General features: G+C 38.5%; 4 protein-coding genes across 5 annotated transcripts; all 4 read left to right on the top strand.

Moving 5' to 3' along the window:
* Window positions 1-4,729: 4,729 nt before the first annotated feature.
* On the top strand, window positions 4,730-5,304 carry LOC108138700 (succinate dehydrogenase assembly factor 4, mitochondrial). Its single transcript, XM_017261046.2, has one exon. The coding sequence runs from the start codon at window positions 4,815-4,817 to the stop codon at window positions 5,193-5,195; it is 381 nt and encodes a 126-aa protein (XP_017116535.1). The 5' UTR covers window positions 4,730-4,814; the 3' UTR covers window positions 5,196-5,304.
* Window positions 5,305-34,218: 28,914 nt separating this feature from the next.
* LOC108138695 (histidine-rich glycoprotein) lies at window positions 34,219-35,147 on the top strand. The gene is made up of 2 exons (XM_017261040.2): window positions 34,219-34,306; window positions 34,359-35,147. Exons 1-2 carry the CDS (start codon window positions 34,295-34,297, stop codon window positions 35,028-35,030), a joined length of 684 nt encoding a protein of 227 aa, XP_017116529.1. The 5' UTR covers window positions 34,219-34,294; the 3' UTR covers window positions 35,031-35,147.
* Window positions 35,148-42,689: 7,542 nt separating this feature from the next.
* On the top strand, window positions 42,690-43,525 carry LOC108138711 (partner of bursicon). The gene is made up of 2 exons (XM_017261062.2): window positions 42,690-43,182; window positions 43,241-43,525. Exons 1-2 carry the CDS (start codon window positions 42,928-42,930, stop codon window positions 43,409-43,411), a joined length of 426 nt encoding a protein of 141 aa, XP_017116551.1. The 5' UTR covers window positions 42,690-42,927; the 3' UTR covers window positions 43,412-43,525.
* An 8,023-nt stretch (window positions 43,526-51,548) lies between these two features.
* Window positions 51,549-71,770, top strand: LOC108138812 (zinc finger protein Elbow). Of its 2 annotated transcripts, none has more exons than XM_017261306.1 (3): window positions 51,549-52,670; window positions 68,800-69,643; window positions 70,453-71,770. In XM_017261306.1, the coding sequence occupies exons 1-3, from the start codon at window positions 52,602-52,604 to the stop codon at window positions 71,211-71,213; spliced, it is 1,674 nt and encodes a 557-aa protein (XP_017116795.1). In that variant the 5' UTR covers window positions 51,549-52,601; the 3' UTR covers window positions 71,214-71,770. The 2 variants fall into 2 exon arrangements, with proteins under 2 accessions (XP_017116795.1, XP_017116794.1); XM_017261305.1 differs by having other exon boundaries at window positions 68,797-69,643.
* Window positions 71,771-72,089: the final 319 nt, after the last annotated feature.

The raw sequence follows: 72,089 nt of genomic DNA, 5'->3' as shown, positions 1-72,089 counted from the left end.
AATTTCGTTATTATACGCTGGAATCGTTTTCACTTATATAAATCTTATTAAAATTATTTCTAAGCTCCCAGAAATGAAAAATGCTTGATTTCAAGATTAAGTATTTTAATATTTAAGGGTATTTTAATATTTCCATAATATCAAATAACATATTTTGGTATTTTGATTAGTTAAATGTAGCTACCAATGCAAACACTGCCCGAAACTATCAACACCTTCGTTAAACTGATTGACCTAACAGGGGGTGTGTTTCCGAGTATTTTATCGAACCGATAATCAGACCAACCTCCTGTCTTCATATTGGTATAAAAGCCACACAGCGGTATCGAATTTCGAACAGATTCCAATTCGATTTTCGTGGCCAGGGGCATGCCACATCCTCATACTCACGCCCCATTCTTGACATATACCATACACACATCCTCCATAATTTCCAGACCCCTCCTCAACCCCTCATCCCCTCGGAATCGAGGTATGGCAAAAGGGGTGGGTCGGAGGGGGTGGTTTTTGCGGCGACCGTGAATAAAGCGATTTGTCTTCTTTGTTGTTTACGTTTGGTGTTATAAATTCTCGTTCCGGGGACTTGGACGTACGTGCTACGGTCGCCGAGCGTATATGGAATTGCCTAAAAATTATTTGTGCATAACAGGGGATAATCATAAATCTGGCTAATTGCACTTTATTGGGGTCGGTTGCTCTGCCCGGCTGCCATGACCAGAGCATTCGAGCCGAGTTGACTGGTGGTGGCTGGGCCGACTTCGTTGTCTCGGCTCTTAAGGGTAAAATTGAATTTGACATGCCGCTCACAGGCGTTAAATCTGAAAAATCTCTGCTGCCCCGGAAATGGCAACATATAAATTTACAGCTTTCTGACGAATTGGTGACATTTGATATGGCTAATGGTGTTATGACACTCACTATTCGCCTTTCATTCTCGATTTGTGATGCATATCTTTTTGGGGAGGGATCAAACTAACTTGTAAATTTTTTAAATGCGGTTTCAAAATGCTTTTTGTTTTATTTGTATAAACTTTTGAAATCTTTTTTTATTACGTTACGATCTAAATGGATTTGATCAGACTTAAACGAATAATTTAATTTTGTTTTCGATCAGTAGTAGTTCTATTTTTCGAACATTATCTCTATTATGGTCTTAATTTAAATTACAATTTTGAAATTTTTAAGAAAATTTATAAATTGAAACTATGACCTTATTTCATTATTTCATTTCATTAATTGCTACTCAATGGGCCATGAGTATCATTATCATTACCCACCGACACATCTGATCATCATCCGCTGAACCAGCAGCGTCTTTATTAATATCGTTATGATGATACACCAGGCATTGAAAGAGAGAATGTATTTTACCCATTAACATGAGAAATGGGAATTGTAGTCGGCACATAATTAGGTGAGTGTGTTCAAAATGAATATGCAACCGGGGCAAGTCAAGGAGAATCTCGTTCTCCAGTTGCAGCCAAGTGGAGAGGCCGCAAGCACCATATTTTGAATAAATTTGAGGGAAATGCCGAGAGATGGACGGCAAAGAAAATCGAAATAAGGCAGGAGAAGCAGCGGCACAGATTTTTTGTGTGTAGGTAACGTGGCTGTGGCTTTTGATCTTTGCTGCGTTTGTTTGTATACAATTTGATGGCTCGTGTTGATGGATCGTAAACGTGGAATGATGTTCGCACTGTTGCTGCTCCTCTCGAGCACCGCTGCCCGATGATGACGATGATCAACGCAACGATGACGGCACAGTGTGTCTTTGATCATTTGCCGCGCCAGTTGGCAGTCAAAATGTTAATTTATATGTTCTGCTCCCGCCTACAATCGAAAAAGGCAGGCGGGGCAGTCAGGCAGGCAAGGCAGGGCACTAACAACTTTACAAACATGTTTGAGATTTTTATTACTGTGTGAAAATGTTCGATTCTTCCGAAAAATCCGGCTAGAAAGGATCAAACAAATTTATGGGTGGGCGCAGCCAAATCTGGCAGGCCAGATCAGTCAGTGGTGCGGGAAAACTTTTCATTGTGATTGATGGATGCCTTTGCCTACCACAAAAACAGCAGCGGTAGCAATAGCAGCCAACAGCCAACAGACAACAACCAACAGCATTCCCAGAGGGATTTTGATTATAGACAAGTTGTCGGTGGATTTTTATTATTGGGGATATCGATCAAACCACTTGACGGCTGATCAAAGACAGCACACAGCGAACATTTTTCGATATCTCTCGTATTTAATTTAATTATTGTGAATTTCGATTTCTTTGTTTGCAATATACAAATGTTTTTAGCTTTTGTGCGCTAAGTTATGAAGATTCGCTTATAATGAAAGTTGATGAGGTTCAATTGAAGATGTGAAATTTAAATTAATGAGTGAATCGATTAACGTTTGTGGAGCGCTTGCTGTCAAGAAAATAATTATGTTTAAATGTAGACATATGGTACATTATTAATTAGATTCGTAAATTAAAAATAAAATGTGTACACAGCAAAATATAATTTATTATTATTTTATAAAATATTCAAGATACTTGGTTTCACTTTTTTATAAGGTTTAGGCCAGAAATAAATATCTTAAGCTACATTTATTGCGTCATTTTGCACATTTTAACTATATTTTGATTTAAACCAACGTTTTTATTAAACAAAGAATTCTGCTGCATGTCGCATTTAATTCTTGATATTTCAGGTGTACATTTTAAACTATATTTTAATTAAATCAAAATTGATATACAAAATTCTACAGCAAATTGCTTTTAATTATTAATTTTCTTTTGTGCAACAGAGGGTTTAGGAAATGCTATTGAACATTTTTCCGCCATAACTTGATTACTCCTTACTTGTTAGCAACAATGTGTAATAAAGCGAAACTTCCGCAGACCAACCGAGATAAATCCGCATCAGGAGGAGGACAAAAGGGAGGGGGTAAGCCCGAGAACTGGTCCGATTGTCTGGCGGTTGTCTTGGTCACATATTCCCCGGCAGAAAGAAACATTTGTCTCGCTTAATTTAAACAGATTTGCGAGATTATTGTCATGCCGACGTTGAGGCAGCAGTTTCAATTCGACCGTAGACAACCCGCAGTGCCAGCTGACAGATGAAAACGCGAGGGGGGTTGTGGGGATCGAATTAAGCGAATCGAGAATCTCGGCGAATCCCTCCGAGCTGAGAAGGGGAGAAAGTTTCCGAGCTGCGCAGACCAGGCCACAAACCAGGGCACAAACCAGGGCAAACCAACCAACCAACCGCGGTGATGCAAGCGAGTGCAAGGCAAATCTCCTGACAGCCGCGAGCCGGCAACTTTTAATGTTTTCTTTGCCCAAAGACCCAGGCGGGATTTCCGAGTGGGATGTTTGGATTGCAGAACAAATTTGCAGAGAACGTTATGCAAGTGACAGGCGACAGATCGGGGGATCTGAAGAATCCAGCTGCTGCTGCTGCTGCTGCTGCTGTGCATGATGATGATTCCTGCACAAGCCATATTTAAAACGCTTTGAAGTTGCACCGCGGCAGCGAGAGGTGTCTGGGGCGCGATTTCAACTCATGTCGAGCTTGACACGATCGGAGCATTCTCTGATCCCAGATTCCAGATCCCAGTTCCCAGATGAAGCCTCCCAGATGAAGCCCGCCAATCTGACGGCCTGACTGATGCAGATCCAGATGTAGATGCTGATGCTGACACTGCCTGCCCACTTTTAATTGTTAATGAACAGTAACGGGTGGGGAAGCTCTAGTCACACACTGAGAAAATAATCTTTAAGAAATAAATATAAATTATATTTTCAACAGCGGTAAGAAATGTTGGTTTTCTTTCAGACCAATTTAGAGCCAACAAAGAAACTAAACAATGTAAAAAGCCCAAAATAAAATTTTTCTTTAACGCTTAAATTTTGGTTGTACCTTAATAGTGATCACAAATTGTAAAAATATTGCTTAATTGCTTAATGTGTTCCAAAGCTTACACTTACATTTTCTTTTAAATTATTCCTTGACATTCCCTACCCTTTTTTCTGAGTGCACCTACTCACTTGACAGCCTGACCGGCTAACTGCCTTGGACAGCTACTCGTTTCCGGAAGTTTATCTCCATCTCCGCTGCCGCGCTGAAGCAGCAGCTGCTTGAAAGTCATTAGACTCCGTCAGCCTTGTCACTCCACTCAGCCAGCGTTTTGCTACGGCTTCGAGCCGAGACTTTGAGGCTCCCTAACGGAGACAGACATTTGATCTGGCCTGTCAGCCGGAGTCATGTCAAACTGTGTTTGGACAGCATGTTGGGATTGTCGGCCAGAGTGGATTTAATTCCATTCGAAATGGGACAGGCTTAACCCTTTGGGAGACTATCTCGCGACGTATCATGACTTAATTGTAAAATTAACTAATTGGGGAAAGCAATCCTTTCCTGGTTTCCTAACAGCACCAGCTTTTAGTAAGAGGTTTTTAGCAAACATAGAAAATGGTAACTAAATGTAGGCACAGATCATTTCACCGAACAAATTTAATAATAATTAAAATAAATATATTAAACATAATAATCTTGAATTTTTTAAAATGTGGATACAATATTTATGATATTATAAACCAGTACGCTTCTTGAAAAGGGGTGGCATTCAGAGTTTAATATTTAATATTTTTTTGCCGAATTATGGATTCAGAAAAAAAAACTGTTTTCTAAAAAAATTGTTAACGTTTTACCCATGAATTTTCAGCCTGTTTTAATCAAAATATCTAAAATTTTTTTACAAACCGGTCAAAAACTGTTAAACCGAAACACTTATTTAAGCGTTGTCAAAAAATTAGTTCCAAAATGCTACGAGCTTTTCGATCAATGAGCTTCCAATGCAGACATCATCTAAAACGAAGATGTCTTTCTACCCTACACAATACTGAAAAAGATTTGAAATCAGAAGAGGTCGAAGAAATACCAGCAAATAGGCAAAGGGTTGTGCTACCAAAACCAGAGGAAAAACTAAGCAAACGCTATCTGGAGTTCCGGGAAAAGCTGCGATCGGAGGCGCCGCTGGAAACCCTGCCCGAGTGCGCACCACATCCGGCCCACGAAAAGGAGCCCCTGAAGCCCTGGCCCAACAGCACCAATCCGCATACGGGGGAAATCGGAGGACAGGCGGGTCCAGAACCCACGCGATATGGCGACTGGGAGCGCAAGGGACGGGTCACGGACTTCTAGAGGAATCGGAATCAAATCTTCACCTCGACACCTTTGTTTGGACAATTCTGATTTATTAGCCGTGTTAACAACAGAAGCACTCACCATTTGTCACACTCCCGATGACGATGGACGAGGAAAACTGTGCGCTACAGTAGCCGTAGCTACCCGGGAAACCAGATCAAGATGGGGAAAATGCTGCTGCTGCTGGTTCTGCGAAGGCATTACATAAATTTCATTGTGTGATTACTTTGTGGTTTCTTTGGAGAGGATTTGTGGATGGCCCTGCCATCAAATATAAATTGATAGCCCTTTCTTTGGCCCGTCCAAAAAGGGGTTCTCAGAATAGAGAGAGAGCTGCGACCGAATCTTCTACTTCTACCTCGATTATTTATGGTTCAGGGGCAGAGAATCGTGCCTAAGTTGAAATTATTTGGAGTGCTTCAGTCGAATCGTTTCGATTCATTTGAAATTAAGGCGACAGCTTACGTGATTTTTATTAGAAAAACTTCTGTTCGTTTGGGTGTATCTGCTTCTAATTTTGTAGCCTGAGTGCGTTTGACGAAGACACATAAAGGGGTTTTTAAATGCCATAAATTTCTCGTCTAAGAAGGCCCTGAAGAACGTTTTTGTGGTTTACAAAATTTGTTGGAAATTTTCGACAAAAGATTTGCAGCTGTTTTGGTTCGCCTCTTAGTCTGTTGACATTTTTGTGGGCTTTACAATAGATTTGTTAATGAACACAAATAGAAATTACTGAAATGCTTATATTAGCTTGTAAATCTTTCAAACTAATTGATTACTAATGGATTATTGAACATTTTTGAGATACAACATTTCTTTAACTCCCCCAATATGAGTGAGTTGCTGAGGAATTTCCAACAACAATCCGTCAGTCCCATCATCTATTTACACCTTCAATCAAATGCCGACGTCGGCAAAACGCCAAATCAAAGATCAATCACAATTCAACAAATTAACCAAGTAAAATGCTTGAAAGAGAGATAGATTCCGCATAAATTCCAGGAAATCCACAGAATGCTTTAATGTATATAAACGAATTACACAGCAGCTGACTCTGGTAATCCACGAAAAAATTCCCCAAATCGACAACTTGCCCAACGCTCAACAGACAGGCAACAGCGAGAAGCGACGACTTCCTCCATAGTCATCCATCAAATGCGATTTTCCGAATTAGTAGGCCTCTGCCACGGCAATTATTTCGTCTATTTTATTTTTAAACGAAATTAACGTGTTGCTTGTTGTTGCTAATGTGTTTTTATTGCGTGAAAAGTAAGGAAAACACACGCATACCGATGTTCCCAAGATCATTTTATAACCCGAACCGAACGGAACCGATCCGTAAACGTAAACGAAACGTAAAACGTAAACCCATCTCCATTTCTCAGCTCCTCTCCTGTTGCGCCGCTTGGTCGCAAAGTAGTAGGCGCTGATTGATAGAACAAAGTGAAAATCAAATAAAAAACAAAACATTAAATCCCCCAACTGAACCACATTGCGGCCCAAGATCAAAGACCGCCCCTCGATCTGTAATGACAGCTTTGATCATTGTTTTGCCTTTGATTTTTTCCGGTTGCGTTTCTCTCTCACATGGGCCTCTTCTCATTTTTTTCGGCTGCGAGCTGGTCCAATATATACCATATATACGATCCGATGCATACGATCATCAGTCTTGGTCTTGTCGGCCCGAGATCTCTCGATCATATCGAAAGTACTTGGAATTGTGGGAACGGATGGCCAGAAGAGCCTGTTTACGATCAGTTTCGCACCCACTTGAGAGATTTCGCCTTTGCCGAATTCATTTACAGCTGGCAAAAACTCGCCACCGACGGCAGAGTGAGGGGCTCTTTCCGGAATTGGGTAATCTACATGTCTCAAACAAACATGTCCCATAAAATGAGCCGAAAACATACATTTTTGCATTTTCTTGGATATTAAACTAAATTTAAGGTCGTTATTAAAATGTCTTAAAAAGCCACCATAACGATTTATGTCCCGATTCTGTTTAATTTCTAGAAATAAATTTCGACTGATTTTAAAAGCTAAACTTAGTGCATTTCAAAGTAAATTTTCAACAATTTAGGTACTTTCATGTTCCATTACCGCTTTAAGCCCTATTTCTTTAACGAGATCCATTTATCAAACTTGGCAAAGTAGAAATACAAGTATTTATCGTGTTAAACCTCAAAGTTACTCGCTGTATAATGTTCAATAATGTCAATTTTGAATCGTATGTCTTTTTAAATATTATTAATGTTTCCATATTCAAATCGTTTTGTACTTTTCCCGGAACTTAATCAGGTAAAAATATTTAATTGGTTTCCTTTAATTACTTTGTAATCATTTAAGCAAATACAAATGATGAACTTTGTAAGACAATTTATAATAACAACTAATAAAATAAATCAAAGTGAGTCAGCAATTATAATTTTAGCCTCAAAATTAATTTAAGGTGCATGCATTTTTATGAACTCGGAAATAAACTTACTGCTAAAATTAAATTGGTGTGATTAACTAACCTTCATGCTCAATAAACTTTGGAAAACGCAAAATATATGCAGTGATTAAGAAAAACATATATATTTTATATTTTAGCAAGAATGTGATTTAAATAAATGGCTAAATAAATAATTAACATTTTGCTCTTAAAGAGCTATTAAAGCTAAGAAAGAAAATTGAAGAAAAATTACAAATGCCAATGGAAGCAGCGGGAGGTGGTGGTAGAAAGTCGGTAAAATATATGACCAACTATTATGTTATTGTGTGAACGTGCACTGATTCCAACAGCCGGGCTTTTGTTCACTAGCAATATTTTGTTGGTCGCCCAGAAACACGGGGTTTTCCCGTTTTTCCTCTTCACACTCACCCAATCCATCGCCCATCCCAGAACCTTCCGCCCACTGAGAGGGCGTCTTATCGGAGCGTATAACATATATCATTGACACTTTGACATTGCCAGTTTGGCGGGGGGTGGGAGGGCGGTAAGATGGGAAGGTGGGAAGGTCCAGGGCCATGACCAACAGGATTTTAGTACTTTTCAAAATGGCACTTAATCATGGCAGCCGCCTGGCGCAGGAAAATGCGGAAACTGGCAACAACAAGGACACACACCAAGACGTAATCGCATGTGTTCACGCTTGAAAGGATAACGACGACATGGTTGGGATTCGGTATTGGAACTCGACTCCCGCTGACTTCCCTGCATCCCGGTCCCCTGGATATCGACCAGAGCGAAACAAGATTAATGACTTGGCAAAAGGAACTCTCAGTGCGAAAATGTGTGTATGGTGTGTGTGTGTGTGCGGCTCCTTTCTGGCATTCGATAAATTGTTTGCTACTTGGACTGTCATTAGTCGAAAAGTTTGTTTGTTATTGTGTTAAGTGTTATTTGTGTGCTCACGTCCAAGTGTCAGGCTCTTTGGCATTCCTCTTCCTCTCCCTTTTGCTCAGTCCCATTTTCACTTTTCCTCTCCATCGTTTATCACTTTCGTTCACGTCCCGCCGAAGGATAATATTCGCCTGTCATAGATGACTCACACCTTCCATCGCGCTAAGCCAGTGATGACCGCAAAAAAGCCGTGGACAAAAAATTAGTGAAGCTGAGAAAATTCCCTAATGATCTCTGGGTGACTTTTGAAATTATGGCGAGATTTATTATTCCCAGAGGAGCGACATTAAGGACATTGGATGTGGCATGGATTATTTTTTTTTAATAAGACAACGAGAGGATTTAAAGCAGTCTTATATTAAATGATAAAGCTAGTAATTTTTGTTGGAATTTCAACTTAAACATATTGCGATCAAAGAAACATTTTTTCTGTACTGCCAATTAAACTTTAAGTATTCATGGGATCTCTGTTTTTTATGCGAACAATAACTATATAATATATAAATAAATTCAAACTTACTTCAACAATTGCACTTTACGCTAAAACTACTTCCCACGCCGTTTACTGCCATAAATTCATTAGCGAAAAATGTTGAAGAGCGAAAGCGGAAAAGGGCGCTGAATTTATAGAGCAAACATAAACAGGAAGCAAAACGCGATGGCCGCAATATACAACAATTTACAACCTAAATCAAATGCAGTTGAATGACCAACACAGACGCCATAAATCACTTGGCCACTGGGTTCCACTGGTTGAGACGCCAGACGATGGCTCGAGTTTCTGGCCAATATTTTAGAGAGGAAACCCACCCAGAATGGCTGGCAAAACACCGGGGGAAAGGACTCGAAATCCGAAATCCGATACCAAACGGAACAGGGAAAGGAAAAAGATTTCGTGAAAAGGGCAAATGCAATATGTTATCAAATAAAAATGTTACAAGCGACGACAGTGGAAGGCGGCGAACGAACGAGCGAACGAACAACAAGCATCGAAAGGAAAGAAATGTGTTGCACAAATTTATTAGAAACCTTAACTAACGAGCAATATCCTTAGTGGATTGGGGTGGACCGATGCTGCTGTTACTGGATGGAATGAAATCCAAGTGATGTGTCAAATGTTAAGACATTACAAAGCACTAAAAGGCACAAGGACATGCCCCAGCGGAGGGGGGTGTGGGGAATTCAGGGGTTCAGCCGTCGAGCAACAGGAAAACAAATCGAACGTGTGCCCAATGCCATCAATCTTTTGTTTTTATTGCCAGCCCAAGGTCCCTGTCAAGCGATTCTCGTGAATCCAGCCAGGATTCGAAGGGGGCAGGGTGCAGGGTGCAGGACATGTGTGCGACAGTCGGGCAGTCGGGACTTGTGTGCCCGACATTAACTCGACAGGATAACAAATCTGTTAAATGTGACAAACGAGCTGAGTGTGTGCTGGTCTGCGTTATGTGTGTGTGAGCCATCTCGAAGGAAAGGCAAAAGGCCATAGTCCGGAGTCCGGAGTTCGCAGCTCGGAGTCAAGTTATGTGGGCGGCAGGAGCAACCTTCGCCTGTCCTGTGGTGTTACCATTGACCTTTTCCCGCTGTGCTTCCCCCGGTTTGACCTGATCTTACCCTGTTTTGATGTGTATGTGGGAGGAGGTGACCCGGCTGGAACTGTCACTGCCTAACGATGATTTCATGGTGGTCAAAATGCAATAAATTTTTATTGGCACCTATTATTGAGCGACATACAGAAGAAGTTGGGCCCAATACAATACAATCCAACCAAAAACGGCGGGCAATTTATGACCATGACTATTGGCCTGCTGCAATTCCTTTCCTTTCAGCCAGCTCATTGTGCATGCATGTCACAAAGGTCCTGTTCTAGGTCCTTTTCGAGGTCCTGGTCTTGACCTGACAAAGACGTCCTGCAGCGTACGAGCTCACACTCATGACAGTTTTATTAACCTGTTTACGAACTTTTGCGACCCTGACTTCGATTTTATGATGGACCTAACAATCCAATAAAGACAAAAAGATTATAGTTTCATGGTGAAACGTTTATTTGCTTACACTGCTCAATTTATTGGTAAAGAGAATGTAATGTAAAAACATGTGCCAGTTTAAAAATAAATTATTGCTAGTCAGACATTCTAGAAGATATAATTAATATTTTACATTTTTACTGATATCATTAACAGTCAATAATTATTTAGTAAACTATATTAAAAACAATGTTTTTTATTTTTAGCCTTGTTATTATTATTAAAAACATGGATTGATTATTTAACAAAGCTAAACCTATATTTTTCACTGTTAGTACTACTAAATTTGGAGAACACTAAATTATTCCACATTATATCCACCCTGTCTAATTTTTACCAAAGTCTTTCCTACCAAAGCTGTGGAAATTAATAACCCAAGAATTTAAGTTTTATTTATGTTATAATTTTCATATCTTTAATCTTATGATACTCTCAAAATCCCAAACCGCCTCTCATGCAGACTAATTTATTTAAGCATTTTTCACACTAAATGCCATAATTTATGTTGGCGGCGGCATTTCCATTTTCATGCCAGTTCAACCTCCTTCACGTCGTTGCACATTTTAATTCTTCTCGCTTTGACTGGGTGATGCCTCATAAACAATATTAAATCTCCTCACAACCTCCGCCCGGCATTCCCCTTTCCAGAAAACCATCGAAGAGCGAGGCATGCGATAAAGGAAATATCCCGAGACGGCCTAAGTCCCATAAAAAGTTATTTTTCGCTTTGTTTCTGGTACCGCCTCCTCATTTTCTAAATGTTCCATGACCTGGCGCTATTTTTGTCTGCTCCATTCGGTGAGGAGGGAAAACTCTTTTGAAAATATGAACAATTTACAGCCGAAACTTAACTCGAGACTGGTGGCACATCGGGTGTCAGCAAATAAACACGACACAGAACATTTCAAAATATGACAGTTTTAATTTTCGACGGAATTTTCGTTTAGTTTTCTTGAGAACATAAGTCAGCTTCTTGGTTATTATTAATAAATTTTGTTCAAAATTAAGTGTTAAAGTTATGTTGAAAATAAATAAATGCAACAAATTAAATACACATGTTAACATTTTAGGGTTAGCAACAGAAAAGTTAAATGAGGAAACTTTTAGTTTATAAGATATATATATTGGAATTTAATAATTTTTGGTTTTTGATAAGGTACAATAAAATTACTGCTTACTGTGGTAAGAATTGTGTAAACTTTTGTTTACCCTGGTAAAAAACTATGAATTATTGTTGAATATCAATTGGGATAGTTATTTTTAAAAATCCTAAAAAATTTCATATCTTAAATATTTAAAAATACTAAGAATTAAAGATTTAATAGTACAATATACCAAACGTTGCTTTTATTGAAATGATATTTCTTGCCGGAAGCTGTTTGTGATTAATTGTTTTACTTTAATTTCCACACCCCTTGGCGGATGTTTCAGGGTAAAACCAGAACAGGCGGTTTGCTTCGTTGATGACGCTGATGATGGGTGGACGTAATTTTGTTTTGTTGATTGCCCTAATATCTTGAACCATTTTCAGTCTGATTTATGTGACATATTTATGGGCGTTCGTTTTGAATATTGTTCAATTTTATGGAACATGCTCATTAAACGTTCGAAATGTTGTACAGCGGCTGAAAATTGCTAGAGAAAAACTGCATCGCCAGAGAGGGACACTCACAATGGACAATGACAATCCGTAACGAAAACTGGAACACACAATATGGAAATTGACTTCTATTGTCATTTTTATTGCCTTCACTAATGGTTTTTGGCTTGTCACGGTGAATTATGGTCGGGCAAACACACACAGATAGTAGGGTAGAGGTGCCATGGACACGCTTTCAATGCGAGGGCGGCGGTCAAGGATAACGGCCATGGAAAAGGACCACAGGACGCACACTCCTTCCCTGGATCTGCCCCGCTGTCAGCAGCCAACAGCCAACAGCCAGCAGGCAGCAGAAGTCAAACGAATTTATAATTTATGGCCCACACATTTGCTTGCAGTTGAGCGTAAAGCAGAAAGATGCACGTAGCCGGCATCTCTAGGATTTGCTCTGGACACCCAATCCATTATTGTTCTCATATGGTTTCCAGTTTGTCAGCAGCCACAGCAAAGGCAATGGCAAAGGCAATGGCAAAGGCAAGGGCTGAGGCAAATGGAACAGCAACGACAGCGACAGATGTATTTTAGTTCAAAACAGGAGGCGGGACGCAAGGACAATTGAGATGGCCTCTCGCCATGCGTCCGTCGAAAATGTCAACAATTTATTTGGATCTCAACATATCAAATGCTCGACTTGATGCATAGAATTGTGTTTCAAAAAAGAAATGTCGTACGAAAAGCCCTGAGCTACAAATGGTTGAATGGATACAAAATCTGTGTTTATTTAAGCATGCAAAAGTATTAGAACAAATATAAAATTATATCCATTTTTTTAGACTCTTCAGTAAAATAGTCACTTTTGAATGAATTAAATAATTTATGGCTGATCATAAGATTTTGTAAAATGTATTATAAAATCAGGTAAATTTATAGGGCTTTATTTTAAGAGTTTAAATATTTTTGTATATATAAAAACTTATTGCGTATATTTTGTTATATTACTAAGTCGCTTTTTAGATATTCCCCAAAGTAAAATTTCCCCGAACTGATAGATCTAGGCCTTGTTGGAGCCCCCTTCATTCTAAGTAACTTAGAGTTGGGGAACACCCACAATCATTCATTAGTATGAACAGCGTGCAATTGTTCATACAATAAACAAAAATATAAAACGAAATCGTGGACAGGAAATCTGGCGCTACACGCGCACACCTTTTAGATTGAATGGGATGGGTTCGGCTGGGATGAGGCCAAACTTATTTATTATTATAATTTTTTCGTTGGCCAGTTCTCTTCGAAATTGCCACATAAACAAATCAAATGTAATAAAACTCAACCCATAAATTATCAAAAGTCTCCGCGCACACACACACTCACACACCCACACCCACTTGACGACACACGACAAAAAAATAATCGTAAGGAGCATAAAAATTGTGTCATAATAATAAATTTAGTTAGAAATTTTGTTTAAGAAACTCCCTCGCGGCTTCCTGCGAGTGAATGCGATGGCGATGGGCATTTTCGGATTTTTATGACACATTTTATGGGTTTTTATTGTAATTACGTACAAATTTGTGTGCGTTTATAAATTTTATGAGTTTTCGCCTTTCCACGAAGCCATAAAAATATGAAATTCATACAAAAGAAATCCGACGGGAAGGAGATAAAGGCAGTCACGTAAAGACAGCCCCTGGCGTTAAAAGGGAGTGTTGGCCCGAAGACAATGTAGCATAACTATGAGGCCTATAACTATAACTGTCCTATCACGTGCATCTGGTTGGCACATTTGCTGTTTGTTGAATTAGCTGAGCTGCAAGTGGCAATTGAAATGGGAGAAAAGGTGAGGGTCTCCAGGAATCGAGTCATTATCGAAGGCAGTGGAGTGACTGGCGCCAAAGCTCCGATGTGTTGCCACACATATACTTATTAAAAATTATACCGCATACACCGAAACGAACGAACGAACCCATACCCATCCATAATTACATGAAATTTTCGTGGAAATTCAGAACACTCGCCGCATCCCCCGCCAATCGACACTCTGCTCGGCTACGTGGCATAATTAAATCGAAAAATGCATTCGGGAGGCACGCTTCCCTGCCTGATTTAATAAATGGTAATGGGCTTAATGTTTTTTTATGACAATTAGTAGTTGTAATTTCTGGAAATCATAACCGTGTGCGAGTGGCTGTGCATGACGCCAGCCATCACCCACAGTAATGACTTAACTTGGTTCGTGAGTGATGTGGTGTGGTGTGGTGTTGGCCAAGAGCGTTTCCATTCCAATGAAATGAGGGAAATGCAGCCGCTGAATAACTTTATAGGGCTTATGTTTATTCAGCGAAGAGTTTTCGGGCAACAATGTAGCCCGATAAGATAACCCGTGCTCAAAGATTTACTATATGCACATATTATTTAATCTTCACGAGTAATTATTGTCTTTAAATGAATACGTTAACTCATGCTTTTAGCCTTTGCCTGGCTTAGGCCTAGAAAATAAGTCATTAAAGCTATTGAATAGAGAAAGAAAATGTATCACGACGAAGCTTTTATACCCTATTCAGTATTAAAATCAAAAGCATAAAACATTTAATTTCTGAGATGACTTCTTGATGATATTGACTTTTTTGAATTTTAAAATAAATGGTCTCGAATTGAATTAGGAATGAGTCCGATTAGAGCAAATTAAAACATTAACAAAATAAAAAATATTGGAATTAATTAAGTTAAAAATTAACTACTCATAAAACCAAAAATCCTGCTTTATTTTTAGCTAAATTTTTTGCCTTATAGGAAATTCTTCTTTTATAAGCATTGTATAGAGCATTAATCTAAACAACTACACCCGATGCACCCATTGGCCTTCTGCAACTGCAGCTGGCATTGACTTGATGCGATCGACATGAAGAGTTAAGCAGGCCCAATCCAGCTCGAGAGTCAGACACCCGAGCCCAGAGCCCAAGAGCCAAGCCGGGTGTAAGCCCGCAGCCCTTTCATTTAACAGAGCCTGTGTGTGTAGCTATTTCCCCTGCTAGCTATTTTGCTGTAGCTACGAGTCGGATAATTACAAAATCCGCTTAACCTCAAACGTTGTGTAATTCAGCGAACCGTCCACATAACTGTAGCAAGTCGGTCGGTAATTGTAGGCAAATGGATGGGGAGCCTAAATGTGTCTGCGCAAAGAAAGCGGCATGTTAAGTACTTAATAAAATATCCCACCATTGCAGCGGCTAAGCCGGCAACAAGGTTCCCCCAACTACAAGCCGTGTCGTCGCCTTTTTGCCTAATGCGTTCATTAGCGGAAAAGCTACCTCAAAGTGTATGCGTTGTTGTGGAAAAATGCTAACCAAGCGATTCTGCCAAGGCAGCTGGGCGTGGAAATGGAAGTGGAAGTGGCAGTGGCAGTGGAAATGAAAATGGAAATGCCCATGTGAGGCAATGCGATACCTCGACGAGTGTGTAATGCTCGGTGCTGAGCGTGTGCTGAGTGCTTAAATACTTAATGCGGTTGACTGAATTTTAGCGCATACTTATTCACTTACTTAACCCGAAAACAGAATTAAACCCAACCAGCCACGGCTGAGAAGCCCGGCAGCTCGGTAAGCTGACAACGACACCAACCCAACTGGTAGTGGTCCTATATGCCAGACGTCTACGCCCTAACGACACAAAAATAAATGGAAAAAAAAATAAGGATGGAAAAAATGTGTTGTGGCATTTCAACAGCTCATCCTACTTTTGTCACATGCGCTTCGCTTCCCGAACCAACCAACTGCTCAACTGCTCAACTGCTGAACTGCTGACCCTGGTCAAGTTCCGTTCCACTCGGTTCCGTTCGGTTTGGCCTGGCCCGGTTCCCATTGGTCACGCCCACCGCTCGGACCTGCTTATTTAGTAGTTACCACTTCCTGTCGCCCGGCATCCTTGTCACTGCCGCCCCGGGTTAACCTCAATGCCCCAGGTCCGGGCAATGAGTTCACACTCTTGTTTTTGAGGTTGTCAGGGTGCCGAAAACTACAAGAGTATATGCGCTAGACAATGGAGTTTGTTCTGTAATGGCAAAAAACATATATAAAATATTATGTTTAAGAAGATATGATAAGCTAGAAGGTAATATGTAATATATTAATATAAATGAATATTTCAATAAAAATTTTTAGCAAAATAGCTATTTTGAATTTTAATATATTAATAAATTACCTAAGCGATATAAGTAATTTTACTATTAACGATTTGCTTCATTCATAAAAGATATTCACAAGCAGTAAGTAGGGTATTCGTAGAACGTCTAAACCACTATTCATTTACCTTTTCACATAATCATCGCTTGACATTGCAAAGGTGCAAAAAGGTTTGTTCATTCTTATTTAATCCTCTGCGGGCTTCGCCCTCTTATGAAGGTACCAATCAAATACAAACTTATACTCATCCATTCGAGTATAGCCGACAATTAGCAACGTGTGGTTTTCGACAGCTGTCCCGAATTGTTTCACATGAGCGGTTAGCCCGTATCCTTCGGATTCTCCCAACTCTTCACAGACCGGACAAAGCTAATTGACTTTTAATTGAAGGTTGTTGCTATTGCCTGGTCTAAGTATCTCCTCCAGAAAGCTGATTAATTGTATGCCTGATGCGAAAGTATTGAGTAAATTATACACTTCAGTCGCAACAGTTTGGAAATCTTTAACTACTTCCCTTGAGGTCCTCCTATGGCTTCCCATCTATTGATCACTTGCGCACCCACGTTGCGCTAATGTGGCTTAAGTGCAGTCTGTGTGTACTTAATATCCGGATGAAATGTAATTAGCGGTAAAACCCTACAAGTACGCAGTAATCCTCGACTTAGGGTACGCAGAATGACCATTACCATTGCTAAGTACTTCATGGAGTTCCAGGGCTAAAATAATAGTGAAAGTAACGTCACTAAAACAGGCGTACTTTAATTTTAACTTACGTATTTGTCATATATAATGAAAACGATTTGTTTAAACGAATAATTTGTACCACAAGTTATAAAAAACTTAATGATAAAAAATATTCATATTGTCATTATTTGGTTTAGTTTCATACTTCTTCATTGGATATTTGATTGTATTTGACTAGTTTGGTATTTATTTTAAAAGCCTAATAAGCGCATCTTCCGCAACAATTTATAATTTATTTATTCATTCGATATCAAAGAGACGCAAAGCACTGTTTCAAACGGCTAGCCACAAAACTAAATCCCCCAGCGTTGTTATTCATAAGCTAATCAAATTGTCTAAACCGAAAGTAAACTGATTGGAACAAAATGCATAATCGATAAGCCTATAATGGACGAGGGGAAAAGCGACTCCCCCAAAAACTCATTTGGCTAACAATAGCAAAGCACATTCCGAAAGTACAAATATGCAGATCGGCTTAATTATCATCAATTTCAAGCAATTAAAATGTCTGCCCCAAACGGTGGGTATGGCAACGGAGTGCCGGAGTGCCGGGTCCGGAGTTGCGAGTCCATAACCCTAAGCCCATCCAGCTTGTAAAACAAGCCGCAGCAACTACAACGACGACGACAGCTGAACAGATAACAACATTGTCGATTGGGAGTGGAGTGGAGTGGAGTGGAGTGGAATGGAGCCTTCCCCAGCAACAGGAAGACAACTCAACGACGCTTAATTAATATAAATACAAATGGTTAGGGCTGCCAATGGGGGGATGAGGATGGGTTGGACCAGAGGAGGCGCCAAAGTACGTTGACAATTACTTATAGGATTTTGGTATGCCAGAGTGCGTGTGGCTGGCTTGATGAGGTGGGGTGAAGTGAGGGAAAGGAGGTCTTTAAGTAGTCAAGACGCTCTGGGCGCCAATAAAATGAAAATTTCCATAGTCTGCTCACAGTGCACAACGATTTCCATAAGTAGCTGGCTGGCAGGTAAAAGACAAAGAGATAGAGGGAGGTGATACATAGATATACCGCCCCCCGCCCCCTTAAAATCCCTTATAATACCGACGATGGCTTCCACACCGGCTGCATATACAATTAGTGTGGCAAAGCTCGACGTTTGGGGACGGGGCGAATTAAGGTGCATAATTACAAGACCCAAAACAACCATTTTGTGGTTAAGCATATTAGATTTTATTAACTGCACAACTACTGCCAAACACCCACCCACCAACCATCATTGGCTTTTAATGGGCTGGGTTATTTTCAGGTTGGTTGGGCTCGTTTGGATTTTACGTGACCATATGCAGCAGATATATTGCCTGCCTGTACTGACGGGAAATTAGCAATAAATCACTGAGACTGAGGCCATAGTTATGATGTCGGTGTGGGACTACAATTTTAATTAATCGAATTTAAACATTGAGTTTCTACAATAGTGCGCAATTTAAAACAAAAATGCTGTCAGCCAAAATAAATTTATTTATAAGTTAAGACAACTTAATTCTCAATTCAGGAAAAATATTAGAGTTCGTACCACAAAAGTGTTTCCATTTGTATTTATTTTTTTAATTATTTCCGGGTGTAAATTTTATATGCTCTAAAAATGTTTGTACAATTTTTTATTTATAAAACATCGATTGTTATTTTTAAGAGTTAGTTATTAAAATGTTTTGTTAGTAAATTATTTGTAATTATTTGTATTATATTCTAGGAATAAGCAATATATCCTCCTCCACGTCTATCATTAAAAGCATCAATTTGTCCCCTCGGTAACCGAAAAGACTGCCATAATAGTGGCTTACCTTCATTTGGAGCTGGCTAGCAAGGCACCCAATTAAGCTGTCCCATTTTGATGAATGTCAGCTAATTGCGAGAAGCGCCCCGAGAGTCCTGTTATTAAAGCGGGCAAAAAGCGGATACCCTTGCCATCCTTGCCTCATCCAGCGCCTTTCACTTTAATCAATTTCAAAGTGCACGCAGCCAAGTCCGTTATGCGAGAGGAACTCCAACCGAAGTGACCCAGACCCAACGACCGGCAGATCCGCCATAAAACCCTAAAAAGGACGCCATTAAAGGCAGCAACAAAAAGTGAATAAAAATCTGCAGCGAGGGTCAGAGACGTGTGCTAAATCGCTGATGACTATGCGGCGCCAATGGGGCAATTTTGATGGCATGGTGTATATAAGCGAACCCACGAATGCTTAATTCCCACTTCCGTAACCATGGCATATGGACTTTCTAGACGCATTCCCCCAACAGACGGCATTAATTCTAAGCCGCTGAAAAACGTTTGCATCGAAATCCAGTGGCATCGTTTCGCCTTTGATGTGGTTCAAGTTCAAGTCGCTTCGCTTCGTTTCGTTTCGTTGTCTGCCAATTTGGCACGTAATTTAATATTAATTTGTTAAACTTCATTCAAGGCGCCTCCCCCAGTCGCCATCAAATGAGCGACCCATTGGAATGGGTGGCTGGGTTTTTTTTTTTATTTCGTATTTTGAAGGGAAAAAGATTCATCGGCGAAGAAGATTACAGCTCACCGTTCGCTCGTTAGTCGGCTTAAACGTTTTCATTGTTATGCGTCTTGGCAACGCCTCCAACCCGAACAGGGATTTCGTTTTGTGGACTGGTTGCTGGAGACTCCAGTCCCGACTGGAGTCTGGAGTCGGGAATCTGGAGTCTCGAGGGGAGTGGACTGGTATGGAGTCTGGGACCCCGGTCGCTCCGATCCTTTTATGTTTGCTCGATATAATTACGTAGCTGTCGGCCTGAAATCATCATCATCGCTATATATATGCCGCACCGGCGGCACAGTTGGCCGATCAGCCCGCCTCAGCCCACTGATTGTTATGTATTTTGATAGGTTTCAACGAAATCAGGGCCCTAATAGCAACGCGCTGCATGCGAAATGCTTCGGTCCGGCCTCCTTTGCCCTCTTATAATTATTGAGCAGCATTCGACAAGTGATTATACGGCATTTGTGTCGTGATTTGGCCAAGGGGATGTGGCGATCCCAGTTGGAGTTGAAAAGGAGAAGATCCCAGCGTTTCTCAAGGGCATCCCATCCATCAGGTAAGACAGCGTTAAGTTATGATGTTGTGATTATGGCTGGGCTAAACGCCAGGCTGAAGCTGAAGCACAGTTTCTGCGAACACATTATGGATAATACAAGCTGCAACCTGGGATTGTGGGTATTTTATATGCCTTTGCCGAGTAGTGAAGTAAGAGATATATTACTGCTTTATGATCCCAGACAAAAAAAGTTTCGGACTTTAGGGTAATTAAAATAACACAGAGTTTCACCAAAATGTTACACTAATAAATTTATATTTTTCTTTGAAGTTTTGGGTTCCTATATAAAAAAATTTAACAGAATAAGCCTGTTATTTTTTTTAAACGCTGACAATGTAGAATATTTTTAAACCTATATTCCAGAAAATAATACTTTTATTATTGAAAAAACATTAACTATAAGCTCTGTAGCCCAATTGATTGTTAGGAAAAAATACTCTGAGATTAACCACTATACAACGGGTGTTTAGAACTAAGGTGTAACATTAAATCCTTCGCCAGAAAACGACCAAATAACCCACAAGAACGGCACACTCACCAGCAGATCTCCTCAAATCGATAGCAAGAACTGATCCTAAGACCTTCTTAAGATCAGGCTGGAGGCGAGGACTTAAGATCGATTTACAGGAGCACACCCATCATCAAAACACAGCACAAGGTTATGTAATTCCGCATAAGTCTATTCAACAAGCAAGCCACCCAACAACTACAGCTACCGTTTGACAGATCTCCCAAGATCTGCAAACTGGGCAAACAAAGCAAAAGACTGCAACAAATTGCATAAGCGAACCAGATCCTTTTCTCCTAGTGGCAAGGACACATGCCCCGCAAACACCCAGGAATAAAGGAAATCCCCTGGAAGCGAGACAATGGAGACAAAGCAACGATGGGCAGAGCCATAAAACGTTTGCGAGGATGAGGGACATAAATTTCGGTTTTCGGGAATCTCTTGTCTGTTTTGTCTTTGGGCTAGGAAATAAAATCCATTTATGGTTACGCTTATGGTTCAATTAACACTTTCAATGGCAGGCACAGATAGCTGGGTATGAGAGGGGGAAATTGATATTTCTAGCTTGCTTGCCAGCTCGCCAGCCGATAGACATCTTCCAGTTCCAAAGACGTGAGTGTCTCGTATTTTTCCCCGGGTTCGGGGTGAAAGTAGAGCTCAGCAGGCAGCGTTCAGCATTCAGCAGGACAAAGGCTAATCGTTAAGACAATGCGTGGCGGGGCAACTGGAACTGGAAAACAGAGGATGTCATAAATTTCAAGTGTAACACCGAAATGTCTTTTTTGGGATTTCTGGTTCTTGAGTGCCTGCGATATGCTTCTCTTTCTTAACCTTAATTTATTTTGGTGTTGTGTAGAAGTCGTAAAAAAAAGGAACCCGCAAGTAATTGAATATAATTCAAGACAAAGGTGAAATTTAAGGTACTTATCTCGATCTATTTTTCCTTTTCGATTTTGGTAGATCCAATGGATGGCAAATTGTTACTCAGCTGTTCGTTCTCAAAAGAAATGTGGCTTGTGATAGGCTACAATCATCACAGATGTTTCCAGAAAGCAGAATATTTTTTATGAGTTTGAAACGACTGAGCTTGCAAACAATTAAAATTTTTGTATATTTACAACATTAAGTTAAAGTTTCACTATACGTTTGCTTCAAGAAAATAAATTGATATCTCTAAAAAAATATTTTCATCTTTAACAGAATTAAACGTGACCTCGATCTTATGTCTAGATAAATGAAAATACAAGAACTACCAGAAATTACTGTCTTCCTCCGATAAAGAAATTTCGCCGAAAGACCCTATTAAAACCATTGAGAGGGCAACTTTTCCGAGCAAGTACGTGCAGTGAGTTAATAATCTACAAAACGAAAAAGTAAATAAACCCAAACTAGAAATTGTGCTACACGTTCTCGAGTTCCTAGAACCGAAATTCAAAAAGAGTTATATTTTCGGTGGTTTTGTGAATGAATTCCAAGTTCGGTTAAGACCTCACTTTATGGCTTCCTGGAAATTCTAGTGATAACTTAATATGAATGGAAAAAGATATTTAAGTCAGAAGAACTTGTTTAGAATTTATAGTTTCCGCTGTGAGTGGACTTTTGGACCACACGGAGATGATGGCAAGAAAACAAAACCGAATCAAATAAACAAAAATTAGAGAAGAGCCCGCTCATTGTTTGTAATGAAAATAAGAAAACCAAAGCGCAAAATGCTCACATATGTGACAGCCTTGTCCGTAACCACAAGGATCGGGGAAATGAAAAATACTTAAATGAATGGATGGATTGGAGATGATAGATTGAAGGATGGTCGAAGGCAAAATAGTCATCCAGCCCACTCAGGCTTTGCACAAAATAAACAATGACAAAACATTCTCACAAAAGTGCTTAAATGCAGAAATAACAACTGCAGCATGTGTTGTGTACAAACAGAGTGTACTTTACTCTGGTTCCGGTTCAAGGGATGATTGCAGTTCCAATTTGTTTCTCTTTGTTTTTTTAGGATGACAACTTGGGCCTGAGCCTGGTCGGCCAGTAATGAAAACACAACAAGAAATTCAAAATAAATAGAAACAGAAACAAAAAAATGTAACTCCAGGTACTATATATGGTGCCAAACTGGTTCCAAAGATTTCAGACGAGGCCAGCAGACAGCCAATTAAATGCTTATAAAGGTTAGATTTATGTGAGCCAGTTGACATGTGTGAGCCGCTGATGAAAAGGTTGTCGGCTGTGCGAATTACCCCCCGGCAAAATCTTCTTATGCAAACAATCCTTATCCCCCGGCTGCCCATCAGCACACATATGCGTATCTCTAAGTAGGATCAATATAATGCCAAGCAAATGCGAAAACAAATCCTTGGCTTAGAACGGCTAAGCAAGAAGTCTTAACAATGGCGGAACGTTTTTCTGTTTGGCTTAAATCCAAAAACTGCCAATCATTTGCCTTTTGTCAGAACTGTCAACAGTTATATTTAAATGTCTGACCTCCTTCAATTCAGTTTTCTCTCTGTCATTTTTCATCGTTTTTTTGGCAATCAATTTGTTCCAAGTAGTACTTCAGCATAAAGGACATTTAAGCTGAGCAGAAATCCTGCTTGCAAAATGTTGCAGGGAAATAGCAATTTATTTATAAAGCTTTGTTTTGTAACAGAGTTGAAACAAGAAAGAAAGCAAACTTCGGCAAGCCGAATTTCATATACCCTTGCAGCTATTGCCAAAATTAAATACTCTTGAAAACATTAAAATTATGATTTACTTGCGTAAAAGTGACCAAAAACCAGGAGTTCCAAATCCATAACTCTTCTTCCACGCATTCGATTTCAAAGTTGTATATCTTCAAAGTATTGTGGCTTAAGCCTCTACAAATTTGCATTTAAATTTTGTTTTGAAAATTTGGGTTAATATTTTTACGACTTAAGGAGTTATCTTAATTAAATTCCGAAAAAAATAAGCCCAAAAAAGGTACCAAAAACGCACAGTTTTAATTCCATAACATTTCTTACAAATATCCGATTTCAAAATGGCATATCGTTAAAGTATTGGGGCTTCAGTCTCTAAAACTCTGCGTTTAAAAATTGGTTTTTAATTTCGGTTCGATTTTTTGTCATTTTTATGATGTAACTAACCCCTTTCTAATTCTCCGAAAAAATCGTCTATTGCAGAAAAATGACGAAAAACCTGCAATTCTAAATCCATAACTTTTCTTCCACGCATTCGATTTCAAAGTTGAATATCTTCAAAGTCTTGTGGTTTAAGCCTCTAAAAATTTGCATTTAAATTTTATTTTGAAAGTTTGTGTTGATTTTTTTACGACATAACTCCTTAATTAAATTCCGAAAAAAATCATTTTAAAAATGGTACGAAAAACCCACAGTTATAATTCCATAACTTTTCTTGCAAACATCCGATTTCAAAATGGCATATCGTTAAAGTATTGGGGCTTCAGTCTCTAAAACTCTGCGTTTAAAAATTGGTTTTTAATTTCGGGTCGATTTTTTGTCATTTTTATGATGTAACCCCTTTCTAATTCTCCGAAAAAATCGTTTATTGCTGAAAAATGACGAAAAACCTGCAGTTCTAAATCCATAACTTTTCTTCCACGCATTCGATTTCAAAGTTGTATATCTTCAAAGTCTTGTGGCTTAAGCCTCTAAAAATTTGCATTTAAATTTTATTTTGAAAGTTTGTGTTGATTTTTTTACGACATAACTCCTTAATTAAATTCCGAAAAAATCATTTTAAAAATGGTACGAAAAACCCACAGTTTTAATTCCATAACTTTTCTTACAAATATCCGATTTCAAAATGGCATATCATTAATGTATTGGGGCTTCAGTCTCTAAAACTTTGCGTTTATAAATTGGTTTTTATTTTCTTGTCGATTTTTTTGTCATTTTTATGATGTAACCCCTTTCTAAATCTACGAAAAAATCGTCTTGGCAGAAAAGTGACAAAAAACCTGCAGCTCTAAATCCATAACTTTTCTTTCACGCATTCGATTTCAAAGTTCACCGCGTTGCAAAATTCTGACTGAAGTTATACTACCCTCTGCAACGGTATAAATTTATGTACATCATATATTGTTTTCCTGGCCGAAAATGAATCTTAGTTTCCATTGACGTTGATATCTAGTTTTTATAAATGCAATATTTAGTTTCGGTTTCCTAAAATCGCACTTTAAAAATATAATAATTAATATAAAAATATAACAAACAGAAAAGAAATATAATTGGAAATGAGACCGGTTTTATTTACATTGCAGCATTTTATACAAGTTTACAGCCATTGATTTTTCAATCAGAAATCGAATTAAAACAATCACGTTGCTATATAACTTTTAACTGTCACCGGATATTGTCGTGTCCACAGCTTTGCCAATTAGCACAGTATTAAACCATTTTATTACGGTCGTAAAAAATCAATTATAGATACGACTTTCCTATATTTTAGACAAAATTGTTGAATCTTTACATGTGCCTTGTCCACACACCCATTATGGATGAAACAAAATTAATAAATTTTTGAATTTTAGTATGCACAACACAAGGCACGATGTTATGGGTCATTAAATGCGGAACTTTTTGAGTTTGCTTGCAGAATGCATATACCATATAAAGTATACGATATCTGTACAATTGAGAAATGATATGGGCAAATAAGTTAAATCGTAAATTGGTTGTAATCGCCGAGGGCAATAAATTGTGTCTTTATCAGATGGCAAATGGAATGTGATTTGAATTTTTCCGCTTCTGGTTTTGCGCTCTCCCCAAACGGAGGTAAGCCCTTTATTTATTATTTTGTATTCATATTTGCGAAAACAAAACCAAAACGATATTTCCCAATCAAATCAAATCAAAATTCAGGCGGCGCCAGTTGGGTGCTCCGCTGGGGCCTTTGTCGGAAAGTTATGTAAATCAGTCTTCCAGGCGATCAAAGACCTGGCGATCTGCTGCGGAGCGAAGACTTATCTTATGCAAACACCGATTGACTGACTGACATATTGACACAAGCATGCTGCTGACTGGATGACTGGCTGACTGGATGACTGGATGACTGGATGACTGGCTGACTGGCCGCCTGACTGATGGTGGTTTCCAGCCAACTAAAATGAAAGTCAAGAACTGTGTCCATGTCAATACAAGCCATATATCAGTCATGCCTAGAAATCAACCAACCCAAACCAAACCAAACCAAACCAAACCAGGCAGTCAGTCCGTCAGTCACTCAATGTCTCTCGTCTTTTTTCTGTTTCCTACTCCGGCTCTGATTCCGATTCCGATTCAGATTCAGAATCCGATTCTGGTTTGTTCTGTCTGCGCAATGCATTTCTGACATTTTATTGATTGAAGAGGCAACATTGACGCAAACACACACAACTCACACACACATTGCCCGGAGAAAATGCAAATATTTAACAGCGTTTTTTCATTTTCATTTTCATTTTCTTTCGGTCGTCCATAAGCAATGTCTTCTATTGGTTTTTGTCGAGCACCCCAGCGGCCGGGTGTGTGTAAACATGGGGCCTTTATTTAAATATAAACTCGCTCGCCCATTGCATTGCATTGAATACATGATTGAATATGACTCCTCCCGTATGACAGATGGATTTTGTCTGTGCTGTGGCCTCCGTCTGCATTTCAGCCAGTTCGATTGTTTCGTTTGTTGTCTTTGGGTGTCTGTCTTTCGCTTTTGGCCTGGTCGAATGCCACACACGATTTCGGATTTCTGATTTCTGGCTGCTTCTGTATTGTTATTTGTCGTGTACAATTGTACATGGGCATGCATAAGTCATTTCTGAATGAGAATGAATTTCCCTTTTTTATTTAGGCCTTCTTGTGCAAACATGTGCATTGCTTGAAAATTTTATGAAGTATGTCGGGAAAAATTAGTAATCCAATATTGGCTGGATCCTAAAATTAAAGGCAGGAAAAGTAATCTTGTGCTGGAGAGCGTTCATTTTGTTATTTCAATTAATTGTAGTTCTGGATTTCGTAGCTAATGACAAGACATTTCACTTCCCTGCTAAAATAAACTGAAAACAATTTATTCCAAAATGACCCTCATGATAAAAACATTAAAATTAACAAAATAATACTAAATTTAATAGTAACAATTTGGATTAAGTTTAAATATCGTTATCTTCTTTCAGGGTGAATATATTTTCATTTAAAATTTTGAGAATTATATTTCATAGCTCAGGCCCATATTGTTTATCAATTCATAGAAGCCTTCTTATCTAAACAAAATTGAATTCTATATTTGTACTGTAGAGATTGGTTAATATATTAACAGTAATTATATACAAAATGATCACATTTTTCGCTCTTAAGTGAATTAATCAGGTATTGATACTTCCGAATATAAGCATTTTTTTTTAAAACTCTCCTTTTGTGAACAAACAACAAATCGATTTGCATTAATCAGCTAAGGACTTAATCGATTCGACTTTGCAGCAACAACAGCTCACTTCCAGGATCATTACTGTTCAACGGCGTGACCAGAAAATTAAATGACATCTGCAGACGTCTGTGATCAATTGACACTTGGTGACCACAAGTCCGACCTCGGTCGATTCGAACCCGTATCCCTATAGGACCCAAACCCAAACCCAAACCGGACCCTCGTCCTGTGCCCTGAATCCAATGATGCAATGGCTCTCACTCCACTCGTTTATTCTGTCCAAAGTGTCAAATTACCCAGAAAGCCGTAAATTTAGGCCTTCTGGCTGCTGTCATTTGACCAAGAGCCATTCTGTCCCATTCCTGCCTGCCTGCCTGGCTGCTGGCTGCCTGGCTGGTACACTAAATTGGTTTCTGTGTCTGCTCGGCTGTTAATCTCTGTTGCAGAGATTAGCGCCCCCATTTAGGTGGGCAAAAAGGTGGCACAGGCCTTCGGAAATTGGTCCCTTTTTTCCAAATACATGCTGCAGCCATTGCCACATATGTGTTATCCGATGCGAAGTCGGGAAAATTGATACCTTGTGCACCAAGCCAAGAGCTAATTAGGTCGGATTTTGGGTGGGAGCAACGCAACTCTTTGCTAATTTACCATGTACATACATCGCCCCTAGAAAGCGTTCGATGATTTTGGCGAAATTCAATACGAATAGGATTCAGCATTGGGCACGGTCTCCCCTTGATAAATGCAGAAAATCTCACACCAGCGAACGTGAATAAATATTTAGGCCTTAGTTTCGGATAAAAAGCTTATTTTAATGTCAGACATCAACAAAGGAATTTAGAGTTATAATATATATTAAAGAATCAAACTGCAGAGCAAGAACCAAATAAGTATTTCATGCGATTCTTTTATGATAAGAAATATCTTAATGTATTCTCTTTGGTTTAACTTTAACATTAAAAAGCAAAAACTTGTTTATTTTACGAAGTATTTGTAAAAAGAAACTATCATCAAAAGACTTAAATTTATTTCAAAGGAAAACCCCTTCTTTGAGTAACAACAAGAACTTCAAAGAAAAGTCTTGATAATCCGTTCAAAAGTTTTCCTATGCTTACTTCAGATTTTACCACCATGTAAAGCAGTTGAGTAGAGATTGTTTCCAACTTGCACTGTTGTTAAGTAATTAAAAAAGAGACAAGAGTAAAGATTCAATTTGAGAAGAACAAATATTTGCGGTTTTTCCTGTTCACTGCACTACACAACTCAGCTCGAAACGCCCTGTGATGGCAAAATCTATTCTCACCTTTGTGCTAATCGCTATGCACAACATAAATCCAGTTTGGAAAAAAGCTGAAGCGACTCACAGCCATCCCGGCTTCAGTTTCCCACTCTTTCGGGCAGCTGTTGTTGGCTCAGAGCCCAGGGGGAATGGGAATTGTTTGCTTTTGTCGACTTTTTGTGAAATCCTGATGGAAGCAATTGTTTATGCATTAAATAAGCCGATGCAGAGCAGAGCAGAGGAGCGTATAGATGAGTACCGGAGATACTCACTTGGTAGACAACTGACAAAATATGTAGCACAATGGTTGATGGGTAAACAACAAGTGAGAAGTGAGAGGCGGGGTGGGGTGCAGAGCAGCTTAGCAAATCTCAAATCTGACAGCCAGTCAAATACAATGGCACTTAGGGGCTAAGGCTACCTAGGGGTGTAGTTCTCGATTTTCAGTGTGATTCTCGGCCCGAAACTCCTCACGGCCATTGCACATTTATGATGGATATCTAGTTCCATGATGGACAGCTCTCAGAAAAAGGAGGAAACTGCTCGGGATTAGGACCCTTGTGCGCAGTCTCAACTACCAGATTGTTATCACACGCAATTTTGTAATTTGATGAAAACAAACGAATTAAGATAAACATCGCCCAAAACCCGGTAGTTCTGCAGCTACACCAAACAATACAAGTGACGACTGAGCCTTTCAGTCCTCCCATTCAGCTAATCCCCTTCAATTGGTATCGCATGCGGTATGGTTTAGTTTTGTCGGTTTATGTTCACACAACTGTGAAATTTGATGCAGGCCCAAGGTGAAGGTAACACGATATGCATCACTATGCACCCATTGTTTTGCAGATCTGGTGGCCACTGATTAGTCCAGGCATCTGTTGGCCCAGAAGCTACCAAATATGGCTCTATAGAAGGTAGGTCTTTGTCAATTCAATCTGATTGGTTACATTTTTGTTCTTCTCAAGGAGTCACACAAAATTAGTTATTAAATGAAGAATACTTTGGGTTTTAATATTGGTGTTTCAAAATAGATAAGCGTGGTTTATGTTACTCGAAAAATTGTAATGCTCAAAGTCGCTCACATCAAATATCTTTCAGATTCCCAGCATACCAGTTGTGTTCATTATAATGGCCCACATATCATTGATAGATCGATCAAATGTGGAACACTGGTAGCTGGCAGCCGATGTAATCGAACGTGATCTCTCACAGGCCCCACAGGCCTCAAATTAATCTATATGAGTCGCTGCCGCCACCTCAGACAAAAGGAAGAAAACAAGAAAAGAAGAAAAGAAGTTGCTTTAATGAAGCACATGTGTCGGCTTTCGGACAAAAGAGCGCGGACCAACGCGAAGCATACAATTTATGATTAATCACAAGATCGATGAGAAAATTATGCTCATGACAAAAGGCCGGGCCAGAAGCGGGCATTAATCTGCATTTTCTAGGCCCCATCGAGAGATGACAAAGCGTTTATGGCGCATATAATTATTGGTTGCCGCCAAAGATCAGATGAGAAACGGAGCCTCAAGTGGCAGGAAATGCTACACAATTTGCCTTTTTCCCCTCGACTCCGGGACTATTCTGCTTCTGCTTCTCCTTCTTGTGAGACCTGAGATAATGTCTTAAGTATCGGCGACCAAAATGTCATTAATGACAAGTGCTTATAATGACTGGTGAGACGTTTTGTGAATAGGTCTTTCAATCCGACATGACTGGAAGCATGCATAATTTGCTTATATCCAGCAATACATTGGATCTCGGTGGCTACCGTTCCGATCGAGCCCATTGAAGGCAATTACCAGTGGTGTGATTACGCGATCCGCTCCATTATTAGGCCGGTATCAAGCTCTATGGAACTTATTTGGCGGCTCAGTTCAAAAATGACTTCACAATCAATTACAGTCACTTTTTATGTTGATTCGCCTAGACTGCTTTTATAAAAGTCTTTCCTGTCTACACACACTCGTAATTCTACTCATTATTTGACTTGATTTATTGGGATTGGGATTGCTTAAATGTTCATATCAATTAAGTGTGCAAAGCAATTTAGTATTTGAAAGGCACGAATGTGTATGTTGCATTTAGTTGTCTGATAGATAAATTTATTATTTTTTTAATTATGGTGAAAACAATTTAAAATTATAATTTTAAAAAAGAAATGTATACAAATTTTATTGAAGTAGGTACCAAATTAGTATAAAAGTATTAAAATATCTCCTTTTACTCGTATTCCAGAACAACAAATTAAATCATTTTTAAGTTGAATAATAACAGTTCTTTTCTTTTCTTTTTCAAAAAAATGTCCTTTTGCATTGTTAGAATTTTTTATTTACATTCCAAATACGTTAGAAATTCCTTGTAAATACTTTACTTGTTTAGCAAATAATTAAGGGACAACAAGAAGACGATCACAAATTGCCAGACGGAGAGGATAAATAAACAACCTGATAAATACCAACATGTGCAGACTTAACCATTAATAACTGGTAAGCTCAACAATGTTGTTGCATTGCCAACTATTTTTGTTCACAGACAGCAGCATCAGCAGCAGTTGAAAAAAACGTTTGTAATTATAACGCAAAAAGACCGCGACAAACTCATTTGTCCATAGTGAAAAATTCACATTACAAAGCCAGCCTCCGGAGATTGTTGACACGGAGAAGAGGTGAAGATTGCAGACCGCAGATTGGGTAGATGCCATTTGAGGCCTGGTCAGGATGGTGGCAAAATTGCCATGACAACAAATCAAGCATCATAATGTGTCAAGCAATGCATCAAGTGGCCCAACTGGAACGTCAAGGCAGCGACGACGGACCAAACGCATTACAACGTAATTGACGAGAATTGTCAACACTCCGGAGTCTTGGCAGGAATTGAGGATGAGGGGCAAGTGCTCCTCCTCCTCCTCCTTCTCCTCCTGATCCCCCAGTTGCTCCTCCCCTGGATGTCCCAACACCTCGGACCCGGCCACTTACTTTATTTATCGCAATTACCGATTACAGCTAACTTTATGGCCTGGCAACCAGTTTTTTGTTCAATTGCAATCGCTGTGAATTGTCTTAACGCATTTTTTGCGTCCACTTGGCCTGGTGATATTTTATTGTCAACTTCGGATGTAGGTATTTCAGGAGAGATTTTATAGAAAGGTATATAAAGTGCTTAAAGATTCCATGTTTTATTTTTTATTAAGTAGTTTTAAGAAAAAATAATTTAAAACATATTTAACTGTAACTCAAGACTAAGTCAGAATATTTTTTTTACTGACTAAAATATATTATAAAACTTGATTACTGTAACGTCTGTAAACTCTTGCTGAATATTTGAATATTTAATAAAAGTAACTAACACAGCGCAGAACCTAATTTTTCCATTATCATTGGTACGCATTTATCTAAAGATAATAAGAAGATTTAAAATACTTCATTTAACTTAAGGCATTTAGTAAATAAATGGTAACTTTGAATTTTAAAGTAATCATATTTATATTATAAATAAATACAATCCAATTATAGGGCATTTATGTTGCTTTTTAAAAATGATTGTTGCGTGTCATCTTCAGTCCCTTCGTTTCCGATTAAATTCAATATTGCTAGTCAGTTGCTGTCCTGTACTTCAGTTTATGTTTCGTTTGGCAGTGACAGTTGATGGGGTCCTGTCAAATGAATATCTGTCGACAAGCCTTCAACATTGTCGTTTTCAATTTTCGGCAGGATGCGAGTGAAGGATATTTATGGTCGCGATGGTGATGGTGCCGAGGGAAAAATTATCGAGGCATTTTGATCGTATTTCTTAAGCTCGTTACAGTGGAAAACAATTTTGTATGCGACCGCATAATGAGTTGCAACGAGTTGAAGTCGATGTTAAAGTTGTCGTTGTCCCTTCGTTGTCTGCGGTTGTTGATCTGCTCCTGCCACTACTGCTACGACTGCCACTACTGCCACAACTGCCACTGCTGCTGCTGTTGATTATCCCTTGACAGGGCATCAAATGCGAAAACGACCGCCCAATTTACATACAATGCACATCAATCGAATGGCCACGGCATCAACGGCAGCAGCAGCAGCAGCAGCAGCAGCAGCAGCAGCAGCAGCAGCAGCAGCAGCAGCAGCAGCAGCAACATCAAGTACTGGCTGCATCTACAGTCCTGTCACTGCCACTGGGCACCTTTGTGGCATCATCGGTTTTCCCCATCGCCCTTTTTTCCTTTTCCTTTTCCATACCCTTTTCCATACCCTTCTACCCGGCCTTTTGGGCCCGGCAATCAAGCGTACTTGTTGTCCGACTACAAATACAGCTCCAACTCCAGCTTGCTACCAGCCGACCAGCCAACAACTTTAGCGGCCATGACACAAAGATTGACAGCATGTCGTCGCTGTTTGGAAGCCTGATTGACATGAGTAATCAAGCAGCCGAAATGTGCCCACAAAACGCAGCCAGCAATGACACTGACAACAACGCAGCCAGCGAGCCAAACAACGCAGCCTTTCGTTTGCCCCTTTGACTGACAACGATGAGTCGACAGCAACGGCAACTTGCAACTTGCAACTCGCAACTCGCAGCAGCCGCATGTTCAGAGCAATACCATAAGGGCAATTTCGTTGATGAAACGAGGGGTTTTTGAGCGGGCTCAAAGGAAGTTCAACTTATAAATGCATAGGTCCAGTTACCATAATCAGAATCAATTAAGCCAAGGTTGCTGTATGATATGATCAATGCCAGCTTTAAAATATGGGTTTTTGTGTGGGAAAATCATAGAGTCAAGCCTAAAAGAATTATATCCATAACAGTAAAGGTATTTTAATTTAAATAATAATTTAACTCAAATTAAATTAAATAGAAAGATAAACTATTTCAATTCAAATATTGTTCTTATGCTTAAGCTGAAGAGCAGGCAAACATAAATAATGACAAGAATAGGTATTAAAATCGACTTAGATGGGATATGAGATACCTAGAATATAAACTTATACATGACTTGTCTCTTCCTTTTAAACATTCCCATCCAATTATCACATTCCCGGCTAATTCACGCATCAAATGCAAATTGCATTCAACAATGTTCGCTGCCCTCCAAGCTCTTCTGTCGGACTTGAGCACTTTCGAAAATCCTTATCCTTTGCGGATTACAAAACAGAACCAATATCCCCATTGTCAACTCGAATGTGGCCTTTGATGAAGGCGACACGACATTGACAGACGGTAGCCGATTGACTGGTGACAGGCGAACTGAAAGCCCCCAGAAAGTAGGGATCGGGATTGTTTCGGGATCGGGATTGGAATCGAGGAGAGGAGAGGAGCCTTTCCGATCTGGCCAAAATGAAGAAGCGACGGAGGGAGAACTGCAAACTGCAAACTGAAAACTGCAATTCTGATGACTTTTTGTCAGGCCTGATTGACGTCAACGACTCAACGACGTTTGTCAGGCATATAAATCTTTTGGCTCGTTTGTTTCTTGGCTGTGCCCACATATCCCAATCCAAATCCGATTCCGAGTCCAAGTCGAGGGGGATTATAATGCCCGACAACGACAGCGATGCGATGCATAAACAATGCCACTTTAAATTGGCAATTGTTGCGACAGTAAATTTTACAATGAATTACTACACTGGCATTCTTTTCTTTCCGAAAGACACACAGCTAAAAAATAAAAGGGTCGGACAACCAGTCGAATATAATTGCACGTCTCTGGGGCGAAAGTACGGCCTGAACTTGAACTGCAAATTGGGGCGTAACTAAAGACCGATTAGGCCATTCTTTTTGAAAGTTCAAACTATTTCGGGCCTAGTATGCCGGACTATAAAAAGGCAGGGTTAAAGTTGTTTTGGCACAGTTCACTTTGGTTTGGTGATCAGACAACAACAGTAGTCCAGCTAAGATCAACTCATCAACTAGCTGCGGTACCATGGCCCAAAAGGTGAGTTCCGTTTAAGGGATAATCATTTACTATATCCTTTGATTCTCCTTAGTTTTTCGTCGCCTTTGCTCTGCTAGCCATTGCGGTCATTCAGGCGGTTCCTTTCCATGGCCACCATGAACATCATGGCCATGGAGGAGCCACCAGTCATGCCTCCGTGCATCTAACATCCCACGGCGGTCATCACGAGGAGGCCCATCACCACGAGCATCACGGGCATGAGGATCACCACGAGGATCACCATGACTCTCATGCCGAATATGACTTCAGCTACGGGGTCAAGGATCACAAGACCGGGGATGTGAAGGCGCAGAGCGAGTCAAGACATGGCCACAAGGTCACCGGACACTATGAGTTGATCGATGCGGACGGTCACAAGCGAACTGTCCACTACACCGCCGACAAGCACAAGGGCTTCGAGGCCCATGTCCATCGCGAGAAGCTCCATGGCCACCAGGAGGAGCACCATGCTCATGGTCACGGACACGGCGGACACGGCGGACACAGCGGCTATGAAGGCGGACACGTTGAGTTCGAGGAGCACTCCTCGCATTCCGGACACGACTACAGCCACGGACACGAAGGACACGGACATGGTCATGGTCATGGTCACGATCACGGCAGCAGCTCCCACAGCTACTCGCTGAAACAAGACCATGGTCATGGTCATGGTCATGGACATAGACACAGCCACGAGTCGGAGCACGGACACGGTTACCATTGATCTGCAGTTTCTCCTTCAAAGTATCTAATTGTTTTTCTATCTCCCATTGAACTTACCAAATACCTATTGTTGTTATACCAAAATAAATCAGGCAAATATTTTCAAAAGTGAAAAGCTAGTTTGAAAGCAAATGAAAATAGTTTGAGGGGGCTGTGATTACTTACAACCATGGACAGATAATTAGCACAAAAAATCTAATCGAAAAATTTGGCTTTACTGTAATTACTAAATTAAAAGAAATAAATTAAATAATTATTGTAAAGAATTTATTTTTTATCGTCTTTACTTATAGTGGAACATTTTTTAAATTAAATCTGAACATTTTATTTTGTTTTATTATTAATCTTTAAAAATATTTTAATAAATGGTTAAAATATTCATATCCGTAAGCAGAAAATCGCATGAAATTTGGGTCAGAATCAATATGCGACGCTAATGGAAATAATATATAGCATATATGTATATTCGAAGATGATAAATCACGTACATGCAGCTTAACCATAAATTAACCAGCATCTATTCGTTTGCTATTTCAGGTGCCTGAAAACTTGTATCATCAATTCAGGCATGCATATTATACATATGCGCGCATATAGCGATTTTTTATGGACGATTTCTTTTCATTTTTAGTGGTGGCAATTGGATTTTCGGAGTTGCAAGTCTTTTATTCATCCTTGCGTCCCCATAAATCAAATATATCTCCCTAACTCTCGTGAGTATGTGTTTGTGTGTGTGTTTTTCGCATCCCCTCTTCCGAGTTGGCTACAATTTGTTTAACAGACAGGCTCGGCACATCCTTGCGTTATCCTGTTGCCCTCGTTTGTTGCTGTATTACAAATGACTGTGGAATATTTATAAGCATCATAAATTTAATTTATGTCGCCGCTGCGCCCGCCGCGTTTATTGTGCGCATAATAAACGCTCCACAAAAATCCCTTCTCGACCCAACACGACCGGGACACAACGCTCCTTCCCTCTCGCCGCGAAGTAATTTATTATTTTTATACGTTCCATGTGTTTGTGCGGCACGCACTTTCTACATTATATAATATACAAGCCATAGTGCGAAAATTGCAGCAGCTATTACTTATATTTATTATGGCGTTTTTTGCTGGATTTTCTGCTTTTATGTTGCAAATAATGATTAATGGACGTGTCTTATATCTGTGACTGAAACTATTGACCAAGTACTATTATTATTCTAGCATGCGATTTCTTAAAATGTAAATAAATTAATTTAACCTAAATAAGAGTAAATTGTTTAGCTTTAAGGTTATAAGGATCATTTATTTTTTAAAAAACATTAATAAGTACTCAAGGAAATTATTTGCTTTGTATTTTAATTTTCTTAAACGCGATTCTTAATCAATGATCAAAAAAATGTGAATGTCCACCTAATGCAATTGAATCATAAATTTGGCTTTGGCAAAATTAAATTGAAATTAATTAAGCCAAGCTTCAAGGGAATGTGAGTCGCTGTTGCCTCAGATCGTAAATTTACTTGATTACGATTTATTTGAAATAAAATCAAAGCAATAAAAAACACAGATACCGAAACGCAAAACGGAATGAATTTTGTTAGAAAAGCGAAAAACTAACCAAACGCGTTGATCAATTTGCATTGCAAATTGCTTTGTCAAGTGAGTTTTGAGCTCTAAAGCGGACCATTCGCGCATAAAAATAAGGTAAATATATATTTTATGTTTCACTTGTCGTCGTTTAATGCCATAAAAATGGGTATGTGTCTTATTAACTGATGAGGCTGTCGTTTCAACAAAAAAGCTCCGAAATATATATTCGGAAACCGGTATGGCACCAGCCAAGTCAAATCCGAGAGGAGGGCGCCCCCAATCCAATGCCCGTTACCTGACTTGGGCTATGGTGTCATTAATTTTGGAATCGTAAAGCCCACAATATGTCAAACGAGACCACACAGCGTCGTAAAATTCAATGTTTATGGCCTGCCTCTGCCTCCGATTCGGTATATATAGTAGTAAGTTTGGCTCGATTTTTTTTTTGAGCTGAACTTGCTTTGATTTCGGTTTTGGTTTTGGTTTTGACTTCGGTTTGGGCTTTGAATTTGTTATCAAAAGTGTCGCGTCGCTTTTAATGGCTTTTGCTTTAGGTGGCTGCCTTGTGGCGTGTTTCGGTTTTTTAAACGCTTGCCAGAAAATTAAGCGTAACTTATTTGTCAAGTTTCCGCTCGTTTTTTGAATTTTTTGTTGGGCAAACGCTTTTTGAGAAACATAAATAAGCTTGATTCGGTAGGAGATTGTGCCAAGTCTAATGAGCACAAAATGCCAAATCAATTATTGCTGTTGTTTTTAGAGCTAATAAAAATGATCCTTAAAATCTAACACTTAAATAATTGGCTTGTACAAAGATTTTGTTTTATTATGTTGTTTGAAAGTGTTACTTCATAGCTACATTTTAAAATAGTAAACATGAATAATATATTATACACCATATAACTTGTTTTCATAGTAAGTCTTTGCAAACAACTTGAGATGTTTTTAAATAACGAATAGCAATAGAAAAACATTAAATTTCACATCACATTTGTCAGTTTCAACAGAAATACTTTTTGTAATATATTTTTATAAAATTCTTTGAATAAATTTCTTTACAACTAAAAGAAAGTTAATTAATGATCAACAATTATATACAAAACATTACATTTAAAGATAGCTAGGTCCATAAAAAAAAGTGGAAATATTTTAACAAATAACTATTAACAGAAACACCCTTTAGTCACATTTACAAATATTTAATTTTGGCCAGTGAAATCCGAAATATGATTTTCCCCCGTGATCAATTGGCACGCCGAAATGCAATTGTGCTTTATCGCCGCTGCAGCATTTGGTCAATTGCATTGCTTATTTTTGTACACACTTTACGAAATATCAATAAATATTTTGCTAATTACACCGCAGAGTGATTATTTAAGCCGACTATATGGGCTGCTGCCGGTGTTTGTTGCCGTTCGGTCCGCCGTCAGATTGTAACAGATGCCCCATGGCATCCATAATAATGTTAAATGGTTTATAATAACCATAAATGTTTGAAATGTATGTGCCAAATGGCTTTTGGTGGCACATCCAACCGCACACAGAAGTCCACTTCAGTCGAGTCGAGTCCAGTCCAGTCGAGTCGCGTCGCATCGCATATAACCAGTTCGAATCCAGCTGGGTTTCTCGACAGCCGGCACAGTGAGAGGTCCCCCGGATGGCTGGGAGTCCGGGTTTTTGCCATGGAAATTGTTTATGGACACTTGTGGGGGGTGAGAGTGTTTCTGAATTTAACTGATTTTTAATGTGCGCGGCGAGACTTGTGGGCGTTGGCGAGATAGAGAGAGGCATAAGTTTGGGGTCGACATATAACGCCATTTGGTATTAGCCAATTTGCGGCAGTTTATTGGTGGAAAATCGTTACGCCATGATTGGCTGCTGGCTACTGTTTAATAAACTCATTGATTTATGGCTAATTAAATTTGTTGCCCGTATTAATTTATGCCAATTTTCGTGGCACATGCGCAATTAAATGAATTCCCCAATGGGTCAATGCTACATTTAAACAGCCAAAATAAGCTGCTTCTACTAACCGAATGAACGGGTTGTGGAGTGTATGTATAGTAGTATATCAATGATTAATGATCAACAAATTGGGTTGACGGGTAAATGGAATTTTTCTTTATTTCGCCGTCGAGCTGACCATGAAAATTGAGAACCCGCAACGCCCCAAACTGTCAGTTATCCATCACGATTGATGGATGTGCAGTCGGGGCTGCGAATGCGAGAGAGTAGAAGCTACCATCCACTCATCGTCATTGTCCGTAATCATTATCCGCAGCTCTAGCCCCGGGTACTCCACCTTATGTACATGCTCGTAAATCGTGCAAAATGATCTTCACTTCCCACCATATAGCCCTCACTTCTCGCCGATCGCCGATCGCCGGGGTGTTACCCACACATAGCACCGCAGTTTTGGGCTGCCTTTGCTTATCCAAAATTGTAATCAACTTAATAATAGGCTCCGCGCGCCTTAATGCTGATTAGGGGTTTTGTTTTTTCGCCTTTTGGATGGAGCAGGGAGATTGAATGTAGCTAGCTTACATACGCACCATAATTATGCAGGCCAGTGTAGAGTTGGCTAATGGGCAAATCGGAAAGGCTGGTTACTTTCCCTTAACTAAGTTTAGACCGTAAGATTGCTCCACTAGCAAAATTGGTTCCATTACACATTTCAGTAAGTTGGCTCAAATAAATCCCACTTAATAGCATATATTTGACTTAACTATCTAACAATATTTGTCAAGACTAAATTATATTATGTCTGAATTTGGCAGTTTGAGAAAAAGAGCGTAAAAAAATAACAATAACAATATTTTAGTCAAGCTTTAATTTAAAACAAAGAACTAAATTATGGACCTTATGATTTTTTTATTGTAGAAATCATTGCTAAAAAAAATATGTTATCAAAAGAATAGAATTGTCACATAATATTTTGAATTTTTGACTTTCTGTATAAAATTAAAAAAATATATATATATTTTAAATTCCAAGCTTGGGTAAAACTATTTATTATTTTTCTAATTCCTAAAGTCCACATATTATCACTTTCTAAGAAATCCATTAAGAATTTATATAAAAAAACTAATTAATTCTGGAAAAATGGCATTTTGTCTATGGTGCAATACTATATTTTGTTTTCGTAGCTGCTTTTTCCTCAATTTTTTATATCACAAGCTTTATGTGGCGATCAAAATTAATTTCCGATATGATTGATATGTTTTGCAGCCATACGAAACCGCTTCCAAAGCAAAAATGACTTTGTCCAGCGGACAACTATAAATCATTGAGACAAAAATGTGAACACGCGGCACACATTAGTCAAAGAGGGCAAAGGCAGCCGAATCGAGCTGTTGGCCAAAACGCATAAACATTTTACAGCGCAAACAATTAACTAAAAATAACATAAAAGAGTAGGCAGCGCTCCGCGAGACATGGGGCCAACTTGAAGATCTTGAAATGAAAAAATGATTAATGAACGTCACAATGGCAGTTTGGGAAAGTTACATAAATTAACACATGTCTTTACCATAATGAGTCAACAGAGATTCGGTCAAGTAAGAGTCGGCTCAGCTCAGCTCGACTCACTCCCAGTCTGGTCATCATACAGACAGCCCCCAGGGCGCTCAAATCGGTTTAGTATAATTAATGTGTCTGCTGATTATTAATTTTTGAGTATGTTTCTACAGCTGCCATTACCAGGCAGAGGCAGTAAGTATCAATTCTAAATCAATTAAGCAAGAGCATGTCAATGGATTGGGTTACATTAAAAAACTATTAGTAAGCATACATATAAATTAAATATTGGTTGGGTCTTGGGCCTACGGCGATTGCTGAAAATTAATTTTTCTTAGTGTTTATTTTTTAAACTTACTTTTTGTTTTATTTAATCATATTTTATGGCATAAAGTTATATATTTAAATTTAAAACATATTTAAATTTAAAATACCTAATTTTCAATTATAAAATCATAATTGTTTCATAGTTTCATTCCAAAGTAAATAAATCAATGCTGACAAAAGCATTGGAAATCACCCACTTATTGAAAATTCAAAGCCAAGTCTGTCAGAATTTGTTTTATTATGTTTTCACATATTTATATATTTTTTTGTCTACTGCGAACTGCGAAATGAACATACGATGAACCAAAAAATAAGGGCAGCTTTCTGGTCATGACAGGTTCCACAGGACATGGCCAGACAGGGCACACACTCATAATTGTTGTATTTGTTGTTAACGGAAAACAAAAGGAGCAGCCAGTCCAAGTTCATTCAAATGGTTCGGTTCGGTAAGGTTGAGGGCCAGCCTGTGCAAAACGGCACAAAATGCGGCAATAAAAAATGTGTGGCTCATGTGGCCCCAGGATAAACAGCCATACACGCGGAAGAGTGAACCTGGGAGGAGGACGAAAACGAGGACGAGGACGAGAGGCCCAGGCAGACACTAATTCGATCTGATAATCATGGAGTCCCGCCAAAGGGCATGAATTGTAATTTCCTCTTTCGCGGAATTAACTTTCGGTCCCTGTCGCTTGGTCGGTTGGCTTTGTTGTTACGATGTTTGCAATTTTTTTCTTTATTTATTTTATTCTGGTTTTGTTTTGCTTTTGAGAATCTGTTGAATTCGGTTATTCTTTTATTTTTGGCAGAGACACACCGGCTAACCATTGTTGGCTGGTATTTATGTGTCATATTTATTCATTTAAGGCATTGCGCTTTTGTTTTTACTTCTGCCGGTCGTGTGTCTCTCTGCATTTCATTCATGGCTGCAGGACGTTTTTTTTTACCCTTAGTTATCCTTTGATGTCTGGCCTTCTTCGGAAATCCACTAATTTGAACCTTTAAATGACAAGCAGTAGGGGAGAAGAATGTTTTTCCTTAAAGTAAACACACAGAATATATTTAAGCTTGTTTATCAATAAATGATAAGTAAGAAATATTTTTTCTACAAATCTTGATCAGTAAAAATTTTAATTAGGAAATAAAATAAAATATCAAAAATTGTATTTTAAGCAAATTTTTTGTTAAATTTTAAACAGATTTAGACATTTAAAGTTCAGCTTTATCTAGGCAAAACTACAGATCGAACAATTTGCAAGCAGAATTTCATTAGAAATAGGCAAAAATCCAGACGGAAACCCGAAAAAATAGAACAAAACTTTGCCTCAAACGATAGATACAAATATACATCCTTGTTTATGTATTCAAATACTCGTGTGTATATATGTATGGTATATGGAGACGGGTCTGACTGAACAACAATTTTGCAAACGGAGGGTAAAAATAAAATCAGCATTTTTAGTAGTTAATTTAATTTATTGCAGCGTTTTTATGGTTGACTTTATTGCATAATAAAACATAATTTACTGCGCCATTGAGACTTTTTGCGTTTGCGTCGATGATTCTAAAGCGCAACCATCGACCATGGCCCACAGAGGAGTGGAGTGGAGAAGTGGAGAAAGGCAGGCAAGCCCACCGAGGGGTATAGAGAAAATATAGAGAAAGAGACTGTGGTTGCTGCGAAATTGGGCGAGACAAAGACGATGCCAACAGGGGGAGGATGGGGCCACAAACAGATACGTTAGGTGGGCGGTGGGAAACTTCAGACAGATTGCGATTTCATTTTTTGTTTACGTGGCCGGAAAAGTGAGGCGAATGCCCCGGAATAATAGGAGGATCGGATCAGATTAAAGCTACAAGCATCAGGCATTTTATTGCACAAATCTATTACGTGTTTTACTGCAACTAAATGAATTTAAATTTTATAAAAACAAGGAAAAAAGTAATAATGTATGTTATAAGAATATGGAACTAAATGAATTCAAATTTTATAAAAGCAAAAAAATGAATATAATTTTATTTAAAATCGAACAATGCTTATATGGAATGATGCATTGTATTAAATACAATAAATACTTCTTCGTTAATTTTTATATATTATATTACAAACGATTTTTAAACTTATTTTCTTTTATTCATTTTTTTGTTACAATTTTTTATACAATATTTTAAAATTTGCTTTAAAAGAGTTACCAAGAATTCGTTTTAGGAAATGCATATTTTTACCAACAAAAAAACCATATATTAGTAATGTGTTACACAGCAAACTAAACACAACTTGCGGTCGTGTCGTTGGATTTAATCACCAATTAACAGAACAGAAAAAACTTAACCAACTAAATATCCACCCGCTGTTCAGGACACAAACATTCCATCAGCCAGTCATTGACATATATCATGGAATCCAATTGAGTTCAGCTTTCGTCCTGATATAAAAGCGCCGGCAAAACGAGCGATTGCAAACAGTTGGGCATTGGGAGTGGGTCAGAATGCATGTCCAGGAATTGCTCTTCGTGGCCGCGGTCCTAGTGCCCCAGTGCCTCAGGGCGTTACGCTACAGCCAGGGTACTGGAGATGAGAACTGTGAAACCCTGAAATCGGAGATCCACTTGATCAAGGAGGAGTTCGACGAGCTGGGAAGAATGCAGAGGACCTGCAATGCCGACGTCATCGTGAACAAATGCGAGGGATTGTGTAATAGTCAGGTGCAGCCATCGGTAATAACGCCAACGGGGTTTCTGAAAGTAAGTACTATTTGGCCTTTCATTCGTCAGGAAAATTGAAGAACCATTTTAAATCTAGGAGTGCTATTGCTGCCGCGAAAGCTTCCTCAAGGAAAAGGTCATCACTTTAACCCATTGCTATGATCCGGATGGCACTCGTCTGAGCTCTCCGGAAATGGGCAGCATGGATATACGTCTTCGTGAGCCAACCGAATGCAAGTGTTTCAAATGCGGCGATTTTACACGTTAATGTCCCCATATGCGATATAAATTTATAAAGAATATAAATCAAGCCATTCAAAAATGTGTCTTTTTTTACGGCAATTTTTTTATAGAGTCTACAATTTTGTCATTGATATGTATTGTATAAGCCAAGCTCTAAAAATTATATATAATTTTTTAAAATTCCAAACAAAACATCAAATGGTATAAATCTGAAATAAAAACTTATAATTTTTAAGTTTTTTGATTTTCTCGCGAAAATAAATTACAAACTATATATTAATCATTTTATTCAAAAATATAAAAACAAATAAATCATAATAAACCCCTATTTTTATTTACCACTTTTTTTTTAATATTAATTTTTGTTATTTGTCTTCTATTCTTATTTGATGCTACTTTTTATTCAAACTCTAGTTTGAGATGCATTTTCAATTTAACTGGACATTATTACATGCAAAAATGTATGCATTTTTTTGGAGATCGTCGATTGCATCGTTATTCGATAACCCAAAGGCTAACATCTGTTGGATTGAAAATACATTCGGTATTTCACTGCGAGGCATTTGCGTTACTGCATCTATGCATGAACTTTGATTTCCCAAAAACATGCAATGCAATCCTGAATTCGAAAATGTTTGACATATCACCGGAGGCCAAAAATTGATTGCAACCAAAATGGAATACATCACTGGTCTTTTGCAAGGCAATTTTGTGTAGGAAATACCAACGTGGGCATTTTGACTTTTTGGCTTAGCCTGCCTACCCTAAATTAACTCATTTAGTTGGGTCCAGCACTCACAATCGCCTTGCTTATGTTGGAATCTGTGCGGGACATGAAGCTTAACCACCCGGAAACTCGTCCCGCAAACATAATAATCAAGCGTAAACTGCACTTAAGATGAAAACCGCTTTCTGGTTGTTAATTTTCATCATTATTTTCCCTATACCGCTCGCTGATTTGTTTTCTCTGTTTTTTTTTCTGTTTTTTCGCCTTCAGACATGCGAGTACTGGGCTGAATTGATTAAAACCCGCAGTGTAGAAGGCAGAACATCGGCTAATTGTAAATTGGAGCGGTTTGGAACGGAACACGCTCGGTTCGGGGCTAAATTATAATTTCATGTTCACAAGCACATTTGCACGCACTGTAATTTACTTAAGCATTTTTCCACCGCTCCCCATATACTTACCCACTCATCTGGATGTGATCTGCGCCGGTCGGTCCTGTTGCCGCCTTTCGTTCGTGTGTGCGAAACTCATAATTTAGTTGACACGCCCATTAACATCGGGCCGGGCGATCTTCCCGAGCTCCAGAGCTCCACATCCCCATCCAAGGTTCGCCGGAGGGGAAAACAGGGGGTACCTGGGTGGCATCGCGCGTCAGTGGCTCCATCAACAGCAACGTGCCGACACAATATAAATTATATATTTATATTTATAACATACATCGAAGCCGCGACTTTAGCCATTCTCGGCCCAAGTTGCATCCCCATCCCGGATGGAGTCACGTATAGCAGAGATCAGTTGATCACTCGAAACTTTTAACATTTCATTAGGGTAATGAAATTATACAGTCTATAAACAAACGGGTTTCCATAGCCAATTACTGGCTTGCTGCAGCTGTTGAATTACTTATTTAGCTTTAATTGAGGATCACATGAAAAATGGATATCGATTAAAAATTTTCTTATGAAAAAATTAAACCCATTTCTGTAATAATATTGTGTGCCATATTATTTTAAAAAGTATTATTTGTTTGACTTAATCATTTTCTGCAATTCATAGTCCTAAATAAAAACTATAAATTTTGTAAATATATTGATTAAATTGAATAATTAGTAAGTTCGATCGCTAAATACCCCCATAAATTTCACTCACAGGCATCAGGCTCACAAATCGAATGCATGCGTCCGTGTTAAATAAATTGCTGCATATTAATAAGTTATAAATTAAACACAAGACACAAAAGGCAGCCAACGTTAAATTTCTATATTCTTCCGAGTCACTTTGATGATAATTAATGAATGTTAATTAATAACAAATTTGAAACTCAGCAAAAAAAAATTAGGGGGACAAAAAATATAAACATTTACTTGAATGCTACTTTATTGTTATTGTTGCCAATGCCGCTGCTGGTTATCGCTTATACAATATCTAACATACTTTTTGTGTTAAAACGCGTTAATATTGGCAATTAATTTTCATCATTTCGGATTCTTTATTTCTTCTTCATTCTCATTTGCATGAATTTGCAATTAATTTGATATGTTTGTCATTTGGTGAAATATATTTCTGTTTGTTTTTAATGAAAGCTCAAGGCGAAATGTAAACAACAAAGTTTTTGTTGAACGGAAAAATGCTTTTAGTGTCAAGACACTGTCGTATTACGGCTCAGCAGCATTCAACACAATCAACCCACATTAATGGCCAAAAACAAGAAGGCGTGACATCATTGATTGGCTTTTTCTTTAAAGTTATTTTTGTGGCTCTTTTTTCCAGATTTCTTTGATTGCCTATAGACATCTCACTTCGCTTTCTGATTGAAATTTATGTTGTGTTATTATAACTATAGTTAAGCCTAATGCCGCTTGACATATCCACATAATACAACAAAAAATTAAGTGATGGATTTAGCTCAATAGATAAATTATATTGAAGAATATAATAGAAGGGACAGGTTTCGAGTTCTTAAAAAATAAATTTATTTCCATATAACCCTAAATATTAATTTTTGAGAGAGAGGATATAAGGACATATTTTAGTTAATTTTTTATAATTAAGTTTAGTACCAAAATGTAAAACTTTAAACATTGTACAACTTTAATAACTTTTTTTTTTAAATACATAGTTTTATTAAAAGGACTTAAGTAAGATCGATTTACTTTCAAAGTCGTACCAAAAAGGATTTTTTCAGTACTGTTTCACTATTTAAAACAAGAACTTTCTGACCCCTCAGTGTGTAACAGATTTTCCCTAATTTTTCCTCAACAAAGAGTATTCAGGAAGCAGCATTGGAACAACTTCCGTTTAAGACTCCGCATATATCATATTTCAGTTAGAAGGGGCAGAAACACAGAGTGCTGTGGGCTGGGTTTGAATGCGAGGTATGAGGGGTCACCTGTCAGAGAGTAAAAGCGCAACGAAGCGCAAAGCGTTTTTGCATTTTGCATTAAATTTATGATTTTTACAGCTGACATTTGTTTTCGGGCGCCTTTCCCTCCTTGCAGCCCCAAAAGCACTTGTGAGTGTGACTGTGCCTTCCTCAGCCGGCAGCCGCATGTGCGTAGGGCATAACATGCAGGACAACAGCAACAGCAACACCAACAATACCTAGCTCGACAGCAACATATTTTTTCCGACCAGCAACTGCAACTGAACAGAATATAAATCGAAAGAACGAATAAATAAATGCCCTCCCACTCAAGTATTTGCCAGTAACTCTTCAAAGATCCTTAAAAAAATGCAAACAAAACATATCACTTTGAAATATATTCAGTATTGAATTGAATTAAATTTTCTTCTTTTGATAAAAAGATCTCTTTGTATTTTTAAATAAATTTAAGCTTTAATGCTAGCAAGCTTATAATAATTTGCCATTATCAACCATACTTACATTTTTAACTCTCGATCAAAAAAGAAATAGCTCCTAATAATATAAGTTCTTAATAATGGTTAATTTAAAAAATCAGAGACACAGATTTAAAATGTACATACAAATTATTTTGTCTTTTAAACTGTATTTGGAAATTAAATTCAAAATAATTTCTGTCTAATTGTAAATTTCGCTTAAGACCAAGCCGTATAGACATTTGTATAGAAATAATGTGAAGTTATCCCAGTGTAGAAGGAACATTTTTAAATTCACAGCTAGTTTGGAAAGCCCTTTGCAAGGGTATTGCGACAAGAGAGGTAGCAGCAGCTGTCATAAGATAAAAATTTGCCCGCGCCTGCATATTGCATATGCAACTGCAACCCGTTGCTAGTTGCTGGTTGCAGGTTGTCGCGAGGGGGGATGAGGGGAATGGGCCGAAAGGGGCAACATGCAACATATTCTAATGCGTTGCGACATCAAGTGACAGCAACGGCGACAGTTGCTGTTGCCGCATGAGAGGCGGCGACAGGCGACAGCAGAAAAGATGAAGAGAGCAGCACCAGCAGCGCCAGCAAAAAAATGCATTTGGAAAGCAAGCTGCATTTTCTCGGGCATGCAAATGAACTGCAATTATGATAAACGCCAACAGTTGACCGGATGTGGGTAACTAAAGGAAAACTGGCCCAAGACCGGGACACTTTTTGTATCTCAAAGATTGTGCAATTATAATAATGGACAATAAACATGAGATGCTAAGAGATTATAAAAAAGGAAATGCACAGACTTGGCAAAAGCGGCAAGAAAATAGGACTTACATACTCCATTACTAAAGAACTTTTATTACGTTTTAGAACACAAAGATATTTGAATAAGTAAAACGGCATATAAAGGAAAAACTAAAACCTTAAAAAAGAAAAAAAAATTTTAAATCGTGTTCAACATTACATATGATCACCATGTGGCCTCTAAAAAAATAATTAAAATTAATAATAATATAAAATTTGTAAAATAAGCATTAAACAATTTAACCAAAGTATTATTCGAAGTACAAATGCTAGTTAATACAAATCCAGCTATTCATTACATAAAAATAGATATGCGGTTTCTATTAATTTTAAGTTGCTTTGTAAACACGACCTTTTGTAAACCAATTTTCAGGAAGGAAGAATATTAAATTGAAGCCAACATATGTTGCCCACTGGCCTTTGACTTTTAGATTTTTCCCATTTTTTCTACCGTTTTTGCAATGTGTGCAACATACACTTATACATACATGAAGAAAGCGAAGCCCCTTTGGCACATTACTCATACGCCCCAGTGGGCAAATTTATGAACTCGCCAGCGCACTTGAGGCCACGACAAACGAGTAGAAAAAAATGGCAAAAACCTACAAACACACACTCCTGACATCCATGTACAAACACACGGGGTAAGTGCGTTTGTATGTTTATTGGAGGGTACCAACATAAGTATGAGGCAAGTAAAGCAGCTTGTAAAATATGCCAAGGGTTAAAAAGTGTGCAGCACATAATTCATACACATACACTCGTACAACACGAAAGTCGCCTGGAAAATATGGCCAAAGGGTAAAAAGATGAAAAGCGTAAGAGAAAGCGTGGCAAAGGGGAATGCTTAACTGCAATCGAGCAACGGGTAAGTAGACGAAGACGAGGACTGCAGCATCTCTTAAGAGGGTGCATACAAATGGTCGCACTGCGGATAATTATATTTCGTTCTGGTTTCTAGTTAATTTTTAAAATGTTTGAATATTTAAATTTATAGGGAGATTACGATAAAAGAAGATTAAAATCGAATTGGTTTATTTATGGCTATAATACCTAAGTAATGTTTATCAATATAAGAAGTAATTTTTAATTTTTAGTAGATTTTAAGAAAAAACAGGATGTTTAGAAAAAACACACTGTCAAAGCTCAAACTCAGCACAAGACATCCTGCAAACTAACAAGCACTCAAACTCAACCACTTTGGTGACCATTTTGTGTTACTAAAGGGCTCTTCCGGTCACATATGCCGCATCCTCATCCTGTGAGCCACATAAATGAACTGCTAAAATGCTAACAAAAGCCCGAAACGGAAACGACCCCCGCACCGTGAAACACGCACCCCTACTTATTTGTCTGTTGGGGAAATTCGCTTGGGCAGACAAAAACACACAAAAAAAAGGATATGGGCAAACCCGGTTCTTTATTATAATTTTTTTCTTCCCCTTTTGCGGTTTGTAATGTGTGTTGTGGCCACAAAATACTGTTAGCCACTTCATTTTGTGGCTTGCCTAGCGAAGAGCGAGAAAGACATATACTTTTTGTGTGGTTAATTGAAACTCGATTGTTTTGTGTTAAACCAGAAATGAGTCTATTAAGTCCAAAAATGAAACTAAAACGATATTGTGAAACAAAGGAAGCTATAAAACGTTTGACTTCGTCCGCCATTAAAATGGCATCTAAATAAACATTTTATGGTTTTTGAAAGGCGAAACTTTCAAAAGCTTCTTAATGAACACGACAAATACCACAATAGACGGGGGGCATTTTATGAGAGCATCACCAAAAATGCTTGAAAAAGGCGTGGGGCAGCAGCAGCAGCTGTCAATATATAGCCAAAATATGTAAATTATCGATTGTTAATTCAAAGCGCCACGATTAGTATAATTGTGTGTTTCTCTTCGAAATCCTAAACATTTTAGTGCCATAAAGCTGGAGCAAGATGTCGTCTTTGGAATATTTAACCAATTGCGTGGATTTGGTTTTGTTTTTACGACCATTTTTTGTTTTTTACGATTCTGCGGCCTCAATAGAGCAATTTAACTAGAGATTATGACTCTTACATATGATTATTTTAAAATGCTTTCAGGTGGGAGTTATGATTCAGATATTAAGCATTTTGCCTACTAATAGAATAATGAAATAAATAAAGTTGAATATTAAAAACTATATTTTTATTTTTTTTTTAGTATTTTTAGTTGGATTTTTTTAGAGGCATTTTAATTCGGTTTTAAAGCAAGAAACGTCTTAAATGTCGATTCTTGTCCTTTTTTTAATATATGTTTAATCTATGTCTTGTTTAATTATGAAACTTAAATCGTAAATTTATATGAACAGTAGCACTAATTTCATTTTACAGTTAAAGAGTGAAAGAAAATCTAAAATTTGATAGTCATAGATTTTTATCAACCTACAAATTGATACCCTTATTTCTTATTAATATTTTTAAATTTAAATAATCGTTGAAAATAAAAATAGCTAGACCTGACCCTTTGTAACACAGTGAAAGTTTTGTGAGAGACAAATTGGGTTTGAAAATTAGTCAAAAGTTGATATCAGACATTTCTCGCTTCATGTCGGAGCCAAGCTAAGTTTTCCGCCAGCTGTTTTCTGTTTACAGTGGAGAAAACTCTCAGTGAAGTGAGGAAAATGTCCCAAAGTCTTGGCCTTGTTCTCTCCTCAAAAATGGCTCTCTGGCCAGGACGTATTTGCTCTCTTTTTGGCTCTTTGTAAATGCACTAAATCATATTTGCTCTGGTTGCAGCTTTTAACACATCCCCCACCCCCTCGCCACACTCACTCACATAAACTAACAAGCGCCCCACGCCCACTCGCCCACCTGCTCGTAAACAATTATGGCCGACGCCGTTGCGCTCTCCGCACGCACACACGCGAAATGGCTGCACACACATGTGTGTGGAAATAAATTCCCCACAAAACACTGCGAAACAGCAGCAACAAAATTACCCAAAATGGCTACACAGAAGCGTCGATCGCCCAATGAGCGTGCTGGTGTCGATGTGGCCAGCTTTGTGTGTGAGTGTGGCCTTTTTTTGGGTTTTTATCATTTTATTTTATAACCAAATTTTTGAAATTGTACACAATGCTGACTATCAGCTTTTATTATTATTTTAAATGCTCCTCACAAAAGATCCCGCGATTCTGTTTTTTAATTAAACAGACATAAATAATTGACAAAAGTATTACAAATAACTGCATAAAATCTACAAATAATCAAAATAGCCAATAAACTGAATGTACTACAAAATTTGGTTATGGTATTAGAGAACTGACAACTGGTCGTATACGTAATTTTTAATAGATAGATTTTTGTGAAAAGCTAGCCCTTGGATTAAGTTAAAAAAAACAATAGACTTAAATGTTTGGAAATTCCCGTTTCTTCCCATTGTCAGGACTACTTTTCTGCCCCAGCATAACCATCTACTACTAAACCATCTCTTCTACTACGCTTTTGTTTTCTCTCCGCTCCCACGCTAAAATTGCTGCCTCAGCAAAAAGCATGCGCACTCAGCAAAGAGTAGCGAACTGAAAACGTATGCTCTCTCTCTCCCTCTATGCTCGGCTCCAACTACCGCTCTATCGCTCTCTGAAAGGGGAGCGCATGGCCTCGCACAACAACAAAAGCACACTTGTTGAAAATGAAAACGGCCCCAAGCCACAAAGAGCGAACTGGTTTTTCGGCGAGCGCGAAAACTAGTGAGCGAAAGAGCGCGAAGAGAGCGAGCGAAGCGTGCATGGCATGTTGTTTATAGATTTTTAGTCGAATTTCGGTTTTTCACGTTTAAAGTTCGAACGTGCGCTGAACGCACGGACTGATGCGACCGGAGTGTTCTGTTGTGAGTGCGAAAGCGTAAATCGGCCTGGCGGAATTTCCACGGATATATATATATTGGATGTACTTCGCCCAAAAATCGCCCATTTTTTGAATCGTTTTCGAGTGATCTTTGTGCTTTATCAAAATTAGACTGAGTTCAAAACAACGTTTATACACATGTGAAACAAAATTAACTAAGTGAGTAGCTAACTTTTGGATAGCCCCACGTTTCCGGAACCATCTAACGTACGTGCCTCATCATAAAACGCGCCCTCAACGAGGCATTCGAGCGAAACCACAAACCAAAAACGGCCAAGCCAAAGAAATATAAAAATTTATATGTATCTAACAAAGGAAACCCATAAATACATAACAAAAACCTATGCGTGAATCAACCACAAAAGTATTTCCAAACAAGAAAAGAAAGTAAAGTGTAAATTCTTTTTATACACATTTTTCGTGTGTATATAAATAATCCAGCCGAGGCGGCAATTATAATACTTAATGAATTTATTGCACAATTAAAGCGAAGCCAACTAATAACAACAACAAATTAATATGCCACTGGCGTGAAAGTCACAACTCGACGCATGAGAGAGAAATCCCCCCTTGCGCCAACAGCACTGAATTATTAATGAAATCGAATTACAAACAAAGCCCAGCAAGCAGCAATAACGATTGCGAATCGGAAAAAATAAAAAAACAAAATAAAAAAAACAAAAATTAAATAAATAATCATCAATAAGTACACACATCAACAAGCGCCGCGGAACGTGGACGGCTTAATCAGCGAAAAGTCAGGCAGCTGGAAAATACTTTGCAAGCAAGGCGCAGGCGCAGGCGCCGCTTTTCACACGAGTTGGCAGCACACGCCACATAAATTGGCATTTACCGTTAAGCGCGCTGCCGTACTTTGCGGTCGGAGCAAGCAATAACAACAACCAGTCAACACCTCCACCGAACCACCAAAGAAAAGCCGTCAAAGTGGATTTAACAAATTATAATAAAATGCTGCAATCCAGCAATCATCATTATTTAAGGCCGGATTATATGACAGCTGCAGCTGCCCCAACAGCGGTAAGCCCCTCATCTCTGCTCATTTTGTCTCCTTTTTTGGGGGGGTATAATTCGCAAGGTGGTAATGCGGCAATCAGAAATTTATTGAATTTATCTGGTCTTATCGCTCAAATCAGGTCAGATTACTTTTTTTAGGCAAACCGGCTTGATCCACTTAAATTAGAAGGGATACAAGGCGAATTGAACTGGGGATTGCCCATCATTTAATACGCTTTTAACTGTATCCTATTAGCTATTTGACAGGTTATTCGTTATTTTCCTAACTTTTTACTTTAGTTTCCTAACAACTGGTTCTTATTTTTGTATAGTTTAATTTTACTTATTATTATTATATTAAATTTGTTCACACTTTTAAAATGTTGTATGTATATTGCACCTAGCTAGAACAATATTTCATGATCAATGCAAATTTTTATTAATAAAAGAAAAAGAATGTTATTAAAGATTTTAAAATAAATGAGGCTCTTATTGGTTCGTATGTTGCTTGAAACTTTTTATAAGGCGTTGCAAATTTCACACTTAATTCTCCACGCATTCCTTCACACAGTCTATCTAGTCAGCCTTAAAAATTGTTTCACCTTGTCAAATTGGTTTACTTTACCTTTGGATTTTTAAGCATGACAAACCTTATAATGGCTTGACATATGGATTTACTAAAAGGAATTCAAAAATCATCATGGTTAAAGGATAGTAATACGAATAGTACAGATATTTGCAATAACACCCAATTCGCTTCACTCGATTATAAAACTTACAGCCATGAATAACAAACTATCGACATTCTGGACATCTGAAATAAATTGTCGAGCAATATTTCATAAATAATAAAAATTTCGACTGTGAAGCACTCGCCACAGGCGAAATATCCTAACCGAACAACCTCCTCCAAACTTCCAGAAGACTTTTGGCCATGTGCTCGCAAACGGAAATGCATTCGGAGTAGGGGTAAAGGAAAATAGCGAGTTCACAATCGTTGAACGATAAATTTTCCAATATCTGCACATAAAACTTATTTATGTTTGTTCACATTAAACTATGTAAATCTGTAGCCGAGTTGCCTCTGTCTGGAAGTGTTTAGAGAGTCGAGTCGAGTGCACCTCTGGAAATTGTATGCAAATTTATGGCGCGCCAAATTTGAATTTATAATGACAGAAAACAAATGCAATTTCACACACACACACACGCACACAGTACCAGTGTTCGAGAAACTATGGCAGTTAATCAGAGTCAAAGTTGTTGTGGTCCCCATTACCCCCCTCTCACCTTATCCAAACTATCTCTCTTCGAACTGCCGTGTGAGAGCCATAAATTTTCATTTTAATTTGTTGAGCGCATTTTGTTCATAAAGAACGGAAGCAGTTTATGGCACCAGCACGATGAGTACATTCATTAACTGGGTAATTTGAAATAGCGTTTTCGGAGCTTACGTGATTTACGGAGATTTCGGTAAAGAGCCCCAGCCCCAGCCAGCCAATCCACCATATTGGTCATGTGAAAGCTTTTCAGCAGCGCAAACGAGCAAAAATCCATAAATCAACGGATCGTATCTCAATACGCAGTCCATGATGAACTGGTTCCGGTGCCAAGTGACTGACAGATTCTATAAATCTCGGATTTATTTATAAGACGGGCTTTAAGTAATGAGTTACTATTTAGATTTACTTTCTTTAACCCTAACTGCATTAAAAATCGTATTAAAAATCATTTAAAAAGCTTTTTGCAGTTGAAAATAGATTGTATTAAGTAAATCAGATAGATGTGTGTTACGAGGGGACTTTAAAATATATATGAATATACTTCTTCCTATACACACCTGAAATATAATTTTAAATTGACGAGCAAAGTGTTAAGTAAATTTAGCTTAACGTGGGCCTCCCGATGACTGACTAACCTTCTTCTTTTGTGCTTTATCTGAGATACTATCTGCGAACGTATAAATTATTCAATGATTAATGGCAGCTGTTTATAATTAATTATAATAAAATCAAATAAACTAAGCCTGACAGCTGTCAGTGTCATCATTTGTATATCTTTTATGTGGCGCCTCAGTCCATAAAAGCGGAGATGTACGTATATTGGATATACTGCGAGCGAAAATGAAAGAGAGATCTCCGAAGTGACTGTTGATAATTTGCTGTCACATGTTGAAAAATTACAAAACTTTTGTGACCGAAAAGGGAAACGGCGTCGCAAAATGGAAATAAATGCGAGACTCCGAGCTATCTGTTGGGCAATAACTCAAAATCTGAACGTGAAAGTCAGTTCAGTTTCAGTTCCAGTTCGGACGGGGCTCATGTCAGAGTCAGAGCTTAACATGAGCTCAAGACCAGTCAGTTAAACTGACAGAGCGGCAGAAAAAGGTAAATAAAGTGCAAATGTCAGCTGACCGCAAACATCATTAATATAATTAAATGTGTCAGTCAAGCGGCCATTTATGCAGTCGGACGTTCATTTCAGTTAACCACACGCTGCCATCAAGTTTGGTTTGGCTGGGTTTGGGCTGGTTTGGGCCACCAAATAACCCAGCAACTTGTCTGGTCGGATGTGGCAGTTAAAGTGTGCGCTTGACATAACGGCTCTGTCTCAGGCTTTTCCCCTGGCGAATTTTCCCCTCAATGGGCCATTCTTTTGGCTTTGTGTTTGCGTGTGGCTCTAATTAAAGTGTCATCAACAGCAGAAATGCCATGCCAGCCAGCCAGTCAGTCATCCAGTCAGTCAGCCAGTCAGCCAAGGCAACAACAAATGAGTCGAGCTGAGTTGTGTATGCTAGTGATAAATTGCCATGTCTAGAGCTGTCATGTTAATTTTTTGTACTCGCACACAAATAATAGTTTTTTGTCCAAAGTGTTAATTAATTCTTGGAACATTTTAAATATGTGAAAAGCGAAACAGACAACTGAAGTACAAGATATACAGCGGAATTGTTATGGCACTCTAATTGGGGTTGGGCTGGGTTAAAAGTCAATTTGCATCAAGCGTTTATATTTTGTGAGTCCATTAAAGGGTTTAGCTCACATAAAAAAGTGTTTTATATTTACATGGTGAGCTTATGGCTTTCAGCTAATTATAAACTAAGGGATTGCCACCTAGTTTTTAGGACTAGCTGTTAAAAATGTTAATAACTCTGTTGATCTACTTGCCAACAAAAAAATATATATTAAATTCGTTTAATTAAAAAAGAACCCTAAACACATATTATATTGAGTTCACTAATGCGGTAGTTTATAAAAACTCTTAGCAGAATTTAAAAATAAACTATTAGTCACCCTTTGAAATCATTAATTAGCTTTCTAATCAAAGCAAAATTCCAAATAAACACACAACAAATCAGTCAATCAACCATTCTGTGAATAACTTTGCTTGTAGAAATTGCATTGAACTAAAATATCATCTTGTTGGATTATAAGCTAAGCACTTGGTGATAAGAAACCGATTAAGAACGGACTTAAAAATAAACCTTCATGGAATCGATATCTACTGCTGTTCATTAAGAAATTTATGGCTTTTTATGGTGGGATCATAAATTTAACGATCCAATTTCGTTAATAAGCGCCTATAAATATAAAGTAAGAAATAGAAAGAGGCAATAAAACTTTAACAGCAGCGTCCAACTCAATGTTACCATCCCATGCCATAATTACTATTATTGCCTTTTGAGAATACAATCAAACGGCATTTATCACTCGAAACTCGACTCAGCCCCATACAATCGTGCCAGCAACACCTCCGATCCCCCCAATCCAAACTATAGTCATAACCATTCATGGCAAATATCATTTTGAAAACTAAATGCTTGCGTATGTACAAATTGAATGGGTGAAACTCAATGAATTCATTTAAATGCACGCGAGGCGGCAACTATGATAATGAATTGCAATAGCCGCTTAAACCGCAAAATAATAACCCGTTTTTTTTTCTCGGTTTGTGTTTTTTTTTCTATAGAGCTAAGTCGCGGCATTACAAATTATGGCCCGAGATAATCGATTTTGTGGAAGGGGACTGAAAAGGGGGCGAATGTGGGTTATAAAACAGTCAAAGTCAATAATCGTAAAATGCTCCAACAAATTAACCAATAAATTCATATAGAAGTAATCAAATTAATGTTCCCGCTGATTACTGTCAATTGCATTATCATCGTCACCATTAACAGCATCATGAGATGTGTCACAAACTCAATTGCTGGCTTAAACGGGTCAGCTTAAAATGTATGCAAATATTAAAAAAATACATACAAAATAATCCAATACAGAGTAAGCAAATGAATTAAAGACAATTTAGAGTTCAATTATGGGAAGAATTGTGACTTACGTTGTAAGATTTAGCTTTGGCTTCAATTATGCCCAAGCAAATGCTTATGCCATCACCATGTGACAAACGCTGTTTATCTTGCCCATTTTCCCAAATTGGTTTTAAAGCCAAGGCACAAAGTGAAAACCCCATAATTCCCCAGTGTCCAACGCAAAACGCTTGACCGTTACCGCGGCATTCTTAATGCCTGGTAATCCGGCGAAAATTAAGTGGGCTTCAAATGGTATCAATCATTAAGTTGCTTACCACACAACACGGGGCGTATGAGTGATTGCCGTAAAATTGTGTATAAATATTAATCAGTTGGCCAGCCCAAAGCCCCTCACCAAACAGATCATTGGGCAAATAGGGCTTTCAGAGCTCAACAAACCATTTGACACTAAATGCACACAAATTGATTTTGAAGCCCGAGCTGAAATTTCAAAAGAAATCACAAAGCATTCAAGAATAAACGTATTTACATATATATTTATAAGTTGCTTTGTATGTAAAAGGGTACTCAAAAATGTCTGACCCAAAGGGGGAAAACACACACACGGGAATGAATATAAAAAGAAATAGGCTAAAAATGTAATGCTGATAAGCTCACAAAGCGGTCAAACTGGCGCCATTTTCGGGGTCCGAGGAGCGGGCGACAAATTCAATCAAATCAACCCACTGAACGGGCGGAAAACAAATAAACAATCAATCTCAATCACATCAATTATGCGCTGAAACAACTTGTGAGCTATCAAAGCCCTCTTATCATCGGGTATTCCGTTTATTTCCGCTGCTTGTTTGGGTGACACTCTTTTTGGCTGTATATTTTTTATTTATTCTATCGCGATGTTAATCACTTTAATTGGCGCCACTTGAACGAGTCGCACTCTGTGTGAGTGTCTGATTGGTGTCCATTAATTTTGTGGCAGTCATTTGAAAGCGTTTCAAATTACTTTTCGTGTTGCAAGCTGGTCTCAATTTACACCAAGCCCCGAAAGTGAAAGTGAACGTTAAAGGCACTTTCAGTCGATTGCGATAAGAAATTATGACCAAGTCGTCACACGAAACAACAAAAGCCAAAAAAAAAAAAAAAACTAAATTGATCATAAATTATCCGTAAGCATTATCAATTTAAATACTGGTGGGCAAGCCTTTCACACAATGAGCTTTGGATTTTCTAACAAGCCAAAACTGGTATGTCAATTGCTATGATTGTTTAGCTAAAATTACAATTAATTAATTTTTTGACAAAAGAACTAAAATATGTAACTTGAGTTTTCAGAAAATCTATCTCCATTTTGTTGGATTTTATTTCTGCGCACAAAAACAATGAAATACGTCCCATCAACAAAAGAGGCGAAAAAGTTCATTTAAATACAAACTGACATGTGTCAAAGTGACACTTTTTGATTGCTACTCGGTTACAAATTTCTAGCTCTTCTTCGCTTTCGTTTTTTCTCCGTTTTGTTGTATTTCGACTGCCGTTGACACTTTCCGAACCTTCCCACCTCCCCACACATTTAGATAGACAGTGCTTGTGACACTTCAAGGCAAAAATGGCAAGGTTGAAATATACAAAACAGAAATAAAAGAAAACGTATAGAGAAAATAAAATAAATTAAAGACACTGTCAGAGTTTTTTCTTTCCGATGACTTGAATGTCATGTCAAATGTCAAGTCAGAATAATATTCGTTTGACTTACGCAGGGAAACGTTGCTGACAGACTCATGAGCATTTGAGAATCGTTTATATAAATGACTAGATATTTTATTTAAATCATCTGCCAAAATGTTAAAATTGAGCAAATTGCTAGTAGCTATGTGTTTGAATTTAAAATTTAAAATTGTTTTTTGGGTTTGAATAGCATATTTTAGTTGAGCTTACACTTAAATGAGTTTACATTACAGAGGTACAAATATATAATTTCTTTTTCGATAGAAAAAAAAACAGTTTCAAACTGTGGTAATCAAAGTATAACCATGCTAAATACTTTCTTATGATCTTTGGAATTAAAATGGGGTAGGAAGTGCATCGAGGTGTTACAGAACAATGCGATGCACAACTCACGCCTTTTTGCAATTTTCCCAGGCTGGCCGTGTGCGTTATCACGTGTCAAATATCTGGCACCGAACAAAGGCTTTCCACACTTTTCGTGTGGGTAGCATCTTTATCGAGGGAATCGAACGGGGGGCCTGCTGCCTCTGCCTATTCAAATTAGCTGAGCGAGTGTTGCGAATAAAATTTACCTACTGCAATTCATTTATTCAGCTGTATCCGCTGTCTTTTTGGCTTGTCGCGCTGTCATTTCGGTGTACTTTTGCACATAAAAAATACAACAAAATGTGCGCTCGTTTTTTTGTTTTCTTCGCTTATCGCAGCGAAAAAATCTAACGAAAGGGGAGATCCCCTGTTTGCCCGCCAACCCCCCTTCCACTGCCACTGCCATATGTTGTTGGTTGCATTGCTCGCGTTATTTGGCTCTATTTGCATATTTTCGCATTTTATTATGCAGACAGGCAGAAGGCTTTAGAGGGACAAGGAAGGAGGGGAAGCGGCGAAGAGGCGTCAGCACGTCATTCAGTCGGATTCGGACTCCTCTTCTGCCCAACTCCCCTCGAAAATCCCACTGCTTTAGTTTCGTTTTTTGGAATAGACAGGCCAAGTGCATTTTTTATTCGCGAATTGTATCTGCACAGAGGGAAAAATTAATGTGATGGTTTTTTTTTCCAGCTGCTACAGGGGTTGACATATAAATAAGCGCTTTGGCACCTTTACTTTATGTGATTGCACAATGAAACGAAACTAAAAAATATTTGAATTTAATTTAATTTTAATTAAAAATAAAAATATATAATTTTCTGTGTACTGGTCAGGGTATAGGGGAAGATGGGCCAACAGCTGTGCAACACAAAACTGTCAGTTTGGCAGATCCGGCGCGAAGTGCTAAAATAGTGTAAGATCCCACTCTCTATCTCTGTCTATCTGTTTCTGCCCCTCTAGTCCCATCTCTTTCTGACTGTCAGAGTTGACTGGCAACGGAAGTGCAACAACAATTTGTTTTCTTTTACCAAGTTTTCAGAATGGCGTTTCTGTACCGCTATCTGGTGGATATGTACAGTGAAGAGTAGCTATAGCTTAGCTTGCTTAAAATAAAATTGCACGGCAATATACAAAATGCATAAAAATTGAAAAAGACCAGATTCTTAAACTCCACAGCATTTTAGATAATTAAATTTATAAAGACGAAATTGATCCCTTCCTTCTTTAGTAAGTTTTATCCAAATTAGACTGTACAATATCCTTTCAATCTATCTGCGGAAATTAAAGAAAATGTCGAGAAACGTTATTAACAATCAAATAAAACATTTAATGGTGTTGTTAAAAAAATGCAAGTCAGGCACCCAAGGGAGGAGGATAAAATGAATTATGCCAAAACGAAGAGGCTACAAGTGCAGCAGAAAACATAATCAGAAAAGGGCGTGGGCAAAAGAGGCGTGGCAGGCAGGAGGGGCGGGATGCTGACAACACTTGTCAACGCAAACGTAGAGCGGCATAATTATAAATAACACGTAATTAACGCGATGCCAAATGCGAATGACACCTCCGAGCGAACATTTTGTGGGTCTGGGCGGGTCTGATCCGCATCTTCTGGCTCATCGTCAGGCGACACACACTCAGAGAAATTAAGTATGATTAATGTTCCTTTGCACTTAACAGTAGTGCAAGTCGGACTAGGCGTTTACAAAATAAATAAAGAAAAAAAGGAATGGTATTCCAATTTCAAATTTAATAAGCCAAATTTGTTTCATCCGAAAGAACCGAGTTCAAGTCCAATATTTTTTGTTAAGTCGCCTGATAAATTATCCAAATGTTATATTTTTTAGTCGGGACTATTCGAAATGTGTATACCCCGCCGCACCGCACTACTTGTCGGTGGTTTTGGCATTTTGACAGGCGAGCCAAGGCAACAGCCAGCTGACAGGCAACAATGCCAGCGAGACACCAATAATACTGCATTTGCAGTGGACTAAAATAATAAAGTGTCGTTGGTTTCATTATGCGATCGCGATGGAGACGAACGCATCAGGTGCGAGGGGGGAAATTTCATTAACGCTGACAACTTGAAATGCTAATTATTGTCAAATTAATTTAGTCAGCTGTCAGCTTAAAGATTTTTCTTAATAAAAATAAAATCTGAAAAAAAATGAGCGACAAACACGGCGCGGATCAGTCGGAAAGTAGGAATTAATGAATGCCGCATGTGGGCACAGGCATTCAATTCACTTGACAGCAATGACAGACACCTTTTGCTTGGCTTTATGCTAATTTGCCAGGCCAACAGCTGCCGCCGCACAGGCACGTATATACGAATTCCGCTAAATGGGGGGAATAAAGTATCGAAATTATTGTTCTTGATGAACAACAAAGATTTGTGGTGAAATAATCGGGTGTGAGTGTTTGGTCGAGGGAAAGGAAGAGGGAATGCTACATTTAAATTCTGTGAACTTCTCATGATCCAGTTTGAGGTGCTAAACCGTATACACACAGTTTAGTGAACAGTCTTTATATATTAAACGAGATGACAGCTAATGGGTTTCTCAGAAGCAAAACAATATTTCTTTTCAGTATTTTCTTAAGTACTTGTAAGCATAAGCAAATCTAAACAAATCAAAATAAATCAGTTGTGTTAAATAAGTTACTCAAAATTCTAAATTGATATATATATGTTAATTTAAATAGCATTATTTTTTGAGGCATAATCTCAAAAAAGAGAGATAATAGCCAAATAAATGAGATAAAATAAGTGCTCACTTATCCGGTTCAGTCATTCACAAAGAATTCAAAAAATAAATAATTATGTATGTCAAAACAACAATGAACCGCGTTTGCATAACCCTCACAACTGTTAATATCTTTATTTATTTACGCATATGTATTTATATATATTTATATATATTATTTTTCGTACACCATATTTAGGCTGTGTTTTTGTTGCGGGAGGAAGTACAGCCCGTCATAAAGTAACGCCCACGTTGACGCATTCCATCACAATGCTGGACAGAGGCTGGCAGGTGACAGGCGCACGTTGCGTATGATTGATAAGCACGTTGTCCAAATTATAGATACAGAGGATACAGAGCTACACAGATAGAGATGGCGAGAATTGAAAAAATAAACACCATTAAGCTGAGGCAACTGCGGCAAACTTAGAGCAACCTTGAAAGGCCTCATCTTCGAGTCGCATTTTATTTGTGTGTTTGGTGTTTTGCTCTGCTGCCACATGAGTGATGAGCGAAATAATGGAATATGCCAATTGGTGTTGACATCAATAACACGAAAAAAACACATTAGACAGACAGAGGGAAGTGAGATTAAGTGATAGATCTGCAAAAGAGCATTGGCTTGTTGAATTTTTCTCTCGTTCTGTGGCAATTAATTTGGCTTAAGGCTATGGGGTTAATTGTATTGTGTATACGCACTGTGTTACCCACAGACATTGATGTAGCACCTAGAAAAATAAGAAAACCAAAATTAAGGGTTGGTTATTAAAAAGGCTATTGAACCCATTATTCAACAGTATTTTTTGTGCAATAGCTTTAGAAGGAATTCTGTTCTGATCTACTCAAACAGTTTTTAAAATTCTCAACCCCAAAATGTCAACGGACTACACATTTTGCTCTATTTTAAGCCCCAAATATTTATTCTCATCCCCCTAATTACCCAAATCGCTTTTGTTTCCCAATTTGACTCACCCACCTGGGCAACTAAATAAACCCCACCTGACAAAAGATAAACAAAATATTCGCCATGCAAATAGAAAAACTAACAACAACCAAGTAATTTGCAGAGAAACACCGAAAAACAAAAACAAAAAAATGACAAAGATAAGTAAACAAAACAAAAAAGCGAGGAATGCGGCGACGAAAAACAAATGTTTGCATACACAGTTCTGGAAGCCAAAACGACCAAAAAAAACTTAAAAAAAAGGCCAACTGTAGAAAATGCAGCAACAGCAGCGAAGCTATAACAACTGCCAACTGACAACTAAATAGACACGTAATGTTGACAAAAGTCTGACATGAAATCTAACAGAGAAACAAGACACGACCCCAGCGAAGTTTTCCGAGAGGCCCCATAGATTGTTGGTAGGGGGTTAAGGGGGGGCACTACGGCTCCAAATGAAAGAAAGAGTGACACATGAAAATGGCATTAATGTGTCACTCAAAGTGCACCCAACAACTGCAGCAGCAGCAGCAGCAGCAGCAAGCCACTGTGACAATTGCAATGATATGGCTGACAGTCGGGGACTCATGCAACGTCTAAAATTGCAACATTGTCTAACGCCAAGTGCTCTTCACCGACGGTGGCAACTCTATGCATTGCATTGCATTGCATTGCATTGCCACATGCCATATAGTCGGGTAGTCAGATAGTGAGATAGTCAGATTGCCAGAGTAGTCGAGTGCCAGGGATGGCCTCGTCGGATCTCGGCTTTATTTGCTATTTGCTATTTGCTATTTGCTATCTGCTATTTGTTCGCCTCGTCCTCTCTGCTGTGCTGCTCTGTTGGCCCGCGTTTGACAGTCAAATGACGCTGTCGGTTGTCAATATGACAAGTGTCAGTTGTGCGGCAGTTGACAGTTAATGTGACAGCGTTTTGTGTTTCTCTTATTGCCATGCCGGCTGAAAATAAACCAACAGGCATATTGAATTGCAGTTGCGGCCGGGACTGTCTGGGGAGGTTTTATGGGGTAAGACCAATGAAATGGGGTTACAATTGACTGAAGGGGCTAACAATTGTGACCTTTGTCGTGTGCTTCGATTCCTTAAGAGGCAAAGCCATTCTGGAAACCAAAAATGTTGACAACTCAATTCTTGTTATAAAAATAAATGTTTTGGTATGGATGTTAAGCATTATTATTATTATTTTAGGGCTCAGTTTTGTATTTAGGAAACAGCTAATTTTCACATAACTCCCAATTTCAACTGCCCTCCCTACAATATCACAGCTCTAGATGAATCATTTAATTCAACTTGGGCCCAAAGCCCTTAATATTTTTATAGCCATTTATGCAAATTTTTCTTATACATTTATATTTGTTCTTCTTTTACCCAGGCAAGCAAAATTTATTATCACCCAAACGAAAAAAAAATGTATATAAGTAAGCGTATACAAAAAGGTGTTAACAGGCTGAATGATATAATATACATGCATAATATGTATAACGACAGAGTGCCCACTCCCAATGTTATAAACGGAATGGGATAGAAAGAGAAGGGGCCGTAAGAAAAGAAAGAGAGGAAAATACAAAGTCTGCATAAAGTTTTATACCATTTTTATCGCTTATTTTATAATTCCCCAGCAAAACTGCAAGGGCGTCTTAAAAAACTGAGTCAGGGGTTGGGTTGGGCTTGGATTTGGGAATGGGGATGGGAATGGGTTTGGGTTTGGGGGAAAGGTCTGCTAAAGACGTTGCCTTTGGCTTATGCAAAGCGTCGTCGACGATGGCGGCGGCACACAATTTCCGCTTTTTATGCTTATCCTGTAATTCATATTTATAGCAGCTATTTCTGTATCGTAATGTGTGCGAGGGAAAGAAATTTCCTGAGCCGCTGAATCTTGAAAATTGCATTTTACAAAATATTGCCAGCAAAATGTGGTCCAACGAAAAAAAGAAGTGGCGACTGAATAGATCTCAAAGTCCATTATAGATAACTTTTATTGCTGTTGACTAGCAATAAATCAAATATCTTGCAAGTAACATAATATTAAAGCTACTTTACTTTATTTTTCCCCGAAAATAAACCTCTTAAATAATGATTGAAGAGTACTCTCTTTCAATCAAATCACAATACCCTACAAAAAGCAACACCTTTCGGCAAAGCTTCAAAAGTGAATCGATCAAAAGTTTCAATTTGAGAAGCAACAAGCCAAAGTCAACAATTCAACTTGTCTGTTACCAACTTACGTTGTATGACCCTCCTCGTTCCAACCCGAATTAAACTTGGCTGTCATGTCATTGTTTCACGAACAACAAAAAAAAACGATGCATACAAAGTTTCAACATTTTGTTTGTCATATTAACATAAAGTATGATTTTTCAAGGGCCTTCGAGTGCGTGAGCCACACGCTTTTCCCTTCGACCTCTTCCCTTGCTCAACCCAAAAGCTTCGCGTGCCGCTTTTATTTGTTTATAATTTACTTTACTTTTATTTACCAAAGACTCTTTTATTGTTTCAAGTCTACGTGCGATGATGACTTAAGTATGTCGATGTGTCACACTTCTCAAATGTTGAGTGTATTCAAGGGGTTGGCGGGGAAGTAGCTTAGGGCACTATAAAATAGTTTGACACATTTAGCTTTTCTTGTTAATTTGTATAATACTTGAGGCATTTGTTTGTGACACTTGTGTGAAATGTTAAGCAAATAACTTTAGCAGCGTGATGATAAATGGTTGCTATGGTTAGGATCATAGCGGACCAATTTGAGAACCATTTTAAATGGTAGGTTTTAAAAGCTCTTTATATAAAGAAGTTAGTCTACAAATGCATAATTTAATTAATAATTTTTATTATATCAGTAGTGTGGTAAACCATTTTCCAACTCAAATCCAGGTCTAGGTGTCACAGGCCATTCCTTTTCTCACATACCCAACTCTACACACCTTTAAAATAAAATTAGCATTAAAAATATGTGCACAAACGATAATAAATCAAATCAAATCATGACAGCTGAGTGTGTTTAGTTCAAAGTGTCTAATTAAATTATACGCATTTAACAAGCGGCTGTGACTTGATTGTGCAAAGGCATAACTAAATGCATTTCAGTTGAGGTTTCATTTCCAACTTGCTCAGCCATGACTACTGTTGTTGTCGTAGTCACTTGTTTTTATTGCCGTACTCAGGTTGTTGTTTGCTTACCTTGTTAGTGTCGATGTTTTGTATACACATTTTTCACAAGGTGTAACATTTTAATTATCACAATACTTATAATTTATACGTATTACGTTTTTTCGTCTTTTTTGTATTTTTCATTTGCTTTTAGGAGCTAATTAAGTGTTAAAAATAAGTATTTTTCATAGTTATATAGTCTCAAATTTTAGCATGTTCATAAAAAAAAAACGTTCAATACCATTTAATAACAATTTTCGATAGGCTAAGTCACACTACAGTGGAAGTTGATTTGTATAATTACCCACAACTTGGCCTCAATTATTATACGAACAGGTCAGAGACAGAGTAATACTTCCATTTCGCTCCGCACAAGTCAATTGACGTTCACATATATGTATAAATTAAATATATCTACGGTTTATGAAGCTATTGTCCAATCGTAAATTAAACAAGCCCCATATGGCTCATTCTATCTGCACAAAAGTACATACGTTCATGCGGCTGGGGCTGGGAAATATTTATAAACTAAATCACAAACAAAACACAAAATGTGCGACACGAATATGCGTAATACCGAAAATCAATACGGAAACTTTATCAACATGATAATAAATTATGACTAATTGTGCTAAAAACGAGACGAATGGGGTGAGTTCTGTCCGCCCCTCTGTTTGCGCCAATAATTAATAAACTGTTGATGAGGAGTGGGATTTGAGGGGTGGTCTTTGGGTATATCCACACAAATTCAAATCGAATAAATATAAAGAGGCCATTCTATTGGTTGACTAAGGTTATACACTGTATTTTTTAGTTCAAAGTATAAATGGTTTATTAGTAAGTAATACAAAAAAAGGTGGAATTACAAAAAATAATATTTAAATTTAATAATTCAGAAGTCATATTTTATCTTATTAAAAGATCATTTTAATCTCAGCTCATATAGAACCTAATAAATTTTCAAATTACCATTTACCAAAAAAAAAAAGGAAAATTCCATTATAGTGCAATCAAAATATAAAAGAAAATGTAATAGCAGATGTACATTTATCTTAACCAAACCTAAATTATTATTAGTAAATAAAAACAAGAGTTTTAAAGTAAATACCTTTCTTATTAAGACCAAACAGTCTTTTCATTCTTTCCATTTAACATAATAATCCCCTGAAACAAAAAATGATTGTTACTTCTTTCATGTGCACACACAAGCACTCTGATTACAGGGCATCCAAAGTACTCTTAAGTACCGATAAGAAATTTTGCCATTTTTACAATAGTATCATAATAATTTATGGCGGCCCATTGAGTGTTATAAAAGCTTCAATATTTTGTAGTTTACGACTTGCGCCAGTTGGGCATAAGCGTAATTACGCTCGCATACATACATACTATACACACAGTGAGTGTACGTCATTATTTTCGATGTGGCCCTGTGTGTTTGTGTGTGTATGGATTGTAGTTGGGCGATGAGTTATGAACGTTCAACTCTCGCCTCAGTTTTGGGTTTTCCCTTTCCGCTTTTCCTCCTTCCTCTTCTTCTTCTTCTGGCCATAATTTATGGCATGCGGCGAAATGGATTTTATTGCAAAAACCGTGTTTCGTGTTTATGGCACAAACTGTGAGTGGGCAATATTCATTTCATTTATGTGTACTTATAAGTTATAACTACGATCGCCTGCAATTGCAGCTTGTGTGTCGGCACTCGTTCGATCCCGCTTTGTACTACTCAATCGGTAATATTCACTCCCATGGCTCTAAATGCTGATATATACGATCGTTTTATAAGCCTACTAAATATATAGAATGGTTGAAATTACCCAATAATCATAATTCGAAAAACTCAATTGATAAGCAATAAGCATAAAGTCATCCACAATTATGGGTCACAATTATGGGTTTTTTTTCCAAAAATTTTCCATTGCTCTTTAAATTTTATAATTTTTTGTAATTATAATATAATAAGCAATATTTGTAGTCGGATTCAAGATATCAAAAGCTCATATTTCCTCCGATTAAATACCAAAATTAAATTGATCACATAAAACTATTATTTAATTAATAAAAGCCTTTGCCCTTTAATTAAATGCCTTAAATTTCTATAGTATTTTATTAAGCCTTCCAAACTCAACCCCATTTGTAGAACACCACCACTATCTCAGACATAACTTTGGCACTTGTTTATTGCTCAATATATCACAAATGGCTAATAATTTCATTAGCCTAATTGCTCAATTGGAAATGGTCATAAAACCCGATGAACGCTGATTACATTTTATTGATATGAGCTGTGCATATAATTATAGAAAACGCGTGAGATGGATTAAGTTTGGTAAAGGAAGCAATTTGATTAAACAAAGAAATTATTTAATGATTTACAGAAGTTTGCAATGGAATTTAAAGTCGTTTATTTCGTTTGGAAATTTTTTTTAAAGTTGTTTTTACTTCAAAAAAATAAAAGTCAAACCACAAAATATGTCAACTTCACGATACGCCCTTTATTATTTGTTTGTGCCCTCGAACCAAATAAACAAACACTCCCAAGGGTGTAGTTCGAATTTTTCCAGCACTACATTGACATCATTAAATTAATGTGTTTCTATATCTTGCCGTTCAACTTTTTTTTGGCAAACATTTTAATAGCCTCATAATTCCCTTTATTTTGTTGTGGGATTATAAATATTTATGGCCGCAGGCCTGTTATTTATGTCGCCCAAAAAAGGGCAAGAAATGGCGTTGCACGAGTGTTTCCAGATCGCACCAGTTTTGTGGCGAAAGATAAAGATCTGGGGCAGAGTTAACCAAAGAAGTGTTTGCCGAACAAAGTAGAGGAGAAGACAATAAGGCGGAGATCTTATCGGCGATGCACAAAACGCACGATATCTGAGACAAACGCAGTGTACTGATAGACCCTCTTTTTCGTTTCTTTTCTCCTTTCGTTTTGCCCAGCAGCTGGACAACAAAAGCAGTCCGTTGGCGCTATTGGCCCAAACATGCAGCGCCATCGGAGCGGATACCACAAACCCCAAGCTGCTGGCGGCCAACATCGAGAAGTCCACAAAGCAACTGCAGCACCAGCCCAAGGGATCCAATGGCGGTGGAGGTGGCGGCGGGGGTGGCGGATCCTTTGGCCTGGGCCAGCAGATATCAACGGATGGCAGTGCACGCGATAAATCCTCACCCGTTAGCAGTCATTCATCCAGCGTCAGCACCGGCTCCGTGGAGCAACAGCAGCTGCCCCCCGCCCACGGCAGCAAGCCGACCCCCACAACCTTTAAGCCCTACGAGCCGAACAACAACATCAGCATTAGCAACAGCATCGGCATCGGCAACATAACCACAGCCGCCGATTGCGGCGCCACAAATCTCAGTAGCAGCAGTAGTAGTGCCGGCGGTCAGAGGGTGCGGACCCCCAAATCGACTTCGAATGGAGGTGGTCATGGCCAGCGCTGCGACTCGAACCAAAGTGCAAGCTCGCATCGAGAATCGCCCACAGCTGCTGGCAGTCTCAGGAGGACCCCCACCACGGGCAGTGCCGCCCAGCTGAACGGCAGTCCTGGCCTTCAGCCCACCGCCTCGTCATCCTCCACGACGCCCGGTCGCAGCAATTCCAAAGAGTCGGCCACGATGCACAGTCCCAGTGCAGCGGCAGCGGCGGCGGCGGCAGCGGCCCAAATAGCCAGCTCAAATCGCCTGCAGGAGGCCGCTCTGGCCGCCGCAAAGGAGGCCAGCTATGTGAAGGCCCTGCACGCGGCCAGCCAACAGGGATCCGCATCTGCAGGCTATTATCCGCCCGGTGAGTGCAACCAATTGCGTAATGCAAATGCATTTTGGGAACGGCAGGGATTACTATACACACACTGATAAAAGAAATGACATCTAATCAATTTAAATATTTATCCCGCAATGGGTTTTTGATTTTATAAAAAAATATTTTTTCCATATTTAATTTCACTATTTTTGCAATAGATTTTATTATCTCAAAGCATATTAAACTTAAATATATTGCGGCTAAAACAAATAGTAATCATAATTAAACATTTGCATTCCTAATTAATTAAAAAGTGTTGTATATTAGGAATTTGTACTAAAATAAAATTTAAAATTTTAGTTTTAATAGCCAGATATTTATTTCTGATATTCCAGTTTTTATCAGTGTATATACACATCGAGTTATAAGCCTCTTACAAATTTTGGTTGTACTACAAAATATTTGAAGTTCTGAAATAACAATGCAAGACCTAAGCTCTTCTATAGCTTGCAGATATAAATTATCTGCTCTATATAGAAGCCTTAACTTTTCAGTCAAAAAATTATTTTAACATTCGTTTGCTTGAAACTTTTTATGATCTAACCAAATATGAAAACACGCGAATCCACACCAAACCCCTATGTATTGTTTTAATTAGCCTCAATGAAATTTATAATGGTGAACATCATAGAAGAGATCCGTAAAGGTTGATCCTTAAATAACTTTAAACATAATAAACATAACATAAAAAGAATGTTCTTTATGAAGGGACTTATCTTTTTTTTAATTTCTAGTCACTATAAGCAAATATACAAGATTGCTTGCTAACCAATTCCAATACAATTGCCTTTCAGGTTACGGTAGCCCCTATTCCATGGACCTGATGACAGCCAGTTCTCTGATGTCGCCGCACCACGCCATGTTCAAGGCGTCGGCGATGAATCCGTATCTGAACTACGCCCGGATGAAGGGCCTCACGGAGCAGTCGATGATGGCGGCCACGCCCAACGTGTGCCGCGATCCCTACTGCACGGGATGTCCGGCCAGTCCGCACTACATCAACAAGGCGGCGGGTCAGCCGTGTCCGGCGGGCTGTCCGCAGTGCGAGGCGGGCAACGGTGGTCGCGACGGCAGTGCTGGCAAGTCCGGCGGATCGCAGGGTCAGTCCGGATCCTCGAGTGCGGCGGCAGCGGCGGCGGCGGCGGCTGCCTCCTCGTACCACGCCCAGCTGGCCGCCCTGGCCGCCGCCACCCAGATGCCGTACGTGTGCTCGTGGATCGGCAGCGATGCCGCCTACTGCGGCAAGCGGTTCGGCACCTCCGACGACCTGTTCCAGCATCTGCGCACCCACACGGCCTCCGTGCCGGATGCGGTACTGAGTGCAGCGGCCGCCGGCGGCATACCGCCCAACCATCCGCTGTTCCAGCGCACCTACCCCACCCCGCCGCTGAGTCCGCTGTCGGCGGCCCGCTATCATCCGTACGGGAAGCCATCGATGCTGCCGCCCTCGTTGGCGCCGCCCGGTATGCCCGGCCTGCCCCCGCATCCGGCCCTGGCACAGTACTTTGCGCCCTACTCGTTATACGGGCCCAGGATGGGGTCGTCGCATCCATAGTAGACCGATCCTGATCCTGCTCGTGATTCAGTCCTTCAGGCCCTCAGTCAAAACCATAATTTCTGTTGAGTCGTCGTCGTCGTCTCTCTGTGTGTTTTTGATTTTCGGTGTATATGACTCACTCGTGAAACGAAAAGCTAGTGATCTAATGTACTATAGTTACATACAAATGTGTTTACAACTTAGCTTAAGGAGTCTAGCGTCTAGATATTAATATATATATATACTTATATCTGAATATCGATGATATATAGTGCAGCACATCAGATATCGCTCGTCCTTTGTGTGTCTGTGTGTTTTGTGGTTGCTACCTAAACGCATATGGTAGTCTTAATATTATTTATTATATTCAAGCGAAACAGAATTACAGAATTAACGAAATGAAAAGATTGTCCAAAAACTTAAAGTTGTAAAATTCTTGTAAAATATATATATACGAGTAACTGCTTATAATTAATTCTATACATACCTATACATAAATGTGTAATTATGAACAATATTTTAATGTTCAATTAAGTCACTACAAAGAAATCAATAAATCAAAGAAAATTAAATACCAAAACAGTTTTCTCTTTTATACTTTTGCAATGGGGATTGTGTAATAAATAAAATAATCTGATGGTTAGTGATCCAAATAACATGGTATGGTATTTATGGTGCATACGATTCCGTATTTAAGTCCCCAAATTTAAACAAATCCACCAATCAGCTCAACATCCTACAATTATCTCGTTTTAAAAGTTCAATCTGCTCTTTTCCTTGACTTCCTGTTCATTATTCAGGGAAAACTGTCACAAACAGTTGGCTGCAGACCAAACCAGATGCCTAAAACCGTATCGGAAAAGCTTTAAGTCATGGCCAAAAGGCAAACAAGAC

Source organism: Drosophila elegans, unplaced genomic scaffold (assembly GCF_018152505.1).
Source record: "Drosophila elegans isolate 14027-0461.03 unplaced genomic scaffold, ASM1815250v1 contig_814, whole genome shotgun sequence".
Taxonomy (NCBI): Eukaryota; Metazoa; Arthropoda; class Insecta; order Diptera; family Drosophilidae; genus Drosophila; species Drosophila elegans.
Note: the sequence above shows the minus strand (reverse complement) of the source record. Positions and strands in the feature narration are given on the sequence as shown.

Coding starts and splice junctions, on each gene's coding strand:
- LOC108138700 (XM_017261046.2), top strand. CDS start 4,815: ATGCTACGAGCTTTTCGATCAATGAGCTTCCAATGCAGACATCATCTA.
- LOC108138711 (XM_017261062.2), top strand. CDS start 42,928: ATGCATGTCCAGGAATTGCTCTTCGTGGCCGCGGTCCTAGTGCCCCAG. Junction 43,183..43,240: donor CGCCAACGGGGTTTCTGAAA/GTAAGTACTATT, acceptor TTTTAAATCTAG/GAGTGCTATTGCTGCCGCGA.
- LOC108138812 (XM_017261305.1), top strand. CDS start 52,602: ATGCTGCAATCCAGCAATCATCATTATTTAAGGCCGGATTATATGACA. Junction 52,671..68,796: donor CTGCAGCTGCCCCAACAGCG/GTAAGCCCCTCA, acceptor CGTTTTGCCCAG/CAGCTGGACAACAAAAGCAG. Junction 69,644..70,452: donor TGCAGGCTATTATCCGCCCG/GTGAGTGCAACC, acceptor ATTGCCTTTCAG/GTTACGGTAGCCCCTATTCC.